The following is a 72,089-nucleotide window of genomic DNA, read 5'->3' as shown; positions in this document are numbered from 1 at the left end:
TCTGCTGAAGTTTAAAAATGCTACGGTACTCTTCCATTTTTCTCAGAATTCCGCTAACGTTTAAAAATGCTTCGGAACTTTTCCATTGTTCTCGGAATTTTGCTGACGTTTAAAAATGCTTTGGAACTCTTCCATTGTTCTCGGACATCCGCTGACATTTTAAAATGCTTCGGAACTCTTCCATTGTTCTCGGAATTGTGCTGATGTTTAAAAATGCTTCGGAACTCTTCCATTGTTCTCGGAATTCCACTGAAGTTTAAAAATGCTTCGGAATTCTTCCATTGTTCTAGGAATTCTGATGAAGTTTAAAAATGCTTAGATACTCTTCCATTGTTCTCGGAATTCTGCTGACGTTTGAAAATGCTTCGGTACTCTTCCATTGTTCTCGGAATTCTGCTGACATTTAAAAATGCTTCGGAACTCTTCCATTGTTCTCGGAAATCTGCTGACGTTTAAAAATGCTTCCGATCTCTTCAATTGTACTCGGAATTCTCCTGAAGTATAAAAATGCTTTCGAACTCTTCCATTGCTCCCGGAATTCCGCTGAAGTTTAAAAATGCTTCGGAACTCTTTTATTGCTCAAGGAATTCCGCTGACGTTCAAAAATGCTTCGGAACTCTTCCATTGTTCTTGGAATTCCACTGATGTTTAAAAATTCTTCGGAACTCTTCCATTGTTCTCGGAATTCTGCTGACGAGTAAACATGCTTCGAAACTCTTCCATTGTTCTCGTAATTCCGCTGACATTTAAAAATGCTTCGGAACTCTTCCATTGTTCTCGGAATTCTGCTGAAGTTTAAAAATGCTTCAGAACTCTTCCATTGTTCTAGGATTTCCGCTGAAGTTTAAAAATGCTCTGGAACTCTTCCATTGTTCTCGGAATTCCGCTGAAGTTTAAAAATGCTTCTGAACTCTTCCATTGTTCTCGGAATTCCGCTGAAGTTTAAAAATGCTTTCGGAACTCTTCCATTGTTCTCGGAATACTGCTGATATTTAAAAATGCTTCCGATCTCTTCCAATGTTCTCGGAATTCTGCTGAAGTTTTAAAATTCTTCGGAACTCTTACATTGTTCCCGGAATTCTGCTGAAGTTAAAAATGCTACGGAACTCTTCCATTGTTCTCGGAATACCGCTGAAGTTTAAAGATGCTTCGGAACTCTTTCATTGCTCAAGGAATTCCGGTGCCGTTTAAAAATGCTTTGGAACTCTTCTATTGTTCTCGCAATTCTGCTGAAGTTTAAAAATGCTTCGGAACTCTTCTATTGTTCTCGCAATTCTGCTGAAGTTTAAAAATGCTTCGGAACTCTTCCATTGTTCTCGGAATTCTGTTGACGTTAAAAAATGCTTCCGATCTCTTCCATTGTTCTCGGAATTCTGCTGAAGTTTAAAAATGCTTCGGAACTCTTCCATTGTTCCCGGAACCTGCTGAAGTTTAAAAATGCTTCGGAACTCTTCCATTGTTCTCGTAATTCTGCTGACGTTTAAAAATGCTACATAACTGTTCCATTTTTCTCAGAATTCCGCTGAAGTTTAAAAATGTTTCTGAACTCTTCCATTGTTCTAGGATTTCCGCTGAAGTTTAAAAATGCTTCGAAACTCTTCCATTGTTCTTGGAATTCCGCTGAAGATTAAAAATGCTTCGGAACTCTTACATTGTTCTCGGAATTCCGCTGATGTTTAAAAATGCTTTGGAACTCTTCCATTGTTCTCGGAATTCTGTTGACGTTAAAAAATGCTTCCGATCTCCTCCCTTGTTCTCGGAATTCTGCTGACATTTCAAAATGCTTCGGAACTCTTCCATTTTTCTTGGAATTCTGCTGAAATTTAAAAATTCTTCGGAACTCTTCCATTGTTCTCGGAATTCCGCTGAAGTTTAAAGATACTTCGGAACTCTTTCATTGCTCAAGGAATTCCGGTGATGTTTAAAAATGCTTCGGAACTCTTCCATTGTTCTCGGAATTCCGCTGACGCTTAAAAATGCTTCACAACTCTTCTATTGTTCTCGGAATTCCGCTGATATTTAAAAATGCTTCGGAACTCTTCCATTGTTCTCGGAATTCCGCTGAAGTTTAAAAATGCTTCGGTACTCTTACATTGTTCCCGGAATTCTGCTGAAGTTTAAAAATGCTACGGTACTCTTCCATTGTTCCCGGAATTCCGCTGAAGTTTAAAAATGCTTCGGAACTCTTCCATTTTTCTCAGAATTCCGCTGACGTTTAAAAATGCTTCGGAACTTTTCCATTGTTCTCGGAATTTTGCTGACGTTTAAAAATGCTTTGGAACTCTTCCATTGTTCTCGGACATCCGCTGACATTTTAAAATGCTTCGGAACTCTTTTATTGTTCTCGGAATTGTGCTGATGTTTAAAAATGCTTCGGAACTCTTCCATTGTTCTCGGAATTCCACTGAAGTTTAAAAATGCTTCGGAACTCTTACATTGTTCCCGGAATTCTGCTGAAGTTAAAAATGCTACGGAACTCTTCCATTGTTCTCGGAATACCGCTGAAGTTTAAAGATGCTTCGGAACTCTTTCATTGCTCAAGGAATTCCGGTGCCGTTTAAAAATGCTTCGGAACTCTTCCATTTATCTCAGAATTCCTCTGACATTTAAAAATGCTTCGGAACTTTGAGATTGTTCTCGGAATTCTGCTGAAGTTTAAAAATGCTTTGGAACTCTTCTATTGTTCTCTGAATTCCGCTGAAGTTTAAAAATGCATCGGAACTCTTACATTGTTCTCGGAATTCCGCTGAAGTTTAAAAATGCTTCAGAACTCTTCCATTGTTCTCGGAATTCTGCTGACCTTTAAAAATGCTTCCGATCTCTTCCATTTTTCTCGGAATTCAGCTGAAGTTTAAAAATGCTTCTTTACTCTTACATTGTTCCCGGAATTCTGCTGAAGTTTAAAAATGCTTCTTTACTCTTACATTGTTCCAGGAATTCTGCTGAAGTTTAAAAATGCTACGGTACTCTTCCATTTTTCTCAGAATTCCGCTAACGTTTAAAAATGCTTCGGAACTTTTCCATTGTTCTCGGAATTTTGCTGACGTTTAAAAATGCTTTGGAACTCTTCCATTGTTCTCGGACATCCGCTGACATTTTAAAATGCTTCGGAACTCTTCCATTGTTCTCGGAATTGTGCTGATGTTTAAAAATGCTTCGGAACTCTTCCATTGTTCTCGGAATTCCACTGAAGTTTAAAAATGCTTCGGAATTCTTCCATTGTTCTAGGAATTCTGATGAAGTTTAAAAATGCTTAGATACTCTTCCATTGTTCTCGGAATTCTGCTGACGTTTGAAAATGCTTCGGTACTCTTCCATTGTTCTCGGAATTCTGCTGACATTTAAAAATGCTTCGGAACTCTTCCATTGTTCTCGGAAATCTGCTGACGTTTAAAAATGCTTCCGATCTCTTCAATTGTACTCGGAATTCTCCTGAAGTATAAAAATGCTTTCGAACTCTTCCATTGCTCCCGGAATTCCGCTGAAGTTTAAAAATGCTTCGGAACTCTTTTATTGCTCAAGGAATTCCGCTGACGTTCAAAAATGCTTCGGAACTCTTCCATTGTTCTTGGAATTCCACGGATGTTTAAAAATTCTTCAGAACTCTTCCATTGTTCTCGGAATTCTGCTGACGAGTAAACATGCTTCGAAACTCTTCCATTGTTCTCGTAATTCCGCTGACATTTAAAAATGCTTCGGAACTCTTCCATTGTTCTCGGAATTCTGCTGAAGTTTAAAAATGCTTCAGAACTCTTCCATTGTTCTAGGATTTCCGCTGAAGTTTAAAAATGCTCTGGAACTCTTCCATTGTTCTCGGAATTCCACTGAAGTTTAAAAATGCTTCTGAACTCTTCCATTGTTCTCGGAATTCCGCTGAAGTTTAAAAATGCTTTCGGAACTCTTCCATTGTTCTCGGAATACTGCTGATATTTAAAAATGCTTCCGATCTCTTCCAATGTTCTCGGAATTCTGCTGAAGTTTTAAAATTCTTCGGAACTCTTACATTGTTCCCGGAATTCTGCTGAAGTTAAAAATGCTACGGAACTCTTCCATTGTTCTCGGAATACCGCTGAAGTTTAAAGATGCTTCGGAACTCTTTCATTGCTCAAGGAATTCCGGTGCCGTTTAAAAATGCTTTGGAACTCTTCCATTTATCTCAGAATTCCGCTGACATTTAAAAATGCTTCGGAACTCTTCTATTGTTCTCAGAATTCCCCTGATGTTTAAAAATGCTTCAGTACTTTGAGATTGTTCTCGGAATTCCGCTGATGTTTAAAAATGCTTCGGAACTCTTCGAGTGTACTCGTAATTCCGGTGATGTTTAAAAATTCTTCGGAACTCTTACATTGTTCTCGGAATTCTGCTGAAGTTTAAAAATGCTTCAGAACTCTTACATTGTTCTCTGAATTCCGCTGATGTTTAAAAATGCTTCGGAACCCTTCCATTGTTCTCGTAATTCCGCTGATGTTTAAAAATGCTTCGGAACCCTTCCATTGTTCTAGGAATTCCGATGAAGTTTAAAAATGCTTCGGAACTCTTCCATTGTTCTCGGAATTCCGCTGAAGTTTAAAAGTGCTTCAGAACTCTTACATTGTTCTCTGAATTCCGCTGATGTTTAAAAATGCGTCGGAACTCTTCCATTGTTCTCGGAATTCCGCTGAAGTTTAAAAGTGCTTCAGAACTCTTACATTGTTCTCTGAATTCCGCTGATGTTTAAAAATGCGTCGGAACCCTTCCATTGTTCTCGGAATTCCGCTGACGTTTAAAAATGCTTCGGAACTCTTCCATTGTTCTCGGAATTCTGTTGACGTTAAAAAATGCTTCCGATCTCTTCCATTGTTCTCGGAATTCTGCTGAAGTTTAAAAATGCTTCAGAACTCTTCCATTGTTCCCGGAACCTGCTGAAGTTTAAAAATGCTTCGGAACTCTTCCATTTTTCTCGGAATTCCACTGACGTTTAAAAATGCTTTGGAACTCTTCCATTGTTCTCGGAATTCCGCTGAAGTTTAAAGATACTTCGGAACTCTTTCATTGCTCAAGGAATTCCGGTGACGTTTAAAAATGCTTCGGAACTCTTCCATTTATCTCAGAATTCCGCTGACATTTAAAAATGCTTCGGATATCTTCCATTGTTCTCGGAATTCTGCTGACGTTTAAAAATGCTTCGGTACTTTTCGATTGTTCTCGGAATTCCGCTGATGTTTAAAAATGCTACGGAACTCTTCAAGTGTACTCGTAATTCCGGTGATGTTTAAGAATTCTTCGGAACTCTTACATTGTTGTCGGAATTCCGTTGAAGTTTAAAAATGCTTCGGAACTCTTCCATTGTTCTAGGAATTCCGATGAAGTTTAAAAATGCTTCGGAACTCTTCCATTGTTCTCAGAATTCCGCTGAAGTTTAAAAATGCTTCAGAACTCGTACATTGTTCTCGGAATTCCGCTGAAGTTTAAAAGTGCTTCAGAACTCTTCCATTGTTCTCGTAATTCCGCTGACGTTTAAAAATTCTTCGGAACTCTTCCATTGTTCTAGGATTTCTGCTGAAGTTTAAAAATGCTTCGGAACTCTTCTATTGTTCTCGCAATTCTGCTGAAGTTTAAAAATGCTTCGGAACTCTTCCATTGTTCTCGGAATTCTGTTGACGTTAAAAAGTGCTTCCGATCTCTTCCATTGTTCTCGGAATTCTGCTGAAGTTTAAAAATGCTTCGGAACTCTTCCATTGTTCCTGGAACCTGCTGAAGTTTAAAAATGCTTCGGAACTCTTCCATTGTTCTCGTAATTCCGCTGACGTTTAAAAATGCTACATAACTGTTCCATTTTTCTCAGAATTCCGCTGAAGTTTAAAAATGTTTCTGAACTCTTCCATTGTTCTAGGATTTCCGCTGAAGTTTATAAATGCTTCGGAACTCTTCCATTGTTCTTGGAATTCCGCTGAAGATTAAAAATGCTTCGGAACTCTTACATTGTTCTCGGAATTCCGCTGATGTTTAAAAATGCTTTGGAACTCTTCCATTGTTCTCGGAATTCTGTTGACGTTAAAAAATGCTTCCGATCTCCTCCCTTGTTCTCGGAATTCTGCTGACATTTCAAAATGCTTCGGAACTCTTCCATTGTTCTAGAATTTCTGCTGAAGTTTAAAAATGCTTCGGAACTCTTCTATTGTTCTCGCAATTCTGCTGAAGTTTAAAAATGCTTCAGAACTCTTCCATTATTCCCGGAACCTGCTGAAGTTTAAAAATTCTTTGGAACTCTTCCATTGTTCTCGTAATTCCGCTGACGTTTAAAAATGCTACATAACTCTTCCATTTTTCTCAGAATTCCGCTGAAGTTTAAAAATGTTTCTGAACTCTTAAATTATTCTAGGATTTCCTCTGAAGTTTAAAAATGCTTCAGTACTCTTCCATTGTTCTTGGAATTCCGCTGAAGATTAAAAATGCTTCGGAACTCTTCCATTGTTCTCGGAATTCTGCTGAAGTTTAAAAATGCTTCAGAACTCTTCCATTGTTCTAGGATTTCCGCTGAAGTTTAAAAATGCTCTGGAACTCTTCCATTGTTCTCGGAATTCCGCTGAAGTTTAAAAATGCTTCGGAACTCTTCCATTGTTCCCGGAACCTGCTGAAGTTTAAAAATGCTTCGGAACTCTTCCATTGTTCTCGTAATTCTGCTGACGTTTAAAAATGCTACATAACTGTTCCATTTTTCTCAGAATTCCGCTGAAGTTTAAAAATGTTTCTGAACTCTTCCATTGTTCTAGGATTTCCGCTGAAGTTTAAAAATGCTTCGAAACTCTTCCATTGTTCTTGGAATTCCGCTGAAGATTAAAAATGCTTCGGAACTCTTACATTGTTCTCGGAATTCCGCTGATGTTTAAAAATGCTTTGGAACTCTTCCATTGTTCTCGGAATTCTGTTGACGTTAAAAAATGCTTCCGATCTCCTCCCTTGTTCTCGGAATTCTGCTGACATTTCAAAATGCTTCGGAACTCTTCCATTTTTCTTGGAATTCTGCTGAAGTTTAAAAATTCTTCGGAACTCTTCCATTGTTCTCGGAATTCCGCTGAAGTTTAAAGATACTTCGGAACTCTTTCATTGCTCAAGGAATTCCGGTGATGTTTAAAAATGCTTCGGAACTCTTCCATTGTTCTCGGAATTCCGCTGACGCTTAAAAATGCTTCACAACTCTTCTATTGTTCTCGAAATTCCGCTGATATTTAAAAATGCTTCGGAACTCTTCCATTGTTCTCGGAATTCCGCTGAAGTTTAAAAATGCTTCGGTACTCTTACATTGTTCCCGGAATTCTGCTGAAGTTTAAAAATGCTACGGTACTCTTCCATTGTTCCCGGAATTCCGCTGAAGTTTAAAAATGCTTCGGAACTCTTCCATTTTTCTCAGAATTCCGCTGACGTTTAAAAATGCTTCGGAACTTTTCCATTGTTCTCGGAATTTTGCTGACGTTTAAAAATGCTTTGGAACTCTTCCATTGTTCTCGGACATCCGCTGACATTTTAAAATGCTTCGGAACTCTTCCATTGTTCTCGGAATTGTGCTGATGTTTAAAAATGCTTCGGAACTCTTCCATTGTTCTCGGAATTCCACTGAAGTTTAAAAATGCTTCGGAACTCTTACATTGTTCCCGGAATTCTGCTGAAGTTAAAAATGCTACGGAACTCTTCCATTGTTCTCGGAATACCGCTGAAGTTTAAAGATGCTTCGGAACTCTTTCATTGCTCAAGGAATTCCGGTGCCGTTTAAAAATGCTTCGGAACTCTTCCATTTATCTCAGAATTCCTCTGACATTTAAAAATGCTTCGGAACTTTGAGATTGTTCTCGGAATTCTGCTGAAGTTTAAAAATGCTTTGGAACTCTTCTATTGTTCTCTGAATTCCGCTGAAGTTTAAAAATGCATCGGAACTCTTACATTGTTCTCGGAATTCCGCTGAAGTTTAAAAATGCTTCAGAACTCTTCCATTGTTCTCGGAATTCTGCTGACCTTTAAAAATGCTTCCGATCTCTTCCATTTTTCTCGGAATTCAGCTGAAGTTTAAAAATGCTTCTTTACTCTTACATTGTTCCCGGAATTCTGCTGAAGTTTAAAAATGCTTCTTTACTCTTACATTGTTCCAGGAATTCTGCTGAAGTTTAAAAATGCTACGGTACTCTTCCATTTTTCTCAGAATTCCGCTAACGTTTAAAAATGCTTCGGAACTTTTCCATTGTTCTCGGAATTTTGCTGACGTTTAAAAATGCTTTGGAACTCTTCCATTGTTCTCGGACATCCGCTGACATTTTAAAATGCTTCGGAACTCTTCCATTGTTCTCGGAATTGTGCTGATGTTTAAAAATGCTTCGGAACTCTTCCATTGTTCTCGGAATTCCACTGAAGTTTAAAAATGCTTCGGAATTCTTCCATTGTTCTAGGAATTCTGATGAAGTTTAAAAATGCTTAGATACTCTTCCATTGTTCTCGGAATTCTGCTGACGTTTGAAAATGCTTCGGTACTCTTCCATTGTTCTCGGAATTCTGCTGACATTTAAAAATGCTTCGGAACTCTTCCATTGTTCTCGGAAATCTGCTGACGTTTAAAAATGCTTCCGATCTCTTCAATTGTACTCGGAATTCTCCTGAAGTATAAAAATGCTTTCGAACTCTTCCATTGCTCCCGGAATTCCGCTGAAGTTTAAAAATGCTTCGGAACTCTTTTATTGCTCAAGGAATTCCGCTGACGTTCAAAAATGCTTCGGAACTCTTCCATTGTTCTTGGAATTCCACTGATGTTTAAAAATTCTTCGGAACTCTTCCATTGTTCTCGGAATTCTGCTGACGAGTAAACATGCTTCGAAACTCTTCCATTGTTCTCGTAATTCCGCTGACATTTAAAAATGCTTCGGAACTCTTCCATTGTTCTCGGAATTCTGCTGAAGTTTAAAAATGCTTCAGAACTCTTCCATTGTTCTAGGATTTCCGCTGAAGTTTAAAAATGCTCTGGAACTCTTCCATTGTTCTCGGAATTCCGCTGAAGTTTAAAAATGCTTCTGAACTCTTCCATTGTTCTCGGAATTCCGCTGAAGTTTAAAAATGCTTTCGGAACTCTTCCATTGTTCTCGGAATACTGCTGATATTTAAAAATGCTTCCGATCTCTTCCAATGTTCTCGGAATTCTGCTGAAGTTTTAAAATTCTTCGGAACTCTTACATTGTTCCCGGAATTCTGCTGAAGTTAAAAATGCTACGGAACTCTTCCATTGTTCTCGGAATACCGCTGAAGTTTAAAGATGCTTCGGAACTCTTTCATTGCTCAAGGAATTCCGGTGCCGTTTAAACATGCTTTGGAACTCTTCTATTGTTCTCGCAATTCTGCTGAAGTTTAAAAATGCTTCGGAACTCTTCTATTGTTCTCGCAATTCTGCTGAAGTTTAAAAATGCTTCGGAACTCTTCCATTGTTCCCGGAACCTGCTGAAGTTTAAAAATGCTTCGGAACTCTTCCATTGTTCTCGTAATTCTGCTGACGTTTAAAAATGCTACATAACTGTTCCATTTTTCTCAGAATTCCGCTGAAGTTTAAAAATGTTTCTGAACTCTTCCATTGTTCTAGGATTTCCGCTGAAGTTTAAAAATGCTTCGAAACTCTTCCATTGTTCTTGGAATTCCGCTGAAGATTAAAAATGCTTCGGAACTCTTACATTGTTCTCGGAATTCCGCTGATGTTTAAAAATGCTTTGGAACTCTTCCATTGTTCTCGGAATTCTGTTGACGTTAAAAAATGCTTCCGATCTCCTCCCTTGTTCTCGGAATTCTGCTGACATTTCAAAATGCTTCGGAACTCTTCCATTTTTCTTGGAATTCTGCTGAAGTTTAAAAATTCTTCGGAACTCTTCCATTGTTCTCGGAATTCCGCTGAAGTTTAAAGATACTTCGGAACTCTTTCATTGCTCAAGGAATTCCGGTGATGTTTAAAAATGCTTCGGAACTCTTCCATTGTTCTCGGAATTCCGCTGACGCTTAAAAATGCTTCACAACTCTTCTATTGTTCTCGGAATTCCGCTGATATTTAAAAATGCTTCGGAACTCTTCCATTGTTCTCGGAATTCCGCTGAAGTTTAAAAATGCTTCGGTACTCTTACATTGTTCCCGGAATTCTGCTGAAGTTTAAAAATGCTACGGTACTCTTCCATTGTTCCCGGAATTCTGCTGAAGTTTAAAAATGCTTCGGAACTCTTCCATTTTTCTCAGAATTCCGCTGACGTTTAAAAATGCTTCGGAACTTTTCCATTGTTCTCGGAATTTTGCTGACGTTTAAAAATGCTTTGGAACTCTTCCATTGTTCTCGGACATCCGCTGACATTTTAAAATGCTTCGGAACTCTTCCATTGTTCTCGGAATTGTGCTGATGTTTAAAAATGCTTCGGAACTCTTCCATTGTTCTCGGAATTCCACTGAAGTTTAAAAATGCTTCGGAACTCTTACATTGTTCCCGGAATTCTGCTGAAGTTAAAAATGCTACGGAACTCTTCCATTGTTCTCGGAATACCGCTGAAGTTTAAAGATGCTTCGGAACTCTTTCATTGCTCAAGGAATTCCGGTGCCGTTTAAAAATGCTTCGGAACTCTTCCATTTATCTCAGAATTCCTCTGACATTTAAAAATGCTTCGGAACTTTGAGATTGTTCTCGGAATTCTGCTGAAGTTTAAAAATGCTTTGGAACTCTTCTATTGTTCTCTGAATTCCGCTGAAGTTTAAAAATGCATCGGAACTCTTACATTGTTCTCGGAATTCCGCTGAAGTTTAAAAATGCTTCAGAACTCTTCCATTGTTCTCGGAATTCTGCTGACCTTTAAAAATGCTTCCGATCTCTTCCATTTTTCTCGGAATTCAGCTGAAGTTTAAAAATGCTTCTTTACTCTTACATTGTTCCCGGAATTCTGCTGAAGTTTAAAAATGCTTCTTTACTCTTACATTGTTCCAGGAATTCTGCTGAAGTTTAAAAATGCTACGGTACTCTTCCATTTTTCTCAGAATTCCGCTAATGTTTAAAAATGCTTCGGAACTTTTCCTTTGTTCTCGGAATTTTGCTGACGTTTAAAAATGCTTTGGAACTCTTCCATTGTTCTCGGACATCCGCTGACATTTTAAAATGCTTCGGAACTCTTCCATTGTTCTCGGAATTGTGCTGATGTTTAAAAATGCTTCGGAACTCTTCCATTGTTCTCGGAATTCCACTGAAGTTTAAAAATGCTTCGGAATTCTTCCATTGTTCTAGGAATTCTGATGAAGTTTAAAAATGCTTAGATACTCTTCCATTGTTCTCGGAATTCTGCTGACGTTTGAAAATGCTTCGGTACTCTTCCATTGTTCTCGGAATTCTGCTGACGTTTAAAAATGCTTCCGATCTCTTCAATTGTACTCGGAATTCTCCTGAAGTATAAAAATGCTTTCGAACTCTTCCATTGCTCCCGGAATTCCGCTGAAGTTTAAAAATGCTTCGGAACTCTTTTATTGCTCAAGGAATTCCGCTGACGTTCAAAAATGCTTCGGAACTCTTCCATTGTTCTTGGAATTCCACTGATGTTTAAAAATTCTTCGGAACTCTTCCATTGTTCTCGGAATTCTGCTGACGAGTAAACATGCTTCGAAACTCTTCCATTGTTCTCGTAATTCCGCTGACATTTAAAAATGCTTCGGAACTCTTCCATTGTTCTCGGAATTCTGCTGAAGTTTAAAAATGCTTCAGAACTCTTCCATTGTTCTAGGATTTCCGCTGAAGTTTAAAAATGCTCTGGAACTCTTCCATTGTTCTCGGAATTCCGCTGAAGTTTAAAAATGCTTCTGAACTCTTCCATTGTTCTCGGAATTCCGCTGAAGTTTAAAAATGCTTTCGGAACTCTTCCATTGTTCTCGGAATACTGCTGATATTTAAAAATGCTTCCGATCTCTTCCAATGTTCTCGGAATTCTGCTGAAGTTTTAAAATTCTTCGGAACTCTTACATTGTTCCCGGAATTCTGCTGAAGTTAAAAATGCTACGGAACTCTTCCATTGTTCTCGGAATACCGCTGAAGTTTAAAGATGCTTCGGAACTCTTTCATTGCTCAAGGAATTCCGGTGCCGTTTAAAAATGCTTTGGAACTCTTCCATTTATCTCAGAATTCCGCTGACATTTAAAAATGCTTCGGAACTCTTCTATTGTTCTCAGAATTCCCCTGATGTTTAAAAATGCTTCAGTACTTTGAGATTGTTCTCGGAATTCCGCTGATGTTTAAAAATGCTTCGGAACTCTTCGAGTGTACTCGTAATTCCGGTGATGTTTAAAAATTCTTCGGAACTCTTACATTGTTCTCGGAATTCTGCTGAAGTTTAAAAATGCTTCAGAACTCTTACATTGTTCTCTGAATTCCGCTGATGTTTAAAAATGCTTCGGAACCCTTCCATTGTTCTCGTAATTCCGCTGATGTTTAAAAATGCTTCGGAACTCTTCCATTGTTCTAGGAATTCCGATGAAGTTTAAAAATGCTTCGGAACTCTTCCATTGTTCTCGGAATTCCGCTGAAGTTTAAAAGTGCTTCAGAACTCTTACATTGTTCTCTGAATTCCGCTGATGTTTAAAAATGCGTCGGAACCCTTCCATTGTTCTCGGAATTCCGCTGACGTTTAAAAATGCTTCGGAACTCTTCCATTGTTCTCGGAATTCTGTTGACGTTAAAAAATGCTTCCGATCTCTTCCATTGTTCTCGGAATTCTGCTGAAGTTTAAAAATGCTTCAGAACTCTTCCATTGTTCCCGGAACCTGCTGAAGTTTAAAAATGCTTCGGAACTCTTCCATTTTTCTCGGAATTCCACTGACGTTTAAAAATGCTTTGGAACTCTTCCATTGTTCTCGGAATTCCGCTGAAGTATAAAGATACTTCGGAACTCTTTCATTGCTCAAGGAATTCCGGTGACGTTTAAAAATGCTTCGGAACTCTTCCATTTATCTCAGAATTCCGCTGACATTTAAAAATGCTTCGGATATCTTCCATTGTTCTCGGAATTCTGCTGACGTTTAAAAATGCTTCGGTACTTTTCGATTGTTCTCGGAATTCCGCTGATGTTTAAAAATGCTACGGAACTCTTCAAGTGTACTCGTAATTCCGGTGATGTTTAAGAATTCTTCGGAACTCTTACATTGTTGTCGGAATTCCGTTGAAGTTTAAAAATGCTTCGGAACTCTTCCATTGTTCTAGGAATTCCGATGAAGTTTAAAAATGCTTCGGAACTCTTCCATTGTTCTCAGAATTCCGCTGAAGTTTAAAAATGCTTCAGAACTCGTACATTGTTCTCGGAATTCCGCTGAAGTTTAAAAGTGCTTCAGAACTCTTCCATTGTTCTCGGAATTCCGCTGACGTTTAAAAATTCTTCGGAACTCTTCCATTGTTCTAGGATTTCTGCTGAAGTTTAAAAATGCTTCGGAACTCTTCTATTGTTCTCGCAATTCTGCTGAAGTTTAAAAATGCTTCGGAACTCTTCCATTGTTCTCGGAATTCTGTTGACGTTAAAAAGTGCTTCCGATCTCTTCCATTGTTCTCGGAATTCTGCTGAAGTTTAAAAATGCTTCGGAACTCTTCCATTGTTCCTGGAACCTGCTGAAGTTTAAAAATGCTTCGGAACTCTTCCATTGTTCTCGTAATTCCGCTGACGTTTAAAAATGCTACATAACTGTTCCATTTTTCTCAGAATTCCGCTGAAGTTTAAAAATGTTTCTGAACTCTTCCATTGTTCTAGGATTTCCGCTGAAGTTTATAAATGCTTCGGAACTCTTCCATTGTTCTTGGAATTCCGCTGAAGATTAAAAATGCTTCGGAACTCTTACATTGTTCTCGGAATTCCGCTGATGTTTAAAAATGCTTTGGAACTCTTCCATTGTTCTCGGAATTCTGTTGACGTTAAAAAATGCTTCCGATCTCCTCCCTTGTTCTCGGAATTCTGCTGACATTTCAAAATGCTTCGGAACTCTTCCATTGTTCTAGAATTTCTGCTGAAGTTTAAAAATGCTTCGGAACTCTTCTATTGTTCTCGCAATTCTGCTGAAGTTTAAAAATGCTTCAGAACTCTTCCATTGTTCCCGGAACCTGCTGAAGTTTAAAAATTCTTCGGAACTCTTCCATTGTTCTCGTAATTCCGCTGACGTTTAAAAATGCTACATAACTGTTCCATTTTTCTCAGAATTCCGCTGAAGTTTAAAAATGTTTCTGAACTCTTCCATTGTTCTAGGATTTCCGCTGAAGTTTATAAATGCTTCGGAACTCTTCCATTGTTCTTGGAATTCCGCTGAAGATTAAAAATGCTTCGGAACTCTTACATTGTTCTCGGAATTCCGCTGATGTTTAAAAATGCTTTGGAACTCTTCCATTGTTCTCGGAATTCTGTTGACGTTAAAAAATGCTTCCGATCTCCTCCCTTGTTCTCGGAATTCTGCTGACATTTCAAAATGCTTCGGAACTCTTCCATTGTTCTAGAATTTCTGCTGAAGTTTAAAAATGCTTCGGAACTCTTCTATTGTTCTCGCAATTCTGCTGAAGTTTAAAAATGCTTCAGAACTCTTCCATTATTCCCGGAACCTGCTGAAGTTTAAAAATTCTTTGGAACTCTTCCATTGTTCTCGTAATTCCGCTGACGTTTAAAAATGCTACATAACTCTTCCATTTTTCTCAGAATTCCGCTGAAGTTTAAAAATGTTTCTGAACTCTTAAATTATTCTAGGATTTCCTCTGAAGTTTAAAAATGCTTCAGTACTCTTCCATTGTTCTTGGAATTCCGCTGAAGATTAAAAATGCTTCGGAACTCTTCCATTGTTCTCGGAATTCTGCTGAAGTTTAAAAATGCTTCAGAACTCTTCCATTGTTCTAGGATTTCCGCTGAAGTTTAAAAATGCTCTGGAACTCTTCCATTGTTCTCGGAATTCCGCTGAAGTTTAAAAATGCTTCGGAACTCTTCCATTGTTCCCGGAACCTGCTGAAGTTTAAAAATGCTTCGGAACTCTTCCATTGTTCTCGTAATTCTGCTGACGTTTAAAAATGCTACATAACTGTTCCATTTTTCTCAGAATTCCGCTGAAGTTTAAAAATGTTTCTGAACTCTTCCATTGTTCTAGGATTTCCGCTGAAGTTTAAAAATGCTTCGAAACTCTTCCATTGTTCTTGGAATTCCGCTGAAGATTAAAAATGCTTCGGAACTCTTACATTGTTCTCGGAATTCCGCTGATGTTTAAAAATGCTTTGGAACTCTTCCATTGTTCTCGGAATTCTGTTGACGTTAAAAAATGCTTCCGATCTCCTCCCTTGTTCTCGGAATTCTGCTGACATTTCAAAATGCTTCGGAACTCTTCCATTTTTCTTGGAATTCTGCTGAAGTTTAAAAATTCTTCGGAACTCTTCCATTGTTCTCGGAATTCCGCTGAAGTTTAAAGATACTTCGGAACTCTTTCATTGCTCAAGGAATTCCGGTGATGTTTAAAAATGCTTCGGAACTCTTCCATTGTTCTCGGAATTCCGCTGACGCTTAAAAATGCTTCACAACTCTTCTATTGTTCTCGAAATTCCGCTGATATTTAAAAATGCTTCGGAACTCTTCCATTGTTCTCGGAATTCCGCTGAAGTTTAAAAATGCTTCGGTACTCTTACATTGTTCCCGGAATTCTGCTGAAGTTTAAAAATGCTACGGTACTCTTCCATTGTTCCCGGAATTCCGCTGAAGTTTAAAAATGCTTCGGAACTCTTCCATTTTTCTCAGAATTCCGCTGACGTTTAAAAATGCTTCGGAACTTTTCCATTGTTCTCGGAATTTTGCTGACGTTTAAAAATGCTTTGGAACTCTTCCATTGTTCTCGGACATCCGCTGACATTTTAAAATGCTTCGGAACTCTTCCATTGTTCTCGGAATTGTGCTGATGTTTAAAAATGCTTCGGAACTCTTCCATTGTTCTCGGAATTCCACTGAAGTTTAAAAATGCTTCGGAACTCTTACATTGTTCCCGGAATTCTGCTGAAGTTAAAAATGCTACGGAACTCTTCCATTGTTCTCGGAATACCGCTGAAGTTTAAAGATGCTTCGGAACTCTTTCATTGCTCAAGGAATTCCGGTGCCGTTTAAAAATGCTTCGGAACTCTTCCATTTATCTCAGAATTCCTCTGACATTTAAAAATGCTTCGGAACTTTGAGATTGTTCTCGGAATTCTGCTGAAGTTTAAAAATGCTTTGGAACTCTTCTATTGTTCTCTGAATTCCGCTGAAGTTTAAAAATGCATCGGAACTCTTACATTGTTCTCGGAATTCCGCTGAAGTTTAAAAATGCTTCAGAACTCTTCCATTGTTCTCGGAATTCTGCTGACCTTTAAAAATGCTTCCGATCTCTTCCATTTTTCTCGGAATTCAGCTGAAGTTTAAAAATGCTTCTTTACTCTTACATTGTTCCCGGAATTCTGCTGAAGTTTAAAAATGCTTCTTTACTCTTACATTGTTCCAGGAATTCTGCTGAAGTTTAAAAATGCTACGGTACTCTTCCATTTTTCTCAGAATTCCGCTAACGTTTAAAAATGCTTCGGAACTTTTCCATTGTTCTCGGAATTTTGCTGACGTTTAAAAATGCTTTGGAACTCTTCCATTGTTCTCGGACATCCGCTGACATTTTAAAATGCTTCGGAACTCTTCCATTGTTCTCGGAATTGTGCTGATGTTTAAAAATGCTTCGGAACTCTTCCATTGTTCTCGGAATTCCACTGAAGTTTAAAAATGCTTCGGAATTCTTCCATTGTTCTAGGAATTCTGATGAAGTTTAAAAATGCTTAGATACTCTTCCATTGTTCTCGGAATTCTGCTGACGTTTGAAAATGCTTCGGTACTCTTCCATTGTTCTCGGAATTCTGCTGACATTTAAAAATGCTTCGGAACTCTTCCATTGTTCTCGGAAATCTGCTGACGTTTAAAAATGCTTCCGATCTCTTCAATTGTACTCGGAATTCTCCTGAAGTATAAAAATGCTTTCGAACTCTTCCATTGCTCCCGGAATTCCGCTGAAGTTTAAAAATGCTTCGGAACTCTTTTATTGCTCAAGGAATTCCGCTGACGTTCAAAAATGCTTCGGAACTCTTCCATTGTTCTTGGAATTCCACTGATGTTTAAAAATTCTTCGGAACTCTTCCATTGTTCTCGGAATTCTGCTGACGAGTAAACATGCTTCGAAACTCTTCCATTGTTCTCGTAATTCCGCTGACATTTAAAAATGCTTCGGAACTCTTCCATTGTTCTCGGAATTCTGCTGAAGTTTAAAAATGCTTCAGAACTCTTCCATTGTTCTAGGATTTCCGCTGAAGTTTAAAAATGCTCTGGAACTCTTCCATTGTTCTCGGAATTCCGCTGAAGTTTAAAAATGCTTCTGAACTCTTCCATTGTTCTCGGAATTCCGCTGAAGTTTAAAAATGCTTTCGGAACTCTTCCATTGTTCTCGGAATACTGCTGATATTTAAAAATGCTTCCGATCTCTTCCAATGTTCTCGGAATTCTGCTGAAGTTTTAAAATTCTTCGGAACTCTTACATTGTTCCCGGAATTCTGCTGAAGTTAAAAATGCTACGGAACTCTTCCATTGTTCTCGGAATACCGCTGAAGTTTAAAGATGCTTCGGAACTCTTTCATTGCTCAAGGAATTCCGGTGCCGTTTAAACATGCTTTGGAACTCTTCTATTGTTCTCGCAATTCTGCTGAAGTTTAAAAATGCTTCGGAACTCTTCTATTGTTCTCGCAATTCTGCTGAAGTTTAAAAATGCTTCGGAACTCTTCCATTGTTCCCGGAACCTGCTGAAGTTTAAAAATGCTTCGGAACTCTTCCATTGTTCTCGTAATTCTGCTGACGTTTAAAAATGCTACATAACTGTTCCATTTTTCTCAGAATTCCGCTGAAGTTTAAAAATGTTTCTGAACTCTTCCATTGTTCTAGGATTTCCGCTGAAGTTTAAAAATGCTTCGAAACTCTTCCATTGTTCTTGGAATTCCGCTGAAGATTAAAAATGCTTCGGAACTCTTACATTGTTCTCGGAATTCCGCTGATGTTTAAAAATGCTTTGGAACTCTTCCATTGTTCTCGGAATTCTGTTGACGTTAAAAAATGCTTCCGATCTCCTCCCTTGTTCTCGGAATTCTGCTGACATTTCAAAATGCTTCGGAACTCTTCCATTTTTCTTGGAATTCTGCTGAAGTTTAAAAATTCTTCGGAACTCTTCCATTGTTCTCGGAATTCCGCTGAAGTTTAAAGATACTTCGGAACTCTTTCATTGCTCAAGGAATTCCGGTGATGTTTAAAAATGCTTCGGAACTCTTCCATTGTTCTCGGAATTCCGCTGACGCTTAAAAATGCTTCACAACTCTTCTATTGTTCTCGGAATTCCGCTGATATTTAAAAATGCTTCGGAACTCTTCCATTGTTCTCGGAATTCCGCTGAAGTTTAAAAATGCTTCGGTACTCTTACATTGTTCCCGGAATTCTGCTGAAGTTTAAAAATGCTACGGTACTCTTCCATTGTTCCCGGAATTCTGCTGAAGTTTAAAAATGCTTCGGAACTCTTCCATTTTTCTCAGAATTCCGCTGACGTTTAAAAATGCTTCGGAACTTTTCCATTGTTCTCGGAATTTTGCTGACGTTTAAAAATGCTTTGGAACTCTTCCATTGTTCTCGGACATCCGCTGACATTTTAAAATGCTTCGGAACTCTTCCATTGTTCTCGGAATTGTGCTGATGTTTAAAAATGCTTCGGAACTCTTCCATTGTTCTCGGAATTCCACTGAAGTTTAAAAATGCTTCGGAACTCTTACATTGTTCCCGGAATTCTGCTGAAGTTAAAAATGCTACGGAACTCTTCCATTGTTCTCGGAATACCGCTGAAGTTTAAAGATGCTTCGGAACTCTTTCATTGCTCAAGGAATTCCGGTGCCGTTTAAAAATGCTTCGGAACTCTTCCATTTATCTCAGAATTCCTCTGACATTTAAAAATGCTTCGGAACTTTGAGATTGTTCTCGGAATTCTGCTGAAGTTTAAAAATGCTTTGGAACTCTTCTATTGTTCTCTGAATTCCGCTGAAGTTTAAAAATGCATCGGAACTCTTACATTGTTCTCGGAATTCCGCTGAAGTTTAAAAATGCTTCAGAACTCTTCCATTGTTCTCGGAATTCTGCTGACCTTTAAAAATGCTTCCGATCTCTTCCATTTTTCTCGGAATTCAGCTGAAGTTTAAAAATGCTTCTTTACTCTTACATTGTTCCCGGAATTCTGCTGAAGTTTAAAAATGCTTCTTTACTCTTACATTGTTCCAGGAATTCTGCTGAAGTTTAAAAATGCTACGGTACTCTTCCATTTTTCTCAGAATTCCGCTAATGTTTAAAAATGCTTCGGAACTTTTCCTTTGTTCTCGGAATTTTGCTGACGTTTAAAAATGCTTTGGAACTCTTCCATTGTTCTCGGACATCCGCTGACATTTTAAAATGCTTCGGAACTCTTCCATTGTTCTCGGAATTGTGCTGATGTTTAAAAATGCTTCGGAACTCTTCCATTGTTCTCGGAATTCCACTGAAGTTTAAAAATGCTTCGGAATTCTTCCATTGTTCTAGGAATTCTGATGAAGTTTAAAAATGCTTAGATACTCTTCCATTGTTCTCGGAATTCTGCTGACGTTTGAAAATGCTTCGGTACTCTTCCATTGTTCTCGGAATTCTGCTGACGTTTAAAAATGCTTCCGATCTCTTCAATTGTACTCGGAATTCTCCTGAAGTATAAAAATGCTTTCGAACTCTTCCATTGCTCCCGGAATTCCGCTGAAGTTTAAAAATGCTTCGGAACTCTTTTATTGCTCAAGGAATTCCGCTGACGTTCAAAAATGCTTCGGAACTCTTCCATTGTTCTTGGAATTCCACTGATGTTTAAAAATTCTTCGGAACTCTTCCATTGTTCTCGGAATTCTGCTGACGAGTAAACATGCTTCGAAACTCTTCCATTGTTCTCGTAATTCCGCTGACATTTAAAAATGCTTCGGAACTCTTCCATTGTTCTCGGAATTCTGCTGAAGTTTAAAAATGCTTCAGAACTCTTCCATTGTTCTAGGATTTCCGCTGAAGTTTAAAAATGCTCTGGAACTCTTCCATTGTTCTCGGAATTCCGCTGAAGTTTAAAAATGCTTCTGAACTCTTCCATTGTTCTCGGAATTCCGCTGAAGTTTAAAAATGCTTTCGGAACTCTTCCATTGTTCTCGGAATACTGCTGATATTTAAAAATGCTTCCGATCTCTTCCAATGTTCTCGGAATTCTGCTGAAGTTTTAAAATTCTTCGGAACTCTTACATTGTTCCCGGAATTCTGCTGAAGTTAAAAATGCTACGGAACTCTTCCATTGTTCTCGGAATACCGCTGAAGTTTAAAGATGCTTCGGAACTCTTTCATTGCTCAAGGAATTCCGGTGCCGTTTAAAAATGCTTTGGAACTCTTCCATTTATCTCAGAATTCCGCTGACATTTAAAAATGCTTCGGAACTCTTCTATTGTTCTCAGAATTCCCCTGATGTTTAAAAATGCTTCAGTACTTTGAGATTGTTCTCGGAATTCCGCTGATGTTTAAAAATGCTTCGGAACTCTTCGAGTGTACTCGTAATTCCGGTGATGTTTAAAAATTCTTCGGAACTCTTACATTGTTCTCGGAATTCTGCTGAAGTTTAAAAATGCTTCAGAACTCTTACATTGTTCTCTGAATTCCGCTGATGTTTAAAAATGCTTCGGAACCCTTCCATTGTTCTCGTAATTCCGCTGATGTTTAAAAATGCTTCGGAACTCTTCCATTGTTCTAGGAATTCCGATGAAGTTTAAAAATGCTTCGGAACTCTTCCATTGTTCTCGGAATTCCGCTGAAGTTTAAAAGTGCTTCAGAACTCTTACATTGTTCTCTGAATTCCGCTGATGTTTAAAAATGCGTCGGAACCCTTCCATTGTTCTCGGAATTCCGCTGACGTTTAAAAATGCTTCGGAACTCTTCCATTGTTCTCGGAATTCTGTTGACGTTAAAAAATGCTTCCGATCTCTTCCATTGTTCTCGGAATTCTGCTGAAGTTTAAAAATGCTTCAGAACTCTTCCATTGTTCCCGGAACCTGCTGAAGTTTAAAAATGCTTCGGAACTCTTCCATTTTTCTCGGAATTCCACTGACGTTTAAAAATGCTTTGGAACTCTTCCATTGTTCTCGGAATTCCGCTGAAGTATAAAGATACTTCGGAACTCTTTCATTGCTCAAGGAATTCCGGTGACGTTTAAAAATGCTTCGGAACTCTTCCATTTATCTCAGAATTCCGCTGACATTTAAAAATGCTTCGGATATCTTCCATTGTTCTCGGAATTCTGCTGACGTTTAAAAATGCTTCGGTACTTTTCGATTGTTCTCGGAATTCCGCTGATGTTTAAAAATGCTACGGAACTCTTCAAGTGTACTCGTAATTCCGGTGATGTTTAAGAATTCTTCGGAACTCTTACATTGTTGTCGGAATTCCGTTGAAGTTTAAAAATGCTTCGGAACTCTTCCATTGTTCTAGGAATTCCGATGAAGTTTAAAAATGCTTCGGAACTCTTCCATTGTTCTCAGAATTCCGCTGAAGTTTAAAAATGCTTCAGAACTCGTACATTGTTCTCGGAATTCCGCTGAAGTTTAAAAGTGCTTCAGAACTCTTCCATTGTTCTCGGAATTCCGCTGACGTTTAAAAATTCTTCGGAACTCTTCCATTGTTCTAGGATTTCTGCTGAAGTTTAAAAATGCTTCGGAACTCTTCTATTGTTCTCGCAATTCTGCTGAAGTTTAAAAATGCTTCGGAACTCTTCCATTGTTCTCGGAATTCTGTTGACGTTAAAAAGTGCTTCCGATCTCTTCCATTGTTCTCGGAATTCTGCTGAAGTTTAAAAATGCTTCGGAACTCTTCCATTGTTCCTGGAACCTGCTGAAGTTTAAAAATGCTTCGGAACTCTTCCATTGTTCTCGTAATTCCGCTGACGTTTAAAAATGCTACATAACTGTTCCATTTTTCTCAGAATTCCGCTGAAGTTTAAAAATGTTTCTGAACTCTTCCATTGTTCTAGGATTTCCGCTGAAGTTTATAAATGCTTCGGAACTCTTCCATTGTTCTTGGAATTCCGCTGAAGATTAAAAATGCTTCGGAACTCTTACATTGTTCTCGGAATTCCGCTGATGTTTAAAAATGCTTTGGAACTCTTCCATTGTTCTCGGAATTCTGTTGACGTTAAAAAATGCTTCCGATCTCCTCCCTTGTTCTCGGAATTCTGCTGACATTTCAAAATGCTTCGGAACTCTTCCATTGTTCTAGAATTTCTGCTGAAGTTTAAAAATGCTTCGGAACTCTTCTATTGTTCTCGCAATTCTGCTGAAGTTTAAAAATGCTTCAGAACTCTTCCATTGTTCCCGGAACCTGCTGAAGTTTAAAAATTCTTCGGAACTCTTCCATTGTTCTCGTAATTCCGCTGACGTTTAAAAATGCTACATAACTCTTCCATTTTTCTCAGAATTCCGCTGAAGTTTAAAAATGTTTCTGAACTCTTAAATTATTCTAGGATTTCCTCTGAAGTTTAAAAATGCTTCAGTACTCTTCCATTGTTCTTGGAATTCCGCTGAAGATTAAAAATGCTTCGGAACTCTTCCATTGTTCTCGGAATTCTGCTGAAGTTTAAAAATGCTTCAGAACTCTTCCATTGTTCTAGGATTTCCGCTGAAGTTTAAAAATGCTCTGGAACTCTTCCATTGTTCTCGGAATTCCGATGAAGTTTAAAAATGCTTCGGAACTCTTCCATTGTTCCCGGAACCTGCTGAAGTTTAAAAATGCTTCGGAACTCTTCCATTGTTCTCGTAATTCCGCTGACGTTTAAAAATGCTACATAAGTGTTCCATTTTTCTCAGAATTCCGCTGAAGTTTAAAAATGTTTCTGAACTCTTCCATTGTTCTAGGATTTCCGCTGAAGTTTAAAAATGCTTCGGAACTCTTCCATTGTTCTTGGAATTCCGCTGAAGATTAAAAATGCTTCGGAACTCTTCCATTGTTCTCGGAATTCTGCTGAAGTTTAAAAATGCTTCAGAACTCTTCCATTGTTCTAGGATTTCCGCTGAAGTTTAAAAATGCTCTGGAACTCTTCCATTGTTCTCGGAATTCCGCTGAAGTTTAAAAATGCTTCTGAACTCTTCCATTGTTCTCGGAATTCCGCTGAAGTTTAAAAATGCTTTCGGAACTCTTCCATTGTTCTCGGAATACTGCTGATATTTAAAAATGCTTCCGATCTCCTCCAATGTTCTCGGAATTCTGCTGAAGTTTTAAAATGCTTCGGAACTCTTACATTGTTCCCGGAATTCTGCTGAAGTTAAAAATGCTACGGAACTCTTCCATTGTTCTCGGAATACCGCTGAAGTTTAAAGATGCTTCGGAACTCTTTCATTGCTCAAGGAATTCCGGTGCCGTTTAAAAATGCTTCGGAACTCTTCCATTTATCTCAGAATTCCGCTGACATTTAAAAATGCTTCGGAACTCTTCTATAGTTCTCAGAATTCCGCTGATGTTTAAAAATGCTTCAGTACTTTGAGATTGTTCTCGGAATTCCGCTGATGTTTAAAAATGCTTCGGAACTCTTCGAGTGTACTCGTAATTCCGGTGATGTTTAAAAATTCTTCGGAACTCTTACATTGTTCTCGAAATTCCGCTGAAGTTTAAAAATGCTTCGGAACTCTTCCATTGTTCTAGGAATTCCGATGAAGTTTAAAAATGCTTCGGAACTCTTCCATTGTTCTTGGAATTCCGCTGAAGATTAAAAATGCTTCGGAACTCTTACATTGTTCTCGGAATTCCGCTGATGTTTAAAAATGCTTTTGAACTCTTCCATTGTTCTCGGAATTCTGTTGACGTTAAAAAATGCTTCCGATCTCCTCCCTTGTTCTCGGAATTCTGCTGACATTTCAAAATGCTTCGGAACTCTTCCATTGTTCTAGAATTTCTGCTGAAGTTTAAAAATGCTTCGGAACTCTTCTATTGTTCTCGCAATTCTGCTGAAGTTTAAAAATGCTTCAGAACTCTTCCATTGTTCCCGGAACCTGCTGAAGTTTAAAAATTCTTCGGAACTCTTCCATTGTTCTCGTAATTCCGCTGACGTTTAAAAATGCTACATAACTCTTCCATTTTTCTCAGAATTCCGCTGAAGTTTAAAAATGTTTCTGAACTCTTAAATTATTCTAGGATTTCCTCTGAAGTTTAAAAATGCTTCAGTACTCTTCCATTGTTCTTGGAATTCCGCTGAAGATTAAAAATGCTTCGGAACTCTTCCATTGTTCTCGGAATTCCGCTGAAGTTTAAAAATGCTTCTGAACTCTTCCATTGTTCTCGGAATTCCGCTGAAGTTTAAAAATGCTTTCGGAACTCTTCCATTGTTCTCGGAATACTGCTGATATTTAAAAATGCTTCCGATCTCCTCCAATGTTCTCGGAATTCTGCTGAAGTTTTAAAATGCTTCGGAACTCTTACATTGTTCCCGGAATTCTGCTGAAGTTAAAAATGCTACGGAACTCTTCCATTGTTCTCGGAATACCGCTGAAGTTTAAAGATGCTTCGGAACTCTTTCATTGCTCAAGGAATTCCGGTGCCGTTTAAAAATGCTTCGGAACTCTTCCATTTATCTCAGAATTCCGCTGACATTTAAAAATGCTTCGGAACTCTTCTATAGTTCTCAGAATTCCGCTGATGTTTAAAAATGCTTCAGTACTTTGAGATTGTTCTCGGAATTCCGCTGATGTTTAAAAATGCTTCGGAACTCTTCGAGTGTACTCGTAATTCCGGTGATGTTTAAAAATTCTTCGGAACTCTTACATTGTTCTCGAAATTCCGCTGAAGTTTAAAAATGCTTCGGAACTCTTCCATTGTTCTAGGATTTCTGCTGAAGTTTAAAAATGCTTCAGAACTCTTCTATTGTTCTCGCAATTCTGCTGAAGTTTAAAAATGCTTCGGAACTCTTCCATTGTTCTCGGAATTCTGTTGACGTTAAAAAATGCTTCCGATCTCTTCCATTGTTCTCGGAATTCTGCTGAAGTTTAAAAATGCTTCAGAACTCTTCCATTGTTCCCGGAACCTGCTGAAGTTTAAAAATGCTTCGGAACTCTTCCATTTTTCTCGGAATTCCACTGACGTTTAAAAATGCTTTGGAACTCTTCCATTGTTCTCGGAATTCCGCTGAAGTTTAAAGATACTTCGGAACTCTTTCATTGCTCAAGGAATTCCGGTGACGTTTAAAAATTCTTCGGAACTCTTCCATTTATCTCAGAATTCCGCTGAAGTTTAAAAATGTTTCTGAACTCTTAAATTATTCTAGGATTTCCTCTGAAGTTTAAAAATGCTTCAGTACTCTTCCATTGTTCTTGGAATTCCGCTGAAGATTAAAAATGCTTCGGAACTCTTCCATCGTTCTCGGAATTCTGCTGAAGTTTAAAAATGCTTCAGAACTCTTCCATTGTTCTAGGATTTCCGCTGAAGTTTAAAAATGCTCTGGAACTCTTCCATTGTTCTCGGAATTCCGCTGAAGTTTAAAAATGCTTCGGAACTCTTCCATTGTTCCCGGAACCTGCTGAAGTTTAAAAATGCTTCGGAACTCTTCCATTGTTCTCGTAATTCCTCTGACGTTTAAAAATGCTACATAAGTGTTCCATTTTTCTCAGAATTCCGCTGAAGTTTAAAAATGTTTCTGAACTCTTCCATTGTTCTAGGATTTCCGCTGAAGTTTAAAAATGCTTCGGAACTCTTCCATTGTTCTCGGAATTCTGTTGACGTTAAAAAATGCTTCCGATCTCTTCCATTGTTCTCGGAATTCTGCTGAAGTTTAAAAATGCTTCGGAACTCTTCCATTGTTCCCGGAACCTGCTGAAGTTTAAAAATGCTTCGGAACTCTTCCATTGTTCTCGTAATTCCGCTGACGTTTAAAAATGCTACATAACTGTTCCATTTTTCTCAGAATTCCGCTGAAGTTTAAAAATGTTTCTGAACTCTTCCATTGTTCTAGGATTTCCGCTGAAGTTTAAAAATGCTTCGGAACTCTTCCATTGTTCTTGGAATTCCGCTGAAGATTAAAAATGCTTCGGAACTCTTACATTGTTCTCGGAATTCCGCTGATGTTTAAAAATGCTTTGGAACTCTTCCATTGTTCTCGGAATTCTGTTGACGTTAAAAAATGCTTCCGATCTCCTCCCTTGTTCTCGGAATTCTGCTGACATTTCAAAATGCTTCGGAACTCTTCGAGTGTACTCGTAATTCCGGTGATGTTTAAAAATTCTTCGGAACTCTTACATTGTTCTCGAAATTCCGCTGAAGTTTAAAAATGCTTCGGAACTCTTCCATTGTTCTAGGATTTCTGCTGAAGTTTAAAAATGCTTCAGAACTCTTCTATTGTTCTCGCAATTCTGCTGAAGTTTAAAAATGCTTCGGAACTCTTCCATTGTTCTCGGAATTCTGTTGACGTTAAAAAATGCTTCCGATCTCTTCCATTGTTCTCGGAATTCTGCTGAAGTTTAAAAATGCTTCAGAACTCTTCCATTGTTCCCGGAACCTGCTGAAGTTTAAAAATGCTTCGGAACTCTTCCATTTTTCTCGGAATTCCACTGACGTTTAAAAATGCTTTGGAACTCTTCCATTGTTCTCGGAATTCCGCTGAAGTTTAAAGATACTTCGGAACTCTTTCATTGCTCAAGGAATTCCGGTGACGTTTAAAAATTCTTCGGAACTCTTCCATTTATCTCAGAATTCCGCTGAAGTTTAAAAATGTTTCTGAACTCTTAAATTATTCTAGGATTTCCTCTGAAGTTTAAAAATGCTTCAGTACTCTTCCATTGTTCTTGGAATTCCGCTGAAGATTAAAAATGCTTCGGAACTCTTACATTGTTCTCGGAATTCTGCTGAAGTTTAAAAATGCTTCAGAACTCTTCCATTGTTCTAGGATTTCCGCTGAAGTTTAAAAATGCTCTGGAACTCTTCCATTGTTCTCGGAATTCCGCTGAAGTTTAAAAATGCTTCGGAACTCTTCCATTGTTCCCGGAACCTGCTGAAGTTTAAAAATGCTTCGGAACTCTTCCATTGTTCTCGTAATTCCGCTGACGTTTAAAAATGCTACATAAGTGTTCCATTTTTCTCAGAATTCCGCTGAAGTTTAAAAATGTTTCTGAACTCTTCCATTGTTCTAGGATTTCCGCTGAAGTTTAAAAATGCTTCGGAACTCTTCCATTGTTCTCGGAATTCTGCTGAAGTTTAAAAATGCTTCGGAACTCTTCCATTGTTCCCGGAACCTGCTGAAGTTTAAAAATGCTTCGGAACTCTTCCATTGTTCTCGTAATTCCGCTGACGTTTAAAAATGCTACATAACTGTTCCATTTTTCTCAGAATTCCGCTGAAGTTTAAAAATGTTTCTGAACTCTTCCATTGTTCTAGGATTTCCGCTGAAGTTTAAAAATGCTTCGGAACTCTTCCATTGTTCTTGGAATTCCGCTGAAGATTAAAAATGCTTCGGAACTCTTACATTGTTCTCGGAATTCCGCTGATGTTTAAAAATGCTTTGGAACTCTTCCATTGTTCTCGGAATTCTGTTGACGTTAAAAAATGCTTCCGATCTCCTCCCTTGTTCTCGGAATTCTGCTGACATTTCAAAATGCTTCGGAACTCTTCCATTGTTCTAGAATTTCTGCTGAAGTTTAAAAATGCTTCGGAACTCTTCTATTGTTCTCGCAATTCTGCTGAAGTTTAAAAATGCTTCAGAACTCTTCCATTGTTCCCGGAACCTGCTGAAGTTTAAAAATTCTTCGGAACTCTTCCATTGTTCTCGTAATTCCGCTGACGTTTAAAAATGCTACATAACTCTTCCATTTTTCTCAGAATTCCGCTGAAGTTTAAAAATGTTTCTGAACTCTTAAATTATTCTAGGATTTCCTCTGAAGTTTAAAAATGCTTCAGTACTCTTCCATTGTTCTTGGAATTCCGCTGAAGATTAAAAATGCTTCGGAACTCTTCCATTGTTCTCGGAATTCCGCTGAAGTTTAAAAATGCTTCTGAACTCTTCCATTGTTCTCGGAATTCCGCTGAAGTTTAAAAATGCTTTCGGAACTCTTCCATTGTTCTCGGAATACTGCTGATATTTAAAAATGCTTCCGATCTCCTCCAATGTTCTCGGAATTCTGCTGAAGTTTTAAAATGCTTCGGAACTCTTACATTGTTCCCGGAATTCTGCTGAAGTTAAAAATGCTACGGAACTCTTCCATTGTTCTCGGAATACCGCTGAAGTTTAAAGATGCTTCGGAACTCTTTCATTGCTCAAGGAATTCCGGTGCCGTTTAAAAATGCTTCGGAACTCTTCCATTTATCTCAGAATTCCGCTGACATTTAAAAATGCTTCGGAACTCTTCTATAGTTCTCAGAATTCCGCTGATGTTTAAAAATGCTTCAGTACTTTGAGATTGTTCTCGGAATTCCGCTGATGTTTAAAAATGCTTCGGAACTCTTCGAGTGTACTCGTAATTCCGGTGATGTTTAAAAATTCTTCGGAACTCTTACATTGTTCTCGAAATTCCGCTGAAGTTTAAAAATGCTTCGGAACTCTTCCATTGTTCTAGGATTTCTGCTGAAGTTTAAAAATGCTTCAGAACTCTTCTATTGTTCTCGCAATTCTGCTGAAGTTTAAAAATGCTTCGGAACTCTTCCATTGTTCTCGGAATTCTGTTGACGTTAAAAAATGCTTCCGATCTCTTCCATTGTTCTCGGAATTCTGCTGAAGTTTAAAAATGCTTCAGAACTCTTCCATTGTTCCCGGAACCTGCTGAAGTTTAAAAATGCTTCGGAACTCTTCCATTTTTCTCGGAATTCCACTGACGTTTAAAAATGCTTTGGAACTCTTCCATTGTTCTCGGAATTCCGCTGAAGTTTAAAGATACTTCGGAACTCTTTCATTGCTCAAGGAATTCCGGTGACGTTTAAAAATTCTTCGGAACTCTTCCATTTATCTCAGAATTCCGCTGACATTTAAAAATGCTTCGGATATCTTCCATTGTTCTCGGAATTCTGCTGACGTTTAAAAATGCTTCGGTACTTTTCGATTGTTCTCGGAATTCCGCTGATGTTTAAAAATGCTACGGAACTCTTCAAGTGTACTCGTAATTCCGGTGATGTTTAAGAATTCTTCGGAACTCTTACATTGTTGTCGGAATTCCGTTGAAGTTTAAAAATGCTTCGGAACTCTTCCATTGTTCTAGGAATTCCGATGAAGTTTAAAAATGCTTCGGAACTCTTCCATTGTTCTCAGAATTCCGCTGAAGTTTAAAAATGCTTCAGAACTCGTACATTGTTCTCGGAATTCCGCTGAAGTTTAAAAGTGCTTCAGAACTCTTCCATTGTTCTCGTAATTCCGCTGACGTTTAAAAATTCTTCGGAACTCTTCCATTGTTCTAGGATTTCTGCTGAAGTTTAAAAATGCTTCGGAACTCTTCTATTGTTCTCGCAATTCTGCTGAAGTTTAAAAATGCTTCGGAACTCTTCCATTGTTCTCGGAATTCTGTTGACGTTAAAAAGTGCTTCCGATCTCTTCCATTGTTCTCGGAATTCTGCTGAAGTTTAAAAATGCTTCGGAACTCTTCCATTGTTCCTGGAACCTGCTGAAGTTTAAAAATGCTTCGGAACTCTTCCATTGTTCTCGTAATTCCGCTGACGTTTAAAAATGCTACATAACTGTTCCATTTTTCTCAGAATTCCGCTGAAGTTTAAAAATGTTTCTGAACTCTTCCATTGTTCTAGGATTTCCGCTGAAGTTTAAAAATGCTTCGGAACTCTTCCATTGTTCTTGGAATTCCGCTGAAGATTAAAAATGCTTCGGAACTCTTACATTGTTCTCGGAATTCCGCTGATGTTTAAAAATGCTTTGGAACTCTTCCATTGTTCTCGGAATTCTGTTGACGTTAAAAAATGCTTCCGATCTCCTCCCTTGTTCTCGGAATTCTGCTGACATTTCAAAATGCTTCGGAACTCTTCCATTGTTCTAGAATTTCTGCTGAAGTTTAAAAATGCTTCGGAACTCTTCTATTGTTCTCGCAATTCTGCTGAAGTTTAAAAATGCTTCAGAACTCTTCCATTGTTCCCGGAACCTGCTGAAGTTTAAAAATTCTTCGGAACTCTTCCATTGTTCTCGTAATTCCGCTGACGTTTAAAAATGCTACATAACTCTTCAATTTTTCTCAGAATTCCGCTGAAGTTTAAAAATGTTTCTGAACTCTTAAATTATTCTAGGATTTCCTCTGAAGTTTAAAAATGCTTCAGTACTCTTCCATTGTTCTTGGAATTCCGCTGAAGATTAAAAATGCTTCGGAACTCTTCCATTGTTCTCGGAATTCTGCTGAAGTTTAAAAATGCTTCAGAACTCTTCCATTGTTCTAGGATTTCCGCTGAAGTTTAAAAATGCTCTGGAACTCTTCCATTGTTCTCGGAATTCCGCTGAAGTTTAAAAATGCTTCTGAACTCTTCCATTGTTCTCGGAATTCCGCTGAAGTTTAAAAATGCTTTCGGAACTCTTCCATTGTTCTCGGAATACTGCTGATATTTAAAAATGCTTCCGATCTCCTCCAATGTTCTCGGAATTCTGCTGAAGTTTTAAAATGCTTCGGAACTCTTACATTGTTCCCGGAATTCTGCTGAAGTTAAAAATGCTACGGAACTCTTCCATTGTTCTCGGAATACCGCTGAAGTTTAAAGATGCTTCGGAACTCTTTCATTGCTCAAGGAATTCCGGTGCCGTTTAAAAATGCTTCGGAACTCTTCCATTTATCTCAGAATTCCGCTGACATTTAAAAATGCTTCGGAACTCTTCTATAGTTCTCAGAATTCCGCTGATGTTTAAAAATGCTTCAGTACTTTGAGATTGTTCTCGGAATTCCGCTGATGTTTAAAAATGCTTCGGAACTCTTCGAGTGTACTCGTAATTCCGGTGATGTTTAAAAATTCTTCGGAACTCTTACATTGTTCTCGAAATTCCGCTGAAGTTTAAAAATGCTTCGGAACTCTTCCATTGTTCTAGGAATTCCGATGAAGTTTAAAAATGCTTTGGAACTCTTCCATTGTTCTCGGAATTCCGCTGAAGTTTAAAAGTGCTTCAGAACTCTTACATTGTTCTCTGAATTCCGCTGATGTTTAAAAATGCGTCGGAACCCTTCCATTGTTCTCGGAATTCCGCTGACGTTTAAAAATGCTTCGGAACTCTTCCATTGTACTCGTAATTCCGCTGACATTTAAAAATGCTTCAGAACTCTTCCATTGTTCTAGGATTTCTGCTGAAGTTTAAAAATGCTTCGGAACTCTTCTATTGTTCTCGCAATTCTGCTGAAGTTTAAAAATGCTTCGGAACTCTTCCATTGTTCTCGGAATTCTGTTGACGTTAAAAAATGCTTCCGATCTCTTCCATTGTTCTCGGAATTCTGCTGAAGTTTAAAAATGCTTCAGAACTCTTCCATTGTTCCGGGAACCTGCTGAAGTTTAAAAATGCTTCGGAACTCTTCCATTTTTCTCGGAATTCCACTGACGTTTAAAAATGCTTCGGAACTCTTCGAGTGTACTCGTAATTCCGGTGATGTTTAAAAATTCTTCGGAACTCTTACATTGTTCTCGAAATTCCGCTGAAGTTTAAAAATGCTTCGGAACTCTTCCATTGTTCTAGGATTTCTGCTGAAGTTTAAAAATGCTTCAGAACTCTTCTATTGTTCTCGCAATTCTGCTGAAGTTTAAAAATGCTTCGGAACTCTTCCATTGTTCTCGGAATTCTGTTGACGTTAAAAAATGCTTCCGATCTCTTCCATTGTTCTCGGAATTCTGCTGAAGTTTAAAAATGCTTCAGAACTCTTCCATTGTTCCCGGAACCTGCTGAAGTTTAAAAATGCTTCGGAACTCTTCCATTTTTCTCGGAATTCCACTGACGTTTAAAAATGCTTTGGAACTCTTCCATTGTTCTCGGAATTCCGCTGAAGTTTAAAGATACTTCGGAACTCTTTCATTGCTCAAGGAATTCCGGTGACGTTTAAAAATTCTTCGGAACTCTTCCATTTATCTCAGAATTCCGCTGAAGTTTAAAAATGTTTCTGAACTCTTAAATTATTCTAGGATTTCCTCTGAAGTTTAAAAATGCTTCAGTACTCTTCCATTGTTCTTGGAATTCCGCTGAAGATTAAAAATGCTTCGGAACTCTTCCATCGTTCTCGGAATTCTGCTGAAGTTTAAAAATGCTTCAGAACTCTTCCATTGTTCTAGGATTTCCGCTGAAGTTTAAAAATGCTCTGGAACTCTTCCATTGTTCTCGGAATTCCGCTGAAGTTTAAAAATGCTTCGGAACTCTTCCATTGTTCCCGGAACCTGCTGAAGTTTAAAAATGCTTCGGAACTCTTCCATTGTTCTCGTAATTCCTCTGACGTTTAAAAATGCTACATAAGTGTTCCATTTTTCTCAGAATTCCGCTGAAGTTTAAAAATGTTTCTGAACTCTTCCATTGTTCTAGGATTTCCGCTGAAGTTTAAAAATGCTTCGGAACTCTTCCATTGTTCTCGGAATTCTGTTGACGTTAAAAAATGCTTCCGATCTCTTCCATTGTTCTCGGAATTCTGCTGAAGTTTAAAAATGCTTCGGAACTCTTCCATTGTTCCCGGAACCTGCTGAAGTTTAAAAATGCTTCGGAACTCTTCCATTGTTCTCGTAATTCCGCTGACGTTTAAAAATGCTACATAACTGTTCCATTTTTCTCAGAATTCCGCTGAAGTTTAAAAATGTTTCTGAACTCTTCCATTGTTCTAGGATTTCCGCTGAAGTTTAAAAATGCTTCGGAACTCTTCCATTGTTCTTGGAATTCCGCTGAAGATTAAAAATGCTTCGGAACTCTTACATTGTTCTCGGAATTCCGCTGATGTTTAAAAATGCTTTGGAACTCTTCCATTGTTCTCGGAATTCTGTTGACGTTAAAAAATGCTTCCGATCTCCTCCCTTGTTCTCGGAATTCTGCTGACATTTCAAAATGCTTCGGAACTCTTCGAGTGTACTCGTAATTCCGGTGATGTTTAAAAATTCTTCGGAACTCTTACATTGTTCTCGAAATTCCGCTGAAGTTTAAAAATGCTTCGGAACTCTTCCATTGTTCTAGGATTTCTGCTGAAGTTTAAAAATGCTTCAGAACTCTTCTATTGTTCTCGCAATTCTGCTGAAGTTTAAAAATGCTTCGGAACTCTTCCATTGTTCTCGGAATTCTGTTGACGTTAAAAAATGCTTCCGATCTCTTCCATTGTTCTCGGAATTCTGCTGAAGTTTAAAAATGCTTCAGAACTCTTCCATTGTTCCCGGAACCTGCTGAAGTTTAAAAATGCTTCGGAACTCTTCCATTTTTCTCGGAATTCCACTGACGTTTAAAAATGCTTTGGAACTCTTCCATTGTTCTCGGAATTCCGCTGAAGTTTAAAGATACTTCGGAACTCTTTCATTGCTCAAGGAATTCCGGTGACGTTTAAAAATTCTTCGGAACTCTTCCATTTATCTCAGAATTCCGCTGAAGTTTAAAAATGTTTCTGAACTCTTAAATTATTCTAGGATTTCCTCTGAAGTTTAAAAATGCTTCAGTACTCTTCCATTGTTCTTGGAATTCCGCTGAAGATTAAAAATGCTTCGGAACTCTTACATTGTTCTCGGAATTCTGCTGAAGTTTAAAAATGCTTCAGAACTCTTCCATTGTTCTAGGATTTCCGCTGAAGTTTAAAAATGCTCTGGAACTCTTCCATTGTTCTCGGAATTCCGCTGAAGTTTAAAAATGCTTCGGAACTCTTCCATTGTTCCCGGAACCTGCTGAAGTTTAAAAATGCTTCGGAACTCTTCCATTGTTCTCGTAATTCCGCTGACGTTTAAAAATGCTACATAAGTGTTCCATTTTTCTCAGAATTCCGCTGAAGTTTAAAAATGTTTCTGAACTCTTCCATTGTTCTAGGATTTCCGCTGAAGTTTAAAAATGCTTCGGAACTCTTCCATTGTTCTCGGAATTCTGCTGAAGTTTAAAAATGCTTCGGAACTCTTCCATTGTTCCCAGAACCTGCTGAAGTTTAAAAATGCTTCGGAACTCTTCCATTGTTCTCGTAATTCCGCTGACGTTTAAAAATGCTACATAACTGTTCCATTTTTCTCAGAATTCCGCTGAAGTTTAAAAATGTTTCTGAACTCTTCCATTGTTCTAGGATTTCCGCTGAAGTTTAAAAATGCTTCGGAACTCTTCCATTGTTCTCGGAATTCTGCTGAAGTTTAAAAATGCTTCGGAACTCTTCCATTGTTCCCGGAACCTGCTGAAGTTTAAAAATGCTTCGGAACTCTTCCATTGTTCTCGTAATTCCGCTGACGTTTAAAAATGCTACATAACTGTTCCATTTTTCTCAGAATTCCGCTGAAGTTTAAAAATGTTTCTGAACTCTTCCATTGTTCTAGGATTTCCGCTGAAGTTTAAAAATGCTTCGGAACTCTTCCATTGTTCTTGGAATTCCGCTGAAGATTAAAAATGCTTCGGAACTCTTACATTGTTCTCGGAATTCCGCTGATGTTTAAAAATGCTTTGGAACTCTTCCATTGTTCTCGGAATTCTGTTGACGTTAAAAAATGCTTCCGATCTCCTCCCTTGTTCTCGGAATTCTGCTGACATTTCAAAATGCTTCGGAACTCTTCCATTGTTCTAGAATTTCTGCTGAAGTTTAAAAATGCTTCGGAACTCTTCTATTGTTCTCGCAATTCTGCTGAAGTTTAAAAATGCTTCAGAACTCTTCCATTGTTCCCGGAACCTGCTGAAGTTTAAAAATTCTTCGGAACTCTTCCATTGTTCTCGTAATTCCGCTGACGTTTAAAAATGCTACATAACTCTTCCATTTTTCTCAGAATTCCGCTGAAGTTTAAAAATGTTTCTGAACTCTTAAATTATTCTAGGATTTCCTCTGAAGTTTAAAAATGCTTCAGTACTCTTCCATTGTTCTTGGAATTCCGCTGAAGATTAAAAATGCTTCGGAACTCTTCCATTGTTCTCGGAATTCCGCTGAAGTTTAAAAATGCTTCTGAACTCTTCCATTGTTCTCGGAATTCCGCTGAAGTTTAAAAATGCTTTCGGAACTCTTCCATTGTTCTCGGAATACTGCTGATATTTAAAAATGCTTCCGATCTCCTCCAATGTTCTCGGAATTCTGCTGAAGTTTTAAAATGCTTCGGAACTCTTACATTGTTCCCGGAATTCTGCTGAAGTTAAAAATGCTACGGAACTCTTCCATTGTTCTCGGAATACCGCTGAAGTTTAAAGATGCTTCGGAACTCTTTCATTGCTCAAGGAATTCCGGTGCCGTTTAAAAATGCTTCGGAACTCTTCCATTTATCTCAGAATTCCGCTGACATTTAAAAATGCTTCGGAACTCTTCTATAGTTCTCAGAATTCCGCTGATGTTTAAAAATGCTTCAGTACTTTGAGATTGTTCTCGGAATTCCGCTGATGTTTAAAAATGCTTCGGAACTCTTCGAGTGTACTCGTAATTCCGGTGATGTTTAAAAATTCTTCGGAACTCTTACATTGTTCTCGAAATTCCGCTGAAGTTTAAAAATGCTTCGGAACTCTTCCATTGTTCTAGGATTTCTGCTGAAGTTTAAAAATGCTTCAGAACTCTTCTATTGTTCTCGCAATTCTGCTGAAGTTTAAAAATGCTTCGGAACTCTTCCATTGTTCTCGGAATTCTGTTGACGTTAAAAAATGCTTCCGATCTCTTCCATTGTTCTCGGAATTCTGCTGAAGTTTAAAAATGCTTCAGAACTCTTCCATTGTTCCCGGAACCTGCTGAAGTTTAAAAATGCTTCGGAACTCTTCCATTTTTCTCGGAATTCCACTGACGTTTAAAAATGCTTTGGAACTCTTCCATTGTTCTCGGAATTCCGCTGAAGTTTAAAGATACTTCGGAACTCTTTCATTGCTCAAGGAATTCCGGTGACGTTTAAAAATTCTTCGGAACTCTTCCATTTATCTCAGAATTCCGCTGACATTTAAAAATGCTTCGGATATCTTCCATTGTTCTCGGAATTCTGCTGACGTTTAAAAATGCTTCGGTACTTTTCGATTGTTCTCGGAATTCCGCTGATGTTTAAAAATGCTACGGAACTCTTCAAGTGTACTCGTAATTCCGGTGATGTTTAAGAATTCTTCGGAACTCTTACATTGTTGTCGGAATTCCGTTGAAGTTTAAAAATGCTTCGGAACTCTTCCATTGTTCTAGGAATTCCGATGAAGTTTAAAAATGCTTCGGAACTCTTCCATTGTTCTCAGAATTCCGCTGAAGTTTAAAAATGCTTCAGAACTCGTACATTGTTCTCGGAATTCCGCTGAAGTTTAAAAGTGCTTCAGAACTCTTCCATTGTTCTCGTAATTCCGCTGACGTTTAAAAATTCTTCGGAACTCTTCCATTGTTCTAGGATTTCTGCTGAAGTTTAAAAATGCTTCGGAACTCTTCTATTGTTCTCGCAATTCTGCTGAAGTTTAAAAATGCTTCGGAACTCTTCCATTGTTCTCGGAATTCTGTTGACGTTAAAAAGTGCTTCCGATCTCTTCCATTGTTCTCGGAATTCTGCTGAAGTTTAAAAATGCTTCGGAACTCTTCCATTGTTCCTGGAACCTGCTGAAGTTTAAAAATGCTTCGGAACTCTTCCATTGTTCTCGTAATTCCGCTGACGTTTAAAAATGCTACATAACTGTTCCATTTTTCTCAGAATTCCGCTGAAGTTTAAAAATGTTTCTGAACTCTTCCATTGTTCTAGGATTTCCGCTGAAGTTTAAAAATGCTTCGGAACTCTTCCATTGTTCTTGGAATTCCGCTGAAGATTAAAAATGCTTCGGAACTCTTACATTGTTCTCGGAATTCCGCTGATGTTTAAAAATGCTTTGGAACTCTTCCATTGTTCTCGGAATTCTGTTGACGTTAAAAAATGCTTCCGATCTCCTCCCTTGTTCTCGGAATTCTGCTGACATTTCAAAATGCTTCGGAACTCTTCCATTGTTCTAGAATTTCTGCTGAAGTTTAAAAATGCTTCGGAACTCTTCTATTGTTCTCGCAATTCTGCTGAAGTTTAAAAATGCTTCAGAACTCTTCCATTGTTCCCGGAACCTGCTGAAGTTTAAAAATTCTTCGGAACTCTTCCATTGTTCTCGTAATTCCGCTGACGTTTAAAAATGCTACATAACTCTTCAATTTTTCTCAGAATTCCGCTGAAGTTTAAAAATGTTTCTGAACTCTTAAATTATTCTAGGATTTCCTCTGAAGTTTAAAAATGCTTCAGTACTCTTCCATTGTTCTTGGAATTCCGCTGAAGATTAAAAATGCTTCGGAACTCTTCCATTGTTCTCGGAATTCTGCTGAAGTTTAAAAATGCTTCAGAACTCTTCCATTGTTCTAGGATTTCCGCTGAAGTTTAAAAATGCTCTGGAACTCTTCCATTGTTCTCGGAATTCCGCTGAAGTTTAAAAATGCTTCTGAACTCTTCCATTGTTCTCGGAATTCCGCTGAAGTTTAAAAATGCTTTCGGAACTCTTCCATTGTTCTCGGAATACTGCTGATATTTAAAAATGCTTCCGATCTCCTCCAATGTTCTCGGAATTCTGCTGAAGTTTTAAAATGCTTCGGAACTCTTACATTGTTCCCGGAATTCTGCTGAAGTTAAAAATGCTACGGAACTCTTCCATTGTTCTCGGAATACCGCTGAAGTTTAAAGATGCTTCGGAACTCTTTCATTGCTCAAGGAATTCCGGTGCCGTTTAAAAATGCTTCGGAACTCTTCCATTTATCTCAGAATTCCGCTGACATTTAAAAATGCTTCGGAACTCTTCTATAGTTCTCAGAATTCCGCTGATGTTTAAAAATGCTTCAGTACTTTGAGATTGTTCTCGGAATTCCGCTGATGTTTAAAAATGCTTCGGAACTCTTCGAGTGTACTCGTAATTCCGGTGATGTTTAAAAATTCTTCGGAACTCTTACATTGTTCTCGAAATTCCGCTGAAGTTTAAAAATGCTTCGGAACTCTTCCATTGTTCTAGGAATTCCGATGAAGTTTAAAAATGCTTTGGAACTCTTCCATTGTTCTCGGAATTCCGCTGAAGTTTAAAAGTGCTTCAGAACTCTTACATTGTTCTCTGAATTCCGCTGATGTTTAAAAATGCGTCGGAACCCTTCCATTGTTCTCGGAATTCCGCTGACGTTTAAAAATGCTTCGGAACTCTTCCATTGTACTCGTAATTCCGCTGACATTTAAAAATGCTTCAGAACTCTTCCATTGTTCTAGGATTTCTGCTGAAGTTTAAAAATGCTTCGGAACTCTTCTATTGTTCTCGCAATTCTGCTGAAGTTTAAAAATGCTTCGGAACTCTTCCATTGTTCTCGGAATTCTGTTGACGTTAAAAAATGCTTCCGATCTCTTCCATTGTTCTCGGAATTCTGCTGAAGTTTAAAAATGCTTCAGAACTCTTCCATTGTTCCGGGAACCTGCTGAAGTTTAAAAATGCTTCGGAACTCTTCCATTTTTCTCGGAATTCCACTGACGTTTAAAAATGCTTTGGAACTCTTCCATTGTTCTCGGAATTCCGCTGAAGTTTAAAGATACTTCGGAACTCTTTCATTGCTCAAGGAATTCCGGTGACGTTTAAAAATGCTTCGGAACTCTTCCATTTATCTCAGAATTCCGCTGACATTTAAAAATGCTTCGGATATCTTCCATTGTTCTCGGAATTCTGCTGACGTTTAAAAATGCTTCGGTACTTTTCGATTGTTCTCGGAATTCCGCTGATGTTTAAAAATGCTACGGAACTCTTCAAGTGTACTCGTAATTCCGGTGATGTTTAAGAATTCTTCGGAACTCTTACATTGTTGTCGGAATTCCGTTGAAGTTTAAAAATGCTTCGGAACTCTTCCATTGTTCTAGGAATTCCGATGAAGTTTAAAAATGCTTCGGAACTCTTCCATTGTTCTCAGAATTCCGCTGAAGTTTAAAAATGCTTCAGAACTCGTACATTGTTCTCGGAATTCCGCTGAAGTTTAAAAGTGCTTCAGAACTCTTCCATTGTTCTCGTAATTCCGGTGACGTTTAAAAATGCTTCGGAACTCTTCCATTGTTCTAGGATTTCTGCTGAAGTTTAAAAATGCTTCGGAACTCTTCTATTGTTCTCGCAATTCTGCTGAAGTTTAAAAATGCTTCGGAACTCTTCCATTGTTCTCGGAATTCTGTTGACGTTAAAAAATGCTTCCGATCTCTTCCATTGTTCTCGGAATTCTGCTGAAGTTTAAAAATGCTTCGGAACTCTTCCATTGTTCCCGGAACCTGCTGAAGTTTAAAAATGCTTCGGAACTCTTCCATTGTTCTCGTAATTCCGCTGACGTTTAAAAATGCTACATAACTGTTCCATTTTTCTCAGAATTCCGCTGAAGTTTAAAAATGTTTCTGAACTCTTCCATTGTTCTAGGATTTCCGCTGAAGTTTAAAAATGCTTCGGAACTCTTCCATTGTTCTTGGAATTCCGCTGAAGATTAAAAATGCTTCGGAACTCTTACATTGTTCTCGGAATTCCGCTGATGTTTAAAAATGCTTTGGAACTCTTCCATTGTTCTCGGAATTCTGTTGACGTTAAAAAATGCTTCCGATCTCCTCCCTTGTTCTCGGAATTCTGCTGACATTTCAAAATGCTTCGGAACTCTTCCATTGTTCTAGAATTTCTGCTGAAGTTTAAAAATGCTTCGGAACTCTTCTATTGTTCTCGCAATTCTGCTGAAGTTTAAAAATGCTTCAGAACTCTTCCATTGTTCCCGGAACCTGCTGAAGTTTAAAAATTCTTCGGAACTCTTCCATTGTTCTCGTAATTCCGCTGACGTTTAAAAATGCTACATAACTCTTCCATTTTTCTCAGAATTCCGCTGAAGTTTAAAAATGTTTCTGAACTCTTAAATTATTCTAGGATTTCCTCTGAAGTTTAAAAATGCTTCAGTACTCTTCCATTGTTCTTGGAATTCCGCTGAAGTTTAAAAATGCTCTGGAACTCTTCCATTGTTCTCGGAATTCCGCTGAAGTTTAAAAATGCTTCTGAACTCTTCCATTGTTCTCGGAATTCCGCTGAAGTTTAAAAATGCTTTCGGAACTCTTCCATTGTTCTCGGAATACTGCTGATATTTAAAAATGCTTCCGATCTCCTCCAATGTTCTCGGAATTCTGCTGAAGTTTTAAAATGCTTCGGAACTCTTACATTGTTCCCGGAATTCTGCTGAAGTTAAAAATGCTACGGAACTCTTCCATTGTTCTCGGAATACCGCTGAAGTTTAAAGATGCTTCGGAACTCTTTCATTGCTCAAGGAATTCCGGTGCCGTTTAAAAATGCTTCGGAACTCTTCCATTTATCTCAGATTTCCGCTGACATTTAAAAATGCTTCGGAACTCTTCTATAGTTCTCAGAATTCCGCTGATGTTTAAAAATGCTTCAGTACTTTGAGATTGTTCTCGGAATTCCGCTGATGTTTAAAAATGCTTCGGAACTCTTCGAGTGTACTCGTAATTCCGGTGATGTTTAAAAATTCTTCGGAACTCTTACATTGTTCTCGAAATTCCGCTGAAGTTTAAAAATGCTTCGGAACTCTTCCATTGTTCTAGGAATTCCGATGAAGTTTAAAAATGCTTCGGAACTCTTCCATTGTTCTCGGAATTCCGCTGAAGTTTAAAAGTGCTTCAGAACTCTTACATTGTTCTCTGAATTCCGCTGATGTTTAAAAATGCGTCGGAACCCTTCCATTGTTCTCGGAATTCCGCTGACGTTTAAAAATGCTTTGGAACTCTTCCATTGTTCTCGTAATTCCGCTGACATTGAAAAATGATTCAGAACTCTTCCATTGTTCTCGGAACCTGCTGACGTTTAAAAATGCTTTGGAACTCTTCCATTGTTCTCGGAATTCCGCTGAAGTTTAAAGATACTTCGGAACTCTTTCATTGCTCAAGGAATTCCGGTGACGTTTAAAAATGCTTCGGAACTCTTCCATTTATCTCAGAATTCCGCTGACATTTAAAAATGCTTCGGATATCTTCCATTGTTCTCGGAATTCTGCTGACGTTTAAAAATGCTTCGGTACTTTTCGATTGTTCTCGGAATTCCGCTGATGTTTAAAAATGCTACGGAACTCTTCAAGTGTACTCGTAATTCCGGTGATGTTTAAGAATTCTTCGGAACTCTTACATTGTTGTCGGAATTCCGTTGAAGTTTAAAAATGCTTCGGAACTCTTCCATTGTTCTAGGAATTCCGATGAAGTTTAAAAATGCTTCGGAACTCTTCCATTGTTCTCAGAATTCCGCTGAAGTTTAAAAATGCTTCAGAACTCTTACATTGTTCTCGGAATTCCGCTGAAGTTTAAAAGTGCTTCAGAACTCTTCCATTGTTCTCGTAATTCCGCTGACGTTTAAAAATGCTTCGGAACTCTTCCATTGTTCTAGGATTTCTGCTGAAGTTTAAAAATGCTTTGGAACTCTTCTGTTGTTCTCGCAATTCTGCTGAAGTTTAAAAATGCTTCGGAACTCTTCCATTGTTCTCGGAATTCTGTTGACGTTAAAAAATGCTTCCGATCTCTTCCATTGTTCTCGGAATTCTGCTGAAGTTTAAAAATGCTTCGGAACTCTTCCATTGTTCCCGGAACCTGCTGAAGTTTAAAAATGCTTCGGAACTCTTCCTTTGTTCTCGTAATTCCGCTGACGTTTAAAAATGCTACATAACTGTTCCATTTTTCTCAGAATTCCGCTGAAGTTTAAAAATGTTTCTGAACTCTTCCATTGTTCTTGGAATTCCGCTGAAGATTAAAAATGCTTCGGAACTCTAACATTGTTCTCGGAATTCCGCTGATGTTTAAAAATGCTTTGGAACTCTTCCATTGTTCTCGGAATTCTGTTGACGTTAAAAAATGCTTCCGATCTCCTCCCTTGTTCTCGGAATTCTGCTGACATTTCAAAATGCTTCGGAACTCTTCCATTGTTCTAGAATTTCTGCTGAAGTTTAAAAATGCTTCGGAACTCTTCTATTGTTCTCGCAATTCTGCTGAAGTTTAAAAATGCTTCAGAACTCTTCCATTGTTCCCGGAACCTGCTGAAGTTTAAAAATTCTTCGGAACTCTTCCATTGTTCTCGTAATTCCGCTGACGTTTAAAAATGCTACATAACTCTTCCATTTTTCTCAGAATTCCGCTGAAGTTTAAAAATGTTTCTGAACTCTTAAAATATTCTAGGATTTCCTCTGAAGTTTAAGAATGCTTCAGTACTCTTCCATTGTTCTTGGAATTCCGCTGAAGATTAAAAATGCTTTGGAACTCTTACATTGTTCTCGGAATTCAGCTGATGTTTAAAAATGCTTTGGAACTCTTCCATTGTTCTCGGAATTCTGTTGACGTTAAAAAATGCTTCTGATATCCTCCATTTTTCTAGGAATTCTGCTGACATTTCAAAATGCTTCGGAACTCTTCCATTGTTCTTGGAATTCTGCTGAAGTTTAAAAATTCTTCGGAACTCTTCCATTGTTTATGGAATTGCGCTGACATTTAAAAATGATTCGGAACTCTTCCATTGTTCTCGGAATTCCACTGACGTTTAAAAATGCTTTGGAACTCTTCCATTGTTCTCGGAATTCCGCTGAAGTTTAAAGATACTTCGGAACTCTTCCATTGCTCAAGGAATTCCGGTGACGTTTAAAAATGCTTCGGAACTCTTCCATTTATCTCAGAATTCCGCTGACATTTAAAAATGCTTCGGATATCTTCCATTGTTCTCGGAATTCTGCTGACGTTTAAAAATGCTTCGGTACTTTTCGATTGTTCTCGGAATTCCGCTGATGTTTAAAAATGCTACGGAACTCTTCAAGTGTACTCGTAATTCCGGTGATGTTTAAGAATTCTTCGGAACTCTTACATTGTTCTCGGAATTCCATTGAAGTTTAAAAATGCTTCGGAACTCTTCCATTGTTATAGGAATTCCGATGAAGTTTAAAAATGCTTCGGAACTCTTCCATTGTTCTCGGAATTCCGCTGAAGTTTAAAAATGCTTCAGAACTCTTACATTGTTCTCGGAATTCCGCTGAAGTTTAAAAGTGCTTCAGAACTCTTCCATTGTTCTCGTAATTCCGCTGACGTTTAAAAATGCTTCGGAACTCTTCCATTGTTCTAGGATTTCTGCTGAAGTTTAAAAATGCTTCGGAACTCTTCTATTGTTCTCGCAATTCTGCTGAAGTTTAAAAATGCTTCGGAACTCTTCCATTGTTCTCGGAATTCTGTTGACGTTAAAAAATGCTTCCGATCTCTTCCATTGTTCTCGGAATTCTGCTGAAGTTTAAAAATGCTTCTGAACTCTTCCATTGTTCTCGGAATTCCGCTGAAGTTTAAAAATGCTTCAGAACTCTTCCATTGTTCTAGGATTTCTGCTGAAGTTTAAAAATGCTTCGGAACTCTTACATTGTTCTCGGAATTCCGCTGAAGTTTAAAAATGCTTCAGAACTCTTCCATTGTTCTCGGAATTCTGCTGACCTTTAAAAATGCTTCCGATCTCTTCCATTTTTCTCGGAATTCTGCTGAAGTTTAAAAATGCTTCGGTACTCTTACATTGTTCCCGGAATTCTGCTGAAGTTTAAAAATGCTTCGGAACTCTTCCATTGTTCCCGGAACCTGCTGAAGTTTAAAAATGCTTCGGAACTCTTCCATTGTTCTCGTAATTCCGCTGACGTTTAAAAATGCTACATAACTGTTCCATTTTTCTCAGAATTCCGCTGAAGTTTAAAAATGTTTCTGAACTCTTCCATTGTTCTAGGATTTCCGCTGAAGTTTAAAAATGCTTCGGAACTCTTCCATTGTTCTCGGAATTCTGTTGACGTTAAAAAATGCTTCCGATCTCTTCCATTGTTCTCGGAATTCTGCTGAAGTTTAAAAATGCTTCTGAACTCTTCCATTGTTCTCGGAATTCCGCTGAAGTTTAAAAATGCTTCAGAACTCTTCCATTGTTCTAGGATTTCTGCTGAAGTTTAAAAATGCTTTGGAACTCTTCCATTGTTCTCGGAATTCCGCTGAAGTTTAAAAGTGCTTCGGAACTCTTACATTGTTCTCGGAATTCCGCTGAAGTTTAAAAATGCTTCAGAACTCTTCCATTGTTCTCGGAATTCTGCTGACCTTTAAAAATGCTTCCGATCTCTTCCATTTTTCTCGGAATTCTGCTGAAGTTTAAAAATGCTTTGGTACTCTTACATTGTTCCCGGAATTCTGCTGAAGTTTAAAAATGCTACGGTACTCTTCCATTGTTCCCGGAATTCCGCTGAAGTTTAAAAATGCTTCGGAACTCTTTCATTGCTCAAGGAATTCCGCTGATGTTTAAAAATGCTTCGGAACACTTCCATTTGTCTCAGAATTCCGCTGACGTTTAAAAATGCTTCGGAACTTTTCCATTGTTCTCGGAATTTTGCTGACGTTTAAAAATGCTTTGGAACTCTTCCATTGTTCTCGGACATCCGCTGACATTTTAAAATGCTTCGGAACTCTTCCATTGTTCTCGGAATTGTGCTGATGTTTAAAAATGCTTCGGAACTCTTCCATTGTTCTCGGAATTCCGCTGAAGTTTAAAAATACTTCAGAACTCTTACATTGTTCTCGGAATTCCGCTGAAGTTTAAAAGTGCTTCAGAACTCTTACATTGTTCTCGGAATTCCGCTGATGTTTAAAAATGCTTCGGAACCCTTCCATTGTTCTCGGAATTCCGCTGAAGTTTAAAAATGCTTCAGAACTCTACCATTTTTCTCAGAATTCCGCTGAAGTTTAAAAATATTTCTGAACTCTTAAATTATTCTAGGATTTCCTCTGAAGTTGTTCTTGGAATTCCGCTGAAGATTAAAAATGCTTCGGAACTCTTACATTGTTCTCGGAATTCAGCTGATGTTTAAAAATGCTTTGGAACTCTTCCATTGTTCTCGGAATTCTGTTGACGTTAAAAAATGCTTCTGATATCCTCCATTTTTCTAGGAATTCTGCTGACATTTCAAAATGCTTCGGAACTCTTCCATTGTTCTTGGAATTCTGCTGAAGTTTAAAAATTCTTCGGAACTCTTCCATTGTTTATGGAATTGCGCTGACATTTAAAAATGATTCGGAACTCTTCCATTGTTCTCGGAATTCCACTGACGTTTAAAAATGCTTTGGAACTCTTCCATTGTTCTCGGAATTCCGCTGAAGTTTAAAGATACTTCGGAACTCTTCCATTGCTCAAGGAATTCCGGTGACGTTTAAAAATGCTTCGGAACTCTTCTATTGTTCTCGCAATTCTGCTGAAGTTTAAAAATGCTTCGGAACTCTTCCATTGTTCCCGGAACCTGCTGAAGTTTAAAAATGCTTCGGAACTCTTCCATTGTTCTCGTAATTCCGCTGAAGTTCATAAATGCATCGGAACTCTTCCATTGTTCCCGAAATTCCACTGAAGTTTAAAAATGCTTCGGAACTCTTCTATTGTTCTCGCAATTCTGCTGAAGTTTAAAAATGCTTCGGAACTCTTCCATTGTTCCCGGAACCTGCTGAAGGTTAAAAATGCTTCGGAACTCTTCCATTGTTCTCGTAATTCCGCTGAAGTTTATAAATGCATCGGAACTCTTACATTGTTCCCGAAATTCCAATGAAGTTTAAAAATGCTTCGGAACTCTTTCATTGTTCAACGAATTCCGCTGACGTTTAAAAATACTTCGGAACTCTTTCATTGCTCAAGGAATTCCGCTGACGTTTAAAAATGCTTCAGAACTCTTCCATTGTTCTCGGAATTCTGCTGAAGTTTATAAATGCATCGGAACTCTTCCATTGTTCCCGAAATTCCACTGAAGTTTAAAAATGCTTCGGAACTCTTTCATTGTTCAACGAATTCCGCTGACGTTTAAAAATACTTCGGAACTATTCCATTCTGCTGAAGTTTAATACTGCTTCGGAACACTTTCATTGTTCTCGGAATTCTGATGACGTTTAAAAATGCTTCGGAACGCTTCCATTTTTCTCAGAATTACGCTGACGTTTAAAAATGCTTCGGTACTTTTCCATTGTTCCCGGAATTCCGCTGACATTTAAAAATGCTTCGGAACTCTTAAATTTTTCTCGGAATTCCGCTGAAGTTTAAAAATGCTTTGGAACTCTTCCATTGTTCTCGAAATTCTGCTGAAGTTTATAAATGCTTCGGAACTCTTGCATTGCGCAAGGAATTCCGCTGACGTTCAAAAATGCTTCTGAACTCTGCTATTGTTCTCGGAATTCCGCTGACGAGTAAAAATGCTTCTGAACTCTTCCATTGTTCTCTTAATTCCACTGAAGTTTAAAAATGCTTCGGAACTCTTCCATTGTTCTCGGAATTCCGCTGAAGTTTAAAAATACTTCAGAACTCTTACATTGTTCTCGGAATTCCGATGAAGTTTAAAAGTGCTTCAGAACTCTTACATTGTTCTTGGAATTCCGCTGATGTTTAAAAATGCTTCGGAACCCTTCCATTGTTCTCGGAATTCCGCTGAAGTTTAAAAATGCTTCAGAACTCTACCATTGTTCTCGTATTTCCGCTGACGTTTAAAAATGCTTCGGAACTCTTCCATTGTTCTAGGATTTCTGCTGAAGTTTAAAAATGCGTCAGGAACTCTTCTATTGTTCTCGCAATTCTGCTGAAGTTAAAAATGCTTCGGAACTCTTCCATTGTTCCCGGAACCTGCTGAAGTTTAAAAATGCTTCGGAACTCTTCCATTGTTCTCGTAATTCCGCTGAAGTTTATAAATGCATCGGAACTCTTCCATTGTTCCCGAAATTCCACTGAAATTTAAAAATGCTTCGGAACTCTTCTATTGTTCTCGCAATTCTGATGAAGATTAAAAATGCTTTGGAACTCTTCCATTGTTCCCGGAACCTGCTGAAGTTTAAAAATGCTTCGGAACTCTTCCATTGTTCTCGTAATTCCGCTGACGTTTAAAAATGCTACATAACTGTTCCATTTTTCTCAGAATTCCGCTGAAGTTTAAAAATGTTTCTGAACTCTTCCATTGTTCTAGGATTTCCGCTGAAGTTTAAAAATGCTTCGGAACTCTTCCATTGTTCTCGGAATTCTGTTGACGTTAAAAAATGCTTCCGATCTCTTCCATTGTTCTCGGAATTCTGCTGAAGTTTAAAAATGCTTCTGAACTCTTCCATTGTTCTCGGAATTCCGCTGAAGTTTAAAAATGCTTCAGAACTCTTCCATTGTTCTAGGATTTCTGCTGAAGTTTAAAAATGCTTTGGAACTCTTCCATTGTTCTCGGAATTCCGCTGAAGTTTAAAAGTGCTTCGGAACTCTTACATTGTTCTCGGAATTCCGCTGAAGTTTAAAAATGCTTCAGAACTCTTCCATTGTTCTCGGAATTCTGCTGACCTTTAAAAATGCTTCCGATCTCTTCCATTTTTCTCGGAATTCTGCTGAAGTTTAAAAATGCTTTGGTACTCTTACATTGTTCCCGGAATTCTGCTGAAGTTTAAAAATGCTACGGTACTCTTCCATTGTTCCCGGAATTCCGCTGAAGTTTAAAAATGCTTCGGAACTCTTTCATTGCTCAAGGAATTCCGCTGATGTTTAAAAATGCTTCGGAACACTTCCATTTGTCTCAGAATTCCGCTGACGTTTAAAAATGCTTCGGAACTTTTCCATTGTTCTCGGAATTTTGCTGACGTTTAAAAATGCTTTGGAACTCTTCCATTGTTCTCGGACATCCGCTGACATTTTAAAATGCTTCGGAACTCTTCCATTGTTCTCGGAATTGTGCTGATGTTTAAAAATGCTTCGGAACTCTTCCATTGTTCTCGGAATTCCGCTGAAGTTTAAAAATACTTCAGAACTCTTACATTGTTCTCGGAATTCCGCTGAAGTTTAAAAGTGCTTCAGAACTCTTACATTGTTCTCGGAATTCCGCTGATGTTTAAAAATGCTTCGGAACCCTTCCATTGTTCTCGGAATTCCGCTGAAGTTTAAAAATGCTTCAGAACTCTACCATTTTTCTCAGAATTCCGCTGAAGTTTAAAAATATTTCTGAACTCTTAAATTATTCTAGGATTTCCTCTGAAGTTGTTCTTGGAATTCCGCTGAAGATTAAAAATGCTTCGGAACTCTTACATTGTTCTCGGAATTCAGCTGATGTTTAAAAATGCTTTGGAACTCTTCCATTGTTCTCGGAATTCTGTTGACGTTAAAAAATGCTTCTGATATCCTCCATTTTTCTAGGAATTCTGCTGACATTTCAAAATGCTTCGGAACTCTTCCATTGTTCTTGGAATTCTGCTGAAGTTTAAAAATTCTTCGGAACTCTTCCATTGTTTATGGAATTGCGCTGACATTTAAAAATGATTCGGAACTCTTCCATTGTTCTCGGAATTCCACTGACGTTTAAAAATGCTTTGGAACTCTTCCATTGTTCTCGGAATTCCGCTGAAGTTTAAAGATACTTCGGAACTCTTCCATTGCTCAAGGAATTCCGGTGACGTTTAAAAATGCTTCGGAACTCTTCTATTGTTCTCGCAATTCTGCTGAAGTTTAAAAATGCTTCGGAACTCTTCCATTGTTCCCGGAACCTGCTGAAGTTTAAAAATGCTTCGGAACTCTTCCATTGTTCTCGTAATTCCGCTGAAGTTCATAAATGCATCGGAACTCTTCCATTGTTCCCGAAATTCCACTGAAGTTTAAAAATGCTTCGGAACTCTTCTATTGTTCTCGCAATTCTGCTGAAGTTTAAAAATGCTTCGGAACTCTTCCATTGTTCCCGGAACCTGCTGAAGGTTAAAAATGCTTCGGAACTCTTCCATTGTTCTCGTAATTCCGCTGAAGTTTATAAATGCATCGGAACTCTTACATTGTTCCCGAAATTCCAATGAAGTTTAAAAATGCTTCGGAACTCTTTCATTGTTCAACGAATTCCGCTGACGTTTAAAAATACTTCGGAACTCTTTCATTGCTCAAGGAATTCCGCTGACGTTTAAAAATGCTTCAGAACTCTTCCATTGTTCTCGGAATTCTGCTGAAGTTTATAAATGCATCGGAACTCTTCCATTGTTCCCGAAATTCCACTGAAGTTTAAAAATGCTTCGGAACTCTTTCATTGTTCAACGAATTCCGCTGACGTTTAAAAATACTTCGGAACTATTCCATTCTGCTGAAGTTTAATACTGCTTCGGAACACTTTCATTGTTCTCGGAATTCTGATGACGTTTAAAAATGCTTCGGAACGCTTCCATTTTTCTCAGAATTACGCTGACGTTTAAAAATGCTTCGGTACTTTTCCATTGTTCCCGGAATTCCGCTGACATTTAAAAATGCTTCGGAACTCTTAAATTTTTCTCGGAATTCCGCTGAAGTTTAAAAATGCTTTGGAACTCTTCCATTGTTCTCGAAATTCTGCTGAAGTTTATAAATGCTTCGGAACTCTTGCATTGCGCAAGGAATTCCGCTGACGTTCAAAAATGCTTCTGAACTCTGCTATTGTTCTCGGAATTCCGCTGACGAGTAAAAATGCTTCTGAACTCTTCCATTGTTCTCTTAATTCCACTGAAGTTTAAAAATGCTTCGGAACTCTTCCATTGTTCTCGGAATTCCGCTGAAGTTTAAAAATACTTCAGAACTCTTACATTGTTCTCGGAATTCCGATGAAGTCTAAAAGTGCTTCAGAACTCTTACATTGTTCTTGGAATTCCGCTGATGTTTAAAAATGCTTCGGAACCCTTCCATTGTTCTCGGAATTCCGCTGAAGTTTAAAAATGCTTCAGAACTCTACCATTGTTCTCGTATTTCCGCTGACGTTTAAAAATGCTTCGGAACTCTTCCATTGTTCTAGGATTTCTGCTGAAGTTTAAAAATGCGTCAGGAACTCTTCTATTGTTCTCGCAATTCTGCTGAAGTTAAAAATGCTTCGGAACTCTTCCATTGTTCCCGGAACCTGCTGAAGTTTAAAAATGCTTCGGAACTCTTCCATTGTTCTCGTAATTCCGCTGAAGTTTATAAATGCATCGGAACTCTTCCATTGTTCCCGAAATTCCACTGAAATTTAAAAATGCTTCGGAACTCTTCTATTGTTCTCGCAATTCTGATGAAGATTAAAAATGCTTTGGAACTCTTCCATTGTTCCCGGAACCTGCTGAAGTTTAAAAATGCTTCGGAACTCTTCCATTGTTCTCGTAATTCCGCTGAAGTTTATAAATGCATCGGAACTCTTCCATTGTTCCCGAAATTCCACTGAAGTTTAAAAATGCTTCGGAACTCTTTCATTGTTCAACGAATTCCGCTGACATTTAAAAATACTTCGGAACTCTTTCATTGCTCAAGGAATTCCGCTGACGTTTAAAAATGCTTCAGAAACTCTTCCATTATTCTCGGTAATCTGTTGAAGTTTATAAATGCATCGGAACTCTTCCATTGTTCCCGAAACTCCACTGAAGTTTAAAAATGCTTCGGAACTCTTTCATTGTTCAACGAATTCCGCTGATGTTTAAAAATACTTCGGAACTATTCCATTCTGCTGAAGTTTAATACTGCTTCGGAACTCTTTCATTGTTCTCGGAATTCTGATGACGTTTAAAAATGCTTCGGAACGCTTCCATTTTTCTCAGAATTCCGCTGACGTTTAAAAATGCTTCGGTACTTTTCCATTGTTCCCGGAATTCCGCTGACATTTAAAAATGCTTCGGAACTCTTACATTGTTCTCGGAATTCCGCTGAAGTTTAAAAATGCTTTGGAACTCTTCCATTGTTCTCGAAATTCTGCTGAAGTTTATAAATGCTTCGGAACTCTTGTATTGCGCAAGGAATTCCGCTGATGTTCAAAAATGCTTCGGTACTCTGCTATTGTTCTCGCAATTCCGCTGACGAGTAAAAATGCTTCGGAACTCTTCCATTGTTCTCTTAATTCCGCTGACGTTTAAAAATGCTTCGGAACTCTTTCATTTTTCAAGGAATTCCGCTGACGTTAAAAATACTTCGGAACTATTCCATTGCTCTCGGAATTCTGCTGAAATTTAATAATGCTTCGGAACTCTTTCATTGTTCTCGGAATTCCGCTGACATTTAAAAATGCTTCGGAACTCTTCCAATTTTCTCAGAATTCGGCTGACGTTTAAAAATGCTTCGGTACTTTTCCATTGTTCTCGGAATTCCGCTGTCGTTTAAAAATGCTTCGGAACTCTTCCATTGTTCTCGTAATTCTGCTGATGTTTAAAATTGCTTGGGAACTCTTACATTGTTCTCGGAATTCCGTTGAAGATTAAAAATGCTTCGGAACTCTTCCATTGTTCTCGGAATTCCGCTGAAGTTTAAAAATGCTTCATAACTCTTTCATTGCTCAAGGAATTCCGCTGACGTTCAAAAATGCTTCGGAACGCTTCCATTGTTCTTGGAATTCCGCTGATGTTTAAAAATGCCTCGGAACTCTTCCATTGTTCTCGGAATTCCGCTGATGAGTAAAAATGATTCGGAACTCTTCCTTTGTTCTCTTAATTCCACTGACGTTTAAAAATGCTTCGGAACTCTTCCATTGTTCTCGGAATTCCGATGAAGTTTAAAAATGCTTCAGAACTCTTCCATTGTTCTAGGATTTCTGCTGAAGTTTAAAAATGCTTTGGAACTCTTCCATTGTTCTCGGAATTCCGCTGAAGTTTAAAAATGCTTCGGAACTCTTACATTGTTCTCGGAATTCCGCTGAAGTTTAAAAATGCTTCAGAACTCTTCCATTGTTCTCGGAATTCTGCTGACCTTTAAAAATGCTTCCGATCTCTTTCATTTTTCTCGGAATTCCGCTGAAGTATAAAAATGCTTCCGAACTCTTCCAATGTTCCCGGAATTCCGCTGAAGTTTAAAAATGCTTCGGAACTCTTTCATTGCTCAAGGAATTCCGCTGATGATTAAAAATGCTTTGGAACTCTTCCATTTTTCTCAGAATTCCGCTGACGTTTAAAAATGCTTCGGAACTTTTCCATTGCTCTCGGAATTTTGCTGACGTTTAAAAATGCTTTGGAACTCTTCCATTGTTCTCGGACATCCGCTGACATTTTAAAATGCTTCGGAACTCTTCCATTGTTCTCGGAATTGTGCTGATGTTTAAAAATGCTTCGGAACACTTCCATTGTTCTCGGAATTCCACTGAAGTTTAAAAATGCTTCGGAACTCTTCCATTGTTCTAGGAATTCCGCTGAAGTTTAAAAATGCTTAGATACTCTTCCATTGTTCTCGGAATTCTACTGAAGTTTGAAAATGCTTCGGTACTCTTTCATTTTTCTCGGAATTCTGCTGACATTTAAAAATGCTTTGGAACACTTCCATTGTTCTCGGAATTTCCGATGAAGTTTCAAAATGCTTCGGAACTCTTCCATTGTTCTCGGAATTCTGCTGAAGTTTAAAAATGCTTCCGAACTCTTCCATTGCTCCCGGAATTCCGCTGAAGTTTAAAAATGCTTCGGAACTCTTTCATTGCTCAAGGAATTCTGCTGACATTTAAAAATGCTTCGGAACTCTTCCATTGTTCTTGGAATTCCACTGATGTTTAAAAATTCTTCGGAACTCTTCCATTGTTCTCGGAATTCTGTTGACGTTAAAAAATGCTTCCGATCTCTTCCATTGTTCTCGGAATTCTGTTGACGTTAAAAAATGCTTCCGATCTCTTCCATTGTTCTCGGAATTCTGCTGAAGTTTAAAAATGCTTCTGAACTCTTCCATTGTTCTCGGAATTCCGCTGAAGTTTAAAAATGCTTCAGAACTCTTCCATTGTTCTAGGATTTCTGCTGAAGTTTAAAAATGCTTTGGAACTCTTCCATTGTTCTCGGAATTCCGCTGAAGTTTAAAAGTGCTTCGGAACTCTTACATTGATCTCGGAATTCCGCTGAAGTTTAAAAATGCTTCAGAACTCTTCCATTGTTCTCGGAATTCTGCTGACCTTTAAAAATGCTTCCGATCTCTTCCATTTTTCTCGGAATTCTGCTGAAGTTTAAAAATGCTTCGGTACTCTTACATTGTTCCCGGAATTCTGCTGAAGTTTAAAAATGCTACGGTACTCTTCCATTGTTCCCGGAATTCCACTGAAGTTTAAAAATGCTTCAGAACTCTTTCATTGCTCAAGGAATTCCGCTGATGTTTAAAAATGCTTCGGAACACTTCCATTTTTCTCAGAATTCCGCTGACGTTTAAAAATGCTTCGGAACTTTTCCATTGTTCTCGGAATTTTGCTGACGTTTAAAAATGCTTTGGAACTCTTCCATTGTTCTCGGACATCCGCTGACATTTTAAAATGCTTCGGAACTCTTACATTGTTCTCGGAATTGTGCTGATGTTTAAAAATGCTTCGGAACTCTTCCATTGTTCTCGGAATTCCACTGAAGTTTAAAAATGCTTCGGAACTCTTCCATTGTTCTCGGAATTCCGCTGAAGTTTAAAAATACTTCAGAACTCTTACATTGTTCTCGGAATTCCGCTGAAGTTTAAAAGTGCTTCAGAACTCTTACATTGTTCTCGGAATTCCGCTGATGTTTAAAAATGCTTCGGAACCCTTCCATTGTTCTCGGAATTCCGCTGAAGTTTAAAAATGCTTCAGAACTCTACCATTGTTCTCGTAATTCCGCTGACGTTTAAAAATTCTTCGGAACTCTTCCATTGTTCTAGAATTTCTGCTGAAGTTTAAAAATGCTTCGGAACTCTTCTATTGTTCTCGCAATTCTGCTGAAGTTTAAAAATGCTTCGGAACTCTTCCATTGTTCCCGGAACCTGCTGAAGTTTAAAAATTCTTCGGAACTCTTCCATTGTTCTCGTAATTCCGCTGACGTTTAAAAATGCTACATAACTCTTCCATTTTTCTCAGAATTCCGCTGAAGTTTAAAAATGTTTCTGAACTCTTAAATTATTCTAGGATTTCCTCTGAAGTTTAAAAATTCTTCAGTACTCTTCCATTGTTCTTGGAATTCCGCTGAAGATTAAAAATGCTTCGGAACTCTTACATTGTTCTCGGAATTCAGCTGATGTTTAAAAATGCTTTGGAACTCTTCCATTGTTCTCGGAATTCTGTTGACGTTAAAAAATGCTTCTGATATCCTCCATTTTTCTAGGAATTCTGCTGACATTTCAAAATGCTTCGGAACTCTTCCATTGTTCTTGGAATTCTGCTGAAGTTTAAAAATTCTTCGGAACTCTTCCATTGTTTATGGAATTGCGCTGACATTTAAAAATGATTCGGAACTCTTCCATTGTTCTCGGAATTCAGCTGATGTTTAAAAATGCTTTGGAACTCTTCCATTGTTCTCGAAATTCTGCTGAAGTTTATAAATGCTTCGGAACTCTTGCATTGCGCAAGGAATTCCGCTGACGTTCAAAAATGCTTCTGAACTCTGCTATTGTTCTCGGAATTCCGCTGACGAGTAAAAATGCTTCTGAACTCTTCCATTGTTCTCTTAATTCCACTGAAGTTTAAAAATGCTTCGGAACTCTTCCATTGTTCTCGGAATTCCGCTGAAGTTTAAAAATACTTCAGAACTCTTACATTGTTCTCGGAATTCCGATGAAGTTTAAAAGTGCTTCAGAACTCTTACATTGTTCTTGGAATTCCGCTGATGTTTAAAAATGCTTCGGAACCCTTCCATTGTTCTCGGAATTCCGCTGAAGTTTAAAAATGCTTCAGAACTCTACCATTGTTCTCGTATTTCCGCTGACGTTTAAAAATGCTTCGGAACTCTTCCATTGTTCTAGGATTTCTGCTGAAGTTTAAAAATGCGTCAGGAACTCTTCTATTGTTCTCGCAATTCTGCTGAAGTTAAAAATGCTTCGGAACTCTTCCATTGTTCCCGGAACCTGCTGAAGTTTAAAAATGCTTCGGAACTCTTCCATTGTTCTCGTAATTCCGCTGAAGTTTATAAATGCATCGGAACTCTTCCATTGTTCCCGAAATTCCACTGAAATTTAAAAATGCTTCGGAACTCTTCTATTGTTCTCGCAATTCTGATGAAGATTAAAAATGCTTTGGAACTCTTCCATTGTTCCCGGAACCTGCTGAAGTTTAAAAATGCTTCGGAACTCTTCCATTGTTCTCGTAATTCCGCTGAAGTTTATAAATGCATCGGAACTCTTCCATTGTTCCCGAAATTCCACTGAAGTTTAAAAATGCTTCGGAACTCTTTCATTGTTCAACGAATTCCGCTGACATTTAAAAATACTTCGGAACTCTTTCATTGCTCAAGGAATTCCGCTGACGTTTAAAAATGCTTCAGAAACTCTTCCATTATTCTCGGTAATCTGTTGAAGTTTATAAATGCATCGGAACTCTTCCATTGTTCCCGAAACTCCACTGAAGTTTAAAAATGCTTCGGAACTCTTTCATTGTTCAACGAATTCCGCTGATATTTAAAAATACTTCGGAACTATTCCATTCTGCTGAAGTTTAATACTGCTTCGGAACTCTTTCATTGTTCTCGGAATTCTGATGACGTTTAAAAATGCTTCGGAACGCTTCCATTTTTCTCAGAATTCCGCTGACGTTTAAAAATGCTTCGGTACTTTTCCATTGTTCCCGGAATTCCGCTGACATTTAAAAATGCTTCGGAACTCTTACATTGTTCTCGGAATTCCGCTGAAGTTTAAAAATGCTTTGGAACTCTTCCATTGTTCTCGAAATTCTGCTGAAGTTTATAAATGCTTCGGAACTCTTGTATTGCGCAAGGAATTCCGCTGATGTTCAAAAATGCTTCGGTACTCTGCTATTGTTCTCGCAATTCCGCTGACGAGTAAAAATGCTTCGGAACTCTTCCATTGTTCTCTTAATTCCGCTGACGTTTAAAAATGCTTCGGAACTCTTTCATTTTTCAAGGAATTCCGCTGACGTTAAAAATACTTCGGAACTATTCCATTGCTCTCGGAATTCTGCTGAAATTTAATAATGCTTCGGAACTCTTTCATTGTTCTCGGAATTCCGCTGACATTTAAAAATGCTTCGGAACTCTTCCAATTTTCTCAGAATTCGGCTGACGTTTAAAAATGCTTCGGTACTTTTCCATTGTTCTCGGAATTCCGCTGTCGTTTAAAAATGCTTCGGAACTCTTCCATTGTTCTCGTAATTCTGCTGATGTTTAAAATTGCTTGGGAACTCTTACATTGTTCTCGGAATTCCGTTGAAGATTAAAAATGCTTCGGAACTCTTCCATTGTTCTCGGATTTCCGATGAAGTTTAATAATGCTTTGGAACTCTTCCATTGTTCTCGGAATTCCGCTGAAGTTTAAAAATGCTTCATAACTCTTTCATTGCTCAAGGAATTCCGCTGACGTTCAAAAATGCTTCGGAACGCTTCCATTGTTCTTGGAATTCCGCTGATGTTTAAAAATGCCTCGGAACTCTTCCATTGTTCTCGGAATTCCGCTGATGAGTAAAAATGATTCGGAACTCTTCCTTTGTTCTCTTAATTCCACTGACGTTTAAAAATGCTTCGGAACTCTTCCATTGTTCTCGGAATTCCGATGAAGTTTAAAAATGCTTCAGAACTCTTCCATTGTTCTAGGATTTCTGCTGAAGTTTAAAAATGCTTTGGAACTCTTCCATTGTTCTCGGAATTCCGCTGAAGTTTAAAAATGCTTCGGAACTCTTACATTGTTCTCGGAATTCCGCTGAAGTTTAAAAATGCTTCAGAACTCTTCCATTGTTCTCGGAATTCTGCTGACCTTTAAAAATGCTTCCGATCTCTTTCATTTTTCTCGGAATTCCGCTGAAGTATAAAAATGCTTCCGAACTCTTCCAATGTTCCCGGAATTCCGCTGAAGTTTAAAAATGCTTCGGAACTCTTTCATTGCTCAAGGAATTCCGCTGATGATTAAAAATGCTTTGGAACTCTTCCATTGTTCTCGGAATTGTGCTGATGTTTAAAAATGCTTCGGAACACTTCCATTGTTCTCGGAATTCCACTGAAGTTTAAAAATGCTTCGGAACTCTTCCATTGTTCTAGGAATTCCGCTGAAGTTTAAAAATGCTTAGATACTCTTCCATTGTTCTCGGAATTCTACTGAAGTTTGAAAATGCTTCGGTACTCTTTCATTTTTCTCGGAATTCTGCTGACATTTAAAAATGCTTTGGAACACTTCCATTGTTCTCGGAATTTCCGATGAAGTTTCAAAATGCTTCGGAACTCTTCCATTGTTCTCGGAATTCTGCTGAAGTTTAAAAATGCTTCCGAACTCTTCCATTGCTCCCGGAATTCCGCTGAAATTTAAAAATGCTTCGGAACTCTTTCATTGCTCAAGGAATTCTGCTGACATTTAAAAATGCTTCGGAACTCTTCCATTGTTCTTGGAATTCCACTGATGTTTAAAAATTCTTCGGAACTCTTCCATTGTTCTCGGAATTCCGCTGACGAGTAAAAATGCTTCGGAACTCTTCCATTGTTCTCGTAATTCCGCTGACGTATAAAAATGCTTCGGAACTCTTCCAATGTTCTCGGAATTCTGCTGAAGTTTAAAAATGCTTCAGAACTCTTCCATTGTTCTAGGATTTCCGCTGAAGTTTTAAAATGCTCTGGAACTCTTCCATTGTTCTCGGAAATCCGCTGAAGTTTAAAAATGCTTCGGAACTCTTTCATTGTTCTCGGAATTCTGCTGAAGTTTAAAAATGCTTCGGAACTCTTCCATTGTTCTCGGAATTCTGCTGATATTTAAAAATGCTTCCGATCTCTTCCAATGTTCTCGGAATTCTGCTGAAGTTTTAAAATGCTTCGGAACTCTTACATTGTTCCCGGAATTCTGCTGAAGTTAAAAATGCTACGGAACTCTTCCATTGTTCACGGAATACCGCTGAAGTTTAAAGATGCTTCGGAACTCTTTCATTGCTCAAGGAATTCCAGTGCCATTTAAAAATGCTTCGGAACTCTTCCATTTATCTCAGAATTCCGCTGACATTTAAAAATGCTTCGGAACTCTTCCATTGTTCTCAGAATTCCGCTGATGTTTAAAAATGCTTCGGTACTTTTCGATTGTTCTCGGAATTCTGCTGATGTTTAAAAATGCTTCGGAACTCTTCGAGTGTACTCGTAATTCCGGTGATGTTTAAAAATTCTTCGGAACTCTTACAGTGTTCTCGGAATTCCGCTGAAGTTTAAAAATGCTTTGAAACTCTTCCATTGATCTAGGAATTCCGATGAAGTTTAAAAATGCTTTGGAACTCTTCCATTGTTCTCGGAATTCCGCTGAAGTTTAAAAATGCTTCAGAACTATTACATTGTTCTCGGAATTCCGCTGAAGTTTAAAAGTGCTTCAGAACTCTTACATTGTTCTAGGAATTCCACTGATGTTTAAAAATGCTTCGGAACCCTTCCATTGTTCTCGTAATTCCGCTGACGTTTAAAAATGCTTCGGAACTCTTCCATTTTTCTAGGATTTCTGCTGAAGTTTAAAAATGCTTCGGAACTCTTCTATTGTTCTCGCAATTCTGCTGAAGTTTAAAAATGCTTCGGAACTCTTCCATTGTTCTCGGAATACTGTTGACCTTAAAAAATGCTTCCGATCTCTTCCATTGTTCTCGGAATTCTACTGAAGTTTAAAAATGCTTCGGAACTCTTCCATTGTTCCCGGAACCTGCTGAAGTTTAAAAATGCTTCGGAACTCTTCCATTGTTCTCGTAATTCCGCTGACGTTTAAAAATGCTACATAACTCTTCCATTTTTCTCTGAATTCCGCTGAAGTTTAAAAATGCTTCGGTACTCTTCCATTGTTCTTGGAATTCCGCTGAAGATTAAAAATGCTTTGAAACTCTTCCATTGTTGTCGGAATTCTGTTGACGTTAAAAAATGCTTCTGATATCCTCCATTGTTCTCGGAATTCTGCTGACATTTCAAAATGCTTCGGAACTCTTCCATTTTTCTTGGAATTGTGCTGAAGTTTAAAAATTCTTCGGAACTCTTCCATTGTTTATGGAATTGCGCTGACATTTAAAAATGATTCGGAACTCTTCCATTGTTCTCGGAATTCCACTGACGTTTAAAAATGCTTTGGAACTCTTCCATTGTTCTCGGAATTCCGCTGAAGTTTAAAGATACTTCGGAACTCTTTCATTGCTCAAGGAATTCCGGTGACGTTTGAAAATGCTTCGGAACTCTTCCATTTATCTCAGAATTCCGCTGACATTTAAAAATGCTTCGCATATCTTCCATTGTTCTCGGAATTCCGCTGATGTTTAAAAATGCTTTGGAACTCTTCCATTGTTCTCGGAATTCTGCTGACGTTTAAAAATGCTTCCGATCTCTTCAATTGTTCTCGGAATTCTGCTGAAGTATAAAAATGCTTCCGAACTCTTCCATTGTTCCCGGAATTCCGCTGAAGTTTAAAAATGCTTCGGAACTCTTTCATTGCTCAAGGAATTCCGCTGACGTTCAAAAATGCTTCGGAACTCTTCCATTGTTCTTGGAATTCCACTGATGTTTAAAAATGCTTCGGAACTCTTCCATTGTTCTTGGAATTCCGCTGATGATTAAAAATGATTCGGAACTCTTCCTTTGTTCTCTTAATTCCGCTGACGTTTAAAAATGCTTCGGAACTCTTCCATTGTTCTCGGAATTCCGCTGTAGTTTAAAAATGCTTCAGAACTCTTCCATTGTTCTAGGATTTCTGCTGAAGTTTAAAAATGCTTTGGAACTCTTTCTTTGCTCAAGGAATTCCGGTGCCGTTTAAAAATGCTTCGGAACTCTTCCATTGTTCTCGTATTTCCGCTGATGAGTAAAAATGCTTCGGAACTCTTCCATTGTTCTTGGAATTCCGCTGATGTTTAAAAATGCTTCGGAACTCTTCCATTGTTCTCGGAATTTCGCTGATGAGTAAAAATGATTCGGAACTCTTCCTTTGTTCTCTTAATTCCGCTGACGTTTAAAAATGCTTCGGAACTCTAACATTGTTCCCGGAATTCTGCTGAAGTTAAAAATGCTATGGAACTCTTCCATTGTTCCCGGAATACCGCTGAAGTTTAAAGATGCTTCGGAACTCTTTCATTGCTCAAGGAATTCCGGTGCAGTTTAAAAATGCTTCGGAACTCTTCCATTTATCTCAGAATTCCGCTGACATTTAAAAATGCTTCTGAACTCTACCATTGTTCTCAGAATTCCGCTGATGTTTAAAAATGCTTCGGTACTTTTCGATTGTTCTCGGAATTCCGCTGATGTTTAAAAATGCTTCGGAACTCTTCGAGTGTACTCGTAATTCCGGTGATGTTTAAAAATTCTTCGGAACTCTTACAGTGTTCTCGGAATTCCGCTGAAGTTTAAAAATGCTTCGGAACTCTTCCATTGTTCTAGGAATTCCGATGAAGTTTAAAAATGCTTCGGAACTCTTACATTGTTCTCGGAATTCTGCTGACCTTTAAAAATGCTTCCGATCTCTTCCATTTTTCTCGGAATTCTGCTGAAGTTTAAAAATTCTTCGGTACTCTTACATTGTTCCCGGAATTCTGCTGAAGTTTAAAAATGCTACGGTACTCTTCCATTGTTCCCGGAATTCCGCTGAAGTTTAAAAATGCTTCGGAACTCTTTCATTGCTCAAGGAATTCGGCTGATGTTTAAAAATGCTTCGAAACTCTTCCATTTTTCTCAGAGTTCCGCTGACGTTTAAAAATACTTCGGAACTTTTCCATTGTTCTCGGAATTTTGCTGACGTTTAAAAATGCTTTGGAACTCTTCCATTGTTCTCGGACATCCGCTGACATTTTAAAATGCTTTGTAACTCTTCCATTGTTCTCGGAATTGTGCTGATGTTTAAAAATGCTTCGGAACTCTTCCATTGTTCTTGGAATTCCACTGAAGTTTAAAAATGCTTCGGAACTCTTCCATTGTTCTAGGAATTCCGCTGAAGTTTAAAAATGCTTCGGAACACTTCCATTGTTCTCGGAATTCCACTGAAGTTTAAAAATGCTTCGGAACTCTTCCATTGTTCTAGGAATTCCGCTGAAGTTTAAAAATGCTTAGATACTCTTCCATTGTTCTCGGAATTCTACTGAAGTTTGAAAATGCTTCGGTACTCTTTCATTTTTCTCGGAATTCTGCTGACATTTAAAAATGCTTTGGAACACTTCCATTGTTCTCGGAATTTCCGATGAAGTTTCAAAATGCTTCGGAACTCTTCCATTGTTCTCGGAATTCTGCTGACGTTTAAAAATGCTTCCAATCTCTTCAATTGTAATCGGAATTCTCCTGAAGTATAAAAATGCTTCCGAACTCTTCCATTGCTCCCGGAATTCCGCTGAAGTTTAAAAATGCTTTGGAACTCTTCCATTGTTCTCGGACATCCGCTGACATTTTAAAATGCTTCGGAACTCTTCCATTGTTCTCGGAATTGTGCTGATGTTTAAAAATGCTTCGGAACTCTTCCATTGTTCTTGGAATTCCACTGAAGTTTAAAAATGCTTCGGAACTCTTCCATTGTTCTAGGAATTCCGCTGAAGTTTAAAAATGCTTAGATACTCTTCCATTGTTCTCGGAATTCTGCTGACGTTTGAAAATGCTTCGGTACTCTTCCATTGTTCTCGGAATTCTGCTGACATTTAAAAATGCTTTGAAACACTTCCATTGTTCTCGGAATTTCCGATGAAGTTTCAAAATGCTTTGGAACTCTTCCATTGTTCTAGGATTTCCGCTGAAGCTTAAAAATGCTCTGGAACTCTTCCATTGTTCTCGGAATTCCGCTGAAGTTTAAAAATGCTTCGGAACTCTTACATTGTTCTCGGAATTCTGCTGAAGTTTAAAAATGCTTCGGAACTCTTCCATTGTTCTAGGATTTCCGATGAAGTATAAAAATTCTTCGGAACACTTCCATTGTTCTCGGAATTCCGCTGATGTTTAAAAATGCTTTGGAACTCTTCCATTGTTCTCGGAATTCTGCTGACGTTTAAAAATGCTTCCGATCTCTTCAATTGTTCTCGGAATTCTGCTGACGTTTAAAAATGCTTCCGATCTCTTCAATTGTTCTCGGAATTCTGCTGAAGTATAAAAATGCTTCCGAACTCTTCCAATGTTCCCGGAATTCCGCTGAAGTTTAAAAATGCTTCGGAACTCTTTCATTGCTCAAGGAATTCCGGTGACGTTCAAAAATGCTTCGGAACTCTTCCATTCTTCTTGGAATTCCACTGATGTTTAAAAATTCTTCGGAACTCTTCCATTGTTCTCGGAGTTCCGCTGACGAGTAAAAATGCTTCGGAACTCTTCCATTGTTCTCGGATTTCGCTGAAGTTTAAAAATGCTTCAGAACTCTTCCATTGTTCTAGGATTTCCGCTGAAGTTTAAAAATGCTCTGGAACTCTTCCATTGTTCTCGGAATTCCGCTGAAGTTTAAAAATGCTTCGGAAATCTTCCATTGTTCTCGGAATTCTGCTGATATTTAAAAATGCTTCCGATCTCTTCCAATGTTCTCGGAATTCTGCTGAAGTTAAAAATGCTGCGGAACTCTTCCATTGTTCCCGGAATACCGCTGAAGTTTAAAGATGCTTCGGAACTCTTTCATTGCTCAAGGAATTCCGGTGCCGTTTAAAAATTCTTCGGAACTCGTCCATTTATCTCAGAATTCCGCTGACATTTAAAAATGCTTCGGAACTCTTCCATTGTTCTCAGAATTCCGCTGACGTTTAAAAATGTTTCGGTACTTTTCGATTGTTCTCGGAATTCCGCTGATGTTTAAAAATGCTTCGGAACTCTTCTAGTGTACTCGTACTTCCGGTGATGTTTAAAAATTCTTCGGAACTCTTACATTGTTCTCGGAATTCCGCTGAAGTTTAAAAATGCTTCGGAACTCTTCCATTGTTCTAGGAATTCCGATGAAGTTTAAAAATGCTTCGGAACTCTTCCATTGTTCTCGGAATTCCGCTGAAGTTTAAAAATGCTTCAGAACTCTTACATTGTTCTCGGAATTCCGCTGAAGTTTAAAAATGCTTCGGAACTCTTCCATTGTTCTAGGAATTCCGATGAAGTTTAAAAATGCTTCGGAACTCTTCCATTGTTCTCGGAATTCCGCTGAAGTTTAAAAATGCTTCAGAACTCTTACATTGTTCTCGGAATTCCGCTGAAGTTTAAAAGTGCTTCAGAACTCTTACATTGTTCTCGGAATTCCGCTGATGTTTAAAAATGCTTCGGAACTCTAGCAGTGTTCTCGTAATTCCGCTGACGTTTAAAAATGCTTCGGAACTCTTCAATTGTTCTAGAATTTCTGCTGAAGTTTAAAAATGCTTCGGAACTCTTCTATTGTTCTCGCAATTCTGCTGAAGTTTAAAAATGCTTCGGAACTCTTCCATTGTTCTCGGAAATTCTGTTGACGTTAAAAAATGCTTCCGATCTCTTCCATTGTTCTCGGAATTCTGCTGAAGTTTAAAAATGCTTCGGAACTCTTCCATTGTTCCCGGTACCTGCTGAAGTTTAAAAATGCTTTGGAACTCTTCCATTGTTCTCGCAATTCCGCTGACGTTTAAAAATGCTACATAACTCTTCCAATTTTCTCAGAATTCCGCTGATGTTTAAAAATGTTTCTGAACTCTTCCATTGTTCTAGGATTTCCGCTGAAGTTTAAAAATGCTTCGGAACTCTTCCATTGTTCTTGGAATTCCGCTGAAGTTTAAAAATGCTTCGGAACGCTTCAAGTGTACTCGTAATTCCGGTGATGTTTCAAAATTCTTCGGAACTCTTACATTGTTCTCGGAATTCCGCTGAAGTTTAAAAATGCTTCGGAACTCGTCCATTGTTCTAGGATTTCCGATGAAGAATAAAAATGCTTCGGAACTCTTCCATTGTTCTCGGAATTCCGCTGATGAGTAAAAATGATTCGGAACTCTTACTTTGTTCTCTTAATTCCGCTGACGTTTAAAAATGCTTCGGAACTCTTCCATTGTTCTCGGAATTCTGCTGAAGTTTAAAAATGCTTCAGAACTCTTCCATTGTTCTAGGATTTCCGCTGAAGTTTAAAAATGCTTCGGAACTCTTCCATTGTTCTTGGAATTCCGCTGAAGTTTAACAATGCTTCGGAACTCTTACATTGTTCTCGGAATTCCGCTGATGTTTAAAAATGCTTTGGAACTCTTCCATTGTTCTCGGAATTCTGTTGACGTTAAAAAATGCTTCCGATCTCCTCCATTGTTCTCGGAATTCTGCTGACATTTTAAAATGCTTCGGAACTCTTCCATTGTTCTTGGAATTCTGCTGAAGTTTAAAAATTCTTCGGAACTCTTCCATTGTTTATGGAATTGCGCTGACATTTAAAAATGATTCGGAACTCTTCCATTGTTGTCGAAATTCCACTGACGTTTAAAAATGCTTTGGAACTCTTCCATTGTTCTCGGAATTCCGCTGAAGTTTAAAGATACTTCGGAACTCTTTCATTGCTCAAGGAATTCCGGTGACGTTTAAAAATGCTTCGGAACTCTTCCATTTATCTCAGAATTCCGCTGACATTTAAAAATGCTTCGGATCTCTTCCATTGTTCTCGGAATTCTGCTGACGTTTAAAAATGCTTCGGTACTTTTCGATTGTTCTCGGAATTCCGCTGATGTTTAAAAATGCTACGGAACTCTTCAAGTGTACTCGTAATTCCGGTGATGTTTCAAAATTCTTCGGAACTCTTACATTGTTCTCGGAATTCCGCTGAAGTTTAAAAATGCTTCGGAACTCTTCCATTGTTCTAGGATTTCCGATGAAGAATAAAAATGCTTCGTAACTCTTCCATTGTTCTCGGAATTCCGCTAATGAGTAAAAAAGATTCGGAACTCTTCCTTTGTTCTCTTAATTCCGCTGACGTTTAAAAATGCTTCGGAACTCTTCCATTGTTCTCGGAATTCCGCTGAAGTTTAAAAATGCTTCAGAACTCTTCCATTGTTCTAGGATTTCTGCTGAAGTTTAAAAATGCTTTGGAACTCTTCCATTGTTCTCTGAATTCCGCTGAAGTTTAAACATGCTTCGGAACTCCCTTTGGAAGTGCATTGAGGTTAAGGGTACATTGCTGGAAAAGGAAAAAAAAAAAAAACTCTTTAAATCTCTTAGTTTGCGAGTGTGAACGAGTTGCGTGTGTCCGGAGCGTAAGTGCGAACGAAAGTAAGTGTGTGACTTGTTTTTCAGTGAAGAGGTATTTGGGAATCCTGCAAAAAATACCTGTGTGAATTGTGGTGAGTGCTGCATTGTGACCTGCTGAGTGCTTTTCTACCTGTTTAGATTTATTGGGCTTTTTAAAACCTATTTTCTCACTACAGTTTTAGTTTCTTAGTTTACTACCTGTGTATTTAAGGGTTAACTACATTGCACTAAAATCCTGAGGTGTAGATTTACTCACAAGGGGTTAATTAAGGGGAAGGGGTTATAATTAAGGGTTTATAAGGGGCAGCTGGTTGGACATCAAGTCCTTTGGAAGTGCATCGAGGTGAATGGTACATTGCTGGAAAAGAAAAAAAAAAAAAAAATCTTTAAATCTCTTAGTTTGCGAGTGTGAACGAACTGCGTGTGTCTGGAGCGTAAGTGCGAATGAATGTAAGTGTGTGACTTGTTTTTCAGTGACTTTGAATTCAGGGAGTTTGGAAGGGAGGACTTAGGACTGAATTGCTGACTGTATTTCATCTTTCTTTAATTTACTTTTTACTTAATTAATCCACCTGACCTACTTATTTGATTCCCCCATCCATACTTGATACTTAATTGATCCCCCATCCATACTTTACTGATCCCCCGCCGATATCTAATTGATACACTTGCACATCCCTAATTGATCCCCGTCCATACACCTATATATAAATAATTGTGTTTTGTACTTGTAAATATATACTGACTGTATCCCCATATTTAGAATGACTTCCATTTTGGCCGGAGCCGTGCAGTGTACATCTTGCGCAATGTATGCATTCCGTGAGCAACCGCTCGAGGATAAATACTGCTGCGAGAGATGTGAGCATATCGTGCACTTGGAAGCCCAAATTCTGGATCTAAGTGCTCAGTTAGCGGGACTGAGGAGTAGTGTTGAGCCACCCCCGTAGTGTTCGGGTTCGGTTCGGTTCGTCGAACACCGGGATGTTCGAGGAACTGTTCGTCGAACTGTTCGTCGAACACCTTAGAACACCGTCGAACACCGTTAAAACCAATGGCAGGCAAACAAAAACACATAGAAACACATAGAAAACACCTGCAAAGGTGTCCAATAGCTGACAAACTGCTCAGAAGACACTCTCTTTAAAAAAGCCGGCCGGCAAATTCAGCAGCGGCATACACCGGTACCCGACAATTTAGACAAGAAGTAATAGAGCATCACACATAGATTAGATAGATAGAAACATGTCAGTCACACATATAAGAAGCACAGTGACAGTGTTGGTTACTGCACTTGTCATTTAGTGTAAAGGATTTATTAAAAAAAATATTAGTGTTTTCATGCACCGTCTCTTTAAAAAAGCCGGCCGGCAATTCAGCATCTGTACCCGACAATTTAGAACAGAAAGAATAGAGCTTCACAGATAGATTAGATAGATAGAAACATGTCAGTCACATATATAATAAGTACAGTGATAGTGTTGCTTACTGTACTTGTCATTTAGTGTAAAGGATTTATTTAAAAAAATAATAGTGTTTTCATGCACTGTCTCTTTAAAAAAGCCGGCCGGCAATTCAGCAGCGGTACCCGACAATTTAGAACAGAAAGATAGAGCATCACACATAGATTAGATAGATAGAAACATGTCAGTCACATATATATGAAGTACAGTGATAGTGTTGGTTACTGTACTTGTCATTTAGTATTAAAATAAAGGATTTATTATTAAAAAAATTGGCGTGGGGTTCTCCTTAATTTTAGGCTCTAGCGGAGGTTAAGCAGACGGCTGGGGCAGATGTTTGAAGCCTGGGAAGGGGGTAATACCCACGGAGCTTCCCAGGCTACTAATATCAGCCCCCAGCTGAATACATAGCCTTTACTAGCTATTAAAATGGGGGACCCCCCCTAAAAAATGACGTGGGGTCCCCCCTAATTTAATAGCTAGCAAAGGCTAGGCAGACAGCTGGGGGCTGATATTAATAGCCCAGGAAAGGAGCCATGAATATTGGCCCCCTCCCAGGCTAGAAACACCAGCCGTCAGCCGCCCCAGAAATGGCGCATTCATAGGATGCGCCAATTCTGGCACTTAGCCTCGCTCTTCCACGCTGCCCTGGTGCTTTGGCAGGGGGTAATAGGGTTGGGGTTGATGTCAGCTTATAATGCCAGCTGACATCAAGCCCAGGTTAGTAATGGAGAGGCGTCTATAAGACACCCCCATTACTAACCCCATAGTCAAAGTTAAAAAAAACACAAACACCCAGAATAAAGTCCTTTAATTGAAATAAAGACACAATCCTTTATTGTTCTAAATTCAACCATACTTACCATCACGCCCATTCCAGCTGAAGCCAACGATCTCCTGCAATAAAAGAAAAATAATAAAGCAACCTCATCCTTACCTTTCCATGGTTCCCACGACAGCTTCAGCTCTGCTACATCGAGATGACAGGCTGGACCGCAGCAGAATGCTGCCATCCAGCCTGTCATCCCGCAGACACTGAGAAGCGCAGGCTTGCTTGCGCTGCTCAGCGTCTCTCTGTGACGACATTCAGATGAGCCGAGTTCATGTCCAATGAACTCGGCTCACCTCATGCACGTCACTGACAGCGTGGGAAAATTCTCACGCTGAAGCGCTGATTGCAGGAGAATTTTCCCACGCTGTCAGTGACGTGCAGGAGGTGAGCTGAGTTCATTGGACATGAGCTCACCTCATGCACATCACTGACAGCGTGGGAGAATTCTCCTGCACTCAGCACTTCAGCGTGAGAATTTTCCCACGCTGTCAGTGACGTGCATGAGGTGAGCCGAGTTCATTGGACATGACCTCGGCTCATCTGGATGCCGTCACAGCGAGACAGTGAGGAGCGCAAGCATGCCTGCGCTTCTCAGTGTCTGCGGGATGACAGACTGGATGGCAGCGTTCTGCTGCGGTCCAGCCAGTCATCTCGATGTAGCAGAGCTGAAGCTGTCGTGGGAACCATGGAAAGGTAAGGATGAGGTTGGTTTATTATTTTTCTTTTATTGCAGGAGATCGTTGGCTTCAGCTGGAATGGGTGTGATGGTAAGTATGGTTTAATTTAGAACAATAAAGAATTGTGTCTTTATTTCAATTAAAGGACTTTATTCTGGGTGTTGTGTTTTTTTTAAATACTTTACTAGAAATTCATGGCGGTCATGTCTAATACTGGCGGGACCCCATGAATTTTGGGCTTGGGGCCAGCTGATAATACCAAGCTGGCCCTAACCCTTTTATTACCCAGTGAGCCACCGCACCAGGGCCCTGGATGAGTTGGGTACAGCGCCAGAAGATGGCGCTTCTATGAACGCGCCATTTTCCGGGGTGGCTGCGGACTGCAATTTGTAGCGGGGGGGGCCCAGAAAGCTTGGGCCTCCCTGCGCTGCAGATTCCAGCCCCCAGCTGCCTAGTTGTACCTGGCTGGACACAAAAATAGGGCGAAGCCCCACGTACTTTTTTTTTAATTATTTCATGAAATTCATGAAATAATTAAGAAAAAAAGGCCTTCCCTATATTGTTGTGTCCGGCCAGGTACAAATAGGCAGCTGGTGGTTGGGGGCAGCCCGTTCCTGCCTGCTGTACCTGGCTGGACAGAAATATAGTGCGAAGCCCCACTTCAATTTTTTTAATTATTTCATGAAAGTCATGAAATAATTAAGAAAAAAAGGGCTTCCCTATATTGTTGTGTCCGGCCAGGTACAAATAGGCAGCTGGTGGATGGGGGCAGCCCGTTCCTGCCTGCTGTACCTGGCTGGACACAAATATAGTGCGAAGCCCCACTTCAATTTTTTTAAATTATTTCAGGAAATTCATGAAATAATTTAAAAAAAATTGACGTGGGGCTTCGCACTATATTTGTGTCCAGCCAGGTACAGCAGGCAGGAACGGGCTGCCCCCAACCACCAGCTGCCTATTTGTAGCTGGCCGGACACAACAATATAGGGAAGCCCTTTTTTTCTTAATTATTTCATGAAATAATTTAAAGAAAATTGACGTGGGGCTTCGCCCTGTTTTTGTGTCCAGCCAGGTACAACTAGGCAGCTGGGGGCTGGAATCCGCAGCGCAGGGAGGCCCAAGCTTTCTGGGCCACCCCCGCTGCAAATTGCAGTCCGCAGCCACCCCGGAAAATGGCGCGTTCATAGAAGCGCCATCTTCTGGCGCTGTACCCAACTCATCCAGGGCCCTGGTGCGGTGGCTCACTGGGTAATAAAGGGGTTAGGGCCAGCTTGGCATTATCAGCTGGCCCTAAGCCCGAAATTCATGGGGTCACGCCAATATTAGACATGACCACCATGAATTTCTAGTAAAGTATTTAAAAAAAACACAACACCCAGAAAAAAGTCCTTTAATTGAAATAAACACACAATTCTTTATTGTTCTAAATTAAACCATACTTACCATCACGCCCATTCCAGCTGAAGCCAACGATCTCCTGAAATAAAAGAAAAATAATAAAGCAACATCATCCTTACCTTTCCATGGTTCCCATGACAGCTTCAGCTCTGCTACATCGAGATGACTGGCTGGACCGCAGCAGAACGCTGCCATCCAGCCTGTCATCCCGCAGACACTGAGAAGCGCAGGCTTGCTTGCGCTCCACAGTGTCTCTCTGTGAGGGCATCCAGATGAGCCGAGTTAATGTCCAATGAACTCGGCTCACCTCATGCACGTCACTGACAGCGTGGGAAAATTCTCCTGCACTCAGCGCTTCAGCGTGGGAGAATTCTCACACTGAAGCGCTGAGTGCAGGAGAATTCTCCCACGCTGTCAGTGACGTGCAGGAGGTGAGCTGAGTTCATTGGACATGAGCTCACCTTATGCACGTCACTGACAGCGTGGGAAAATTCTCCTGCACTCAGCGCTTCAGCGGGAGAATTCTCACGCTGAAGCGCTGAGTGCAGGAGAATTCTCCCACGCTGTCAGTGACGTGCAGGAGGTGAGCTGAGTTCATTGGACATGAGCTCACCTTATGCACGTCACTGACATCGTGGGAGAATTCTCCTGCACTCACCGCTTCAGCTTGAGAATTTTCCCACGCTGTCAGTGACGTGCATGAGGTGAGCCGAGTTCATTGGACATGAACTCGGCTCATCTGGATGTCGTCACAGAGAGACGCTGAGCAGCGCAAGCAAGCCTGCGCTTCTCAGTGTCTGCGGGATGAGAGGCTGGATGGCAGCGTTCTGCTGCGGTCCAGCCTGTCATCTCGATGTAGCAGAGCTGAAGCTGTCGTGGGAACCATGGAAAGGTAAGGATGAGGTTGCTTTATTATTTTTCTAGTATTGCAGGAGATCGTTGGCTTCAGCTGGAATGGGCGTGACGTTAAGTATGGTTTAATTTAGAACAATAAAGGATTGTGTCTTTATTTCAATTAAAGGACTTTATTCTGGGTGTTTGTGTTTTTTTTAACTTTGACTATGGGGTTAGTAATGGGGGTGTCTTATAGACACCTCTCCATTACTAACCTGGGCTTGATGTCAGCTGGCATTATAAGCTGACATCAACCCCAACCCTATTACCCCCTGCCACCGCACCAGGGCAGCGTGGAAGAGCGAGGCTAAGTGCCAGAATTGGCGCATCCTATGAATGTGCCATTTCTGGGGCGGCTGACGGCTGGTGTTTCTAGCCTGGGAGGGGGCCAATATTCATGGCTCCTTTCCTGGGCTATTAATATCAGCCCCCAGCTGTCTGCCTAGCCTTTGCTAGCTATTAAATTAGGGGGGACCCCACGTCATTTTTTTTGGGGGGTCCCCCATTTTAATAGCTAGTAAAGGCTATGTATTCAGCTGGGGGCTGATATTAGTAGCCTGGGAAGCTCCGTGGGTATTACCCCCTTCCCAGGCTTCAAACATCTGCCCTAGCCGTCTGCTTAACCTCCGCTAGAGCCTAAAATTAAGGGGAACCCCACGCCAATTTTTTTAATAATAAATCCTTTATTTTAATACTAAATGAGAAGTACAGTAACCAACACTATCACTGTACTTCATATATATGTGACTGACATGTTTCTATCTATCTAATCTATGTGTGAAGCTCTATTCTGTCTGTTATAAATTGTCGGGTACCACTGCTGAATTGCCGGCCGGCTTTTTTAAAGAGACGGTGCATGAAAACACTATTATTTTTTTTGATAAATCCTTTACGCTAAATGACAAGTACAGTAAGCAACACTGTCACTGTACTTCGTATATATGTGGCTGACATGTTTCTATCTATCTAATCTATGTATGATGCTCTATTCTGTCTGTTATAAATTGTCGGGTACCGCTGCTGAATTGCCGGCCGGCTTTTTTAAAGAGACAGTGCATGAAAACACTATTATTTTTTTAAATAAATCCTTTACACTAAATGACAAGTACAGTAATCAACACTGTCACTGCACTTCTTATATATGTGACTGACATGTTTCTATCTATCTAATCTATGTGTGATTCTCTATTCCTTCTATTCTAAATTGTCGGGTACCGCTGCTGGATTGCCAGCCGGCTTTTTTAAAGAGACGGTGCATGAAAACACTATTATTTTTTTTGATAAATCCTTTGCGCTAAATGACAAGTACAGTGAGCAGCACTTTCACTGTACTTCGTATATATGTGGCTGACATGTTTATATCTATCTAATCTATGTGTGAAGCTCTATTCTTTCGGTTCTAAATTGTCGGGTACAGGTGTATGCCGCTGCTGAATTGCCGGCTTTTCATGTTTCACTGTTGGCACTGTTCCCATCGATTTGGGCAATCACTGTAATGCCACAACCACCATGGCTGTGGCATTACAGTGAGTGGCAGATAATCCCTGCATGATTGGTGCTGTAAATAGCGCCAGACATGCAGGACACGCTTTTGGTGCACGAACAGTTATCGAACATAACCTCGAACAGCCGA

Source organism: Phyllobates terribilis, unplaced genomic scaffold, assembly GCF_046119375.1.
Source record: "Phyllobates terribilis strain yellow unplaced genomic scaffold, ASM4611937v1 Scaffold_5__5_contigs__length_657084704, whole genome shotgun sequence".
Classification (NCBI taxonomy): Eukaryota; Metazoa; Chordata; class Amphibia; order Anura; family Dendrobatidae; genus Phyllobates; species Phyllobates terribilis.
This window is presented reverse-complemented; position numbering follows the sequence as displayed.